Source organism: Chenopodium album, chromosome 8, assembly GCF_948465745.1.
Source record: "Chenopodium album chromosome 8, dcCheAlbu1.1, whole genome shotgun sequence".
NCBI lineage: Eukaryota > Viridiplantae > Streptophyta > Magnoliopsida > Caryophyllales > Amaranthaceae > Chenopodium > Chenopodium album.
Window position 1 is genome coordinate 17,058,252 of NC_137841.1, and position 72,089 is coordinate 17,130,340.

Genomic DNA, 72,089 nt, shown 5'->3' on the forward strand with positions numbered 1-72,089 from the left:
ATCACATTGAAGAAATGCTTGGTAATAATCAAACATTTGATCATTGTTTCAATATAAAACCACTTTTTTCTGAATTATATCTGTTTTGTTTGTGAATTGATATGTAGAACCACACATTGTTAACTTTTTTTATTTGCTTGCAGATAAAAAGCTCCATAAGAAATGCACAGTCTTCCCATTCCACCCATGGGGAACAAAAGAAAACCGAAAACCAGGGATTGTTTTATGGCTTCCGCGTACAATAGATGAGTTGATTAGGTTGGCATCAGAAAAGTTAAACTTTCTTACAGGTTCATGTATATTATCAGAAGATGGTGGTAAAATACTGGATGTAGATATGATTGAAAATGGTCAAAAGTTGTTTCTTATAAGTGAAACAGAATAGGCTATGTTTGACTCCTTCCTCCCTTCTTCATGTATAATTAGTTGTTCACTTGTTCTATGATATCACTAATTTGTATGTATAATCTTTGTAGAATATAGTACAGTTGTTCGACGCCTTTTTATTTTTCTATAGATTAAGTTTTACACATCCTTGATTAGTAACTGAGGTTCGAATAAAACGACTGAATTGCTTTGTGAGCTAATGGTTAGGGTAAAATACATTGATGTATTTGTAGAAGATGAATTGATCCAACATTGTAGATAGAATATCAATGTCAAGGGTTAGTAACTCAAGGGTTGTAAGTATTGCAACCGATTCTTATTGTACACGAACAATGTGTTACGATTTCAGATTTCTAAAGTTAATATTGTGAAGTAGCTGAACTGAAAACCCATTTTTTTAACAAGTATGAATGTATGATTTATGTAAGCTTAGAGCTTGTGTTTCCTAGGCAATGAAATACATATGATTTATCTCTAGCTTAGACCAAGTAAAAAGCACGTAAGAAAACAATTCAAAGACGCTTAGCTTGAAAACATTTTGGGCTCAAAATTCTAACCAAGTTTACTATTTTTACAATCTCTATATAATTGTGAAATCAAAATCTAAGGAAAAAAGTTAGATTTTTCAAACAAATTTATCTCTATGCAAAATAACAAGCTAAAACATATTTATAGACATTTTATCTCAAGTTCTCAACACTCGAAAAAGGAGCCAGACTTTTACTAAGCTAAACAAGTAGCATATAAGCATTGCCTCATCCTCTTAATTATTTTTTGATAATACTGTAATTTTTTTTTATTATGATTTTTAGAATATTTTAAATTTAGATTCAAAGCATTTCATATAATTTCGAAATTTATCTAATACTTTCTCCGTTTTTTTAGTTGCTACACTTTTATTTTTATAGTCTCTTAGACAATTTTTTAAGAGGAGAGAGGTAGAGAGAAAAATAAGAGAAACCCATATGGGTAAGAGAGAAATAAAGAGAAAGAAATATCAAAAATAAAAAAGTTTTACAACTAATTACAATTTTTAAAATAAGAAAGTGTAGCAAAAGAAACAAAGGAAGTATCATTTTTGGCTTAAAAATAAATACTTTTTAATGTCTATGATTGTGCCATATATATATTATCCTTAAATTGTCCATCAACGAATTAAAAGTGGTATCAAATAAAAGGAACAACAAACAAAACAACAACTGTCAACCCAAAAAACTAAAACAGAAAATACAACTAACGACGCTGGGCACCAGCCAACCAGTGAACAGGATTGACCCACAAACGAGGAAACTTTTGAACCTGACAAACTAAAAGAGACTGAACAGAAGCCCGCAACTCCTGAATGAGCCACCAATTAGAGATTTCCATTGAACCAGAAGGAGGAAGAAGAGCAAGGAGGGCAGCACAATCTTTATAAATCCGGATTTTCAAAAAACCTTTACGAATAGAAAACTCCAAGCCCCATATACAAGTCTGAAGCTCAGACTGCAACGCTGAACTTGCCATAAAAGCCCGACAACCACCTCCCAGAACCTCAAAAGAATCAAGATCACGGACTACCTAGCCTGCTCCCGCCCTGTAAGTAGAACAATCCCAGGCCCCGTCTACAATCAAACAAGTTGTTGGAGAAATATAAGGTAACCCCCGCAAACACAACCACTTGACCTCCTGCCTCGCCTCCAAACTAACCGAACGAGAGGACCTCGCCAGTCTCTTCCAATCTAGAGCCTGCATAATATGAAGAACCCAATCTGACGCTAGGCCACCTAGGGAACCAAACAACTTTCCTAAATCTCAATTGATTACGAGAAATCCAAATCGCCCAAAAGGAGAGCAAATAACGAAGCAATGCCCTTCCAATTTCTCGAAGACGAATAAAGAGAAATTGTACTCGAGAACCAAATACTAAACGGAGGAAACTGCATAAGACCCCCATTGAATGCCCAACGCTCCAGACAGCCAAAGACTACATACAACAGGACAATCTCTGAATGTATGAGACACAGATTCCACATCCACATGACAAAAGGCACAAACTGGATCAACAGGGAGGCCTCGAGAATTAAGAATAGTCGCCAAAGGAAAAGCGTCATGCAAAAATTTCCAACCAAATATTGCTCACTGAGGAAGAATTGGTAAAGCCCAGAATCCTCCACCATGCTTGAGAGATTTGAGATGGACTACCTGACACGACCCAAGGCTCACAAAGTAGAGCATAAGCAAATTTCGTTGTAAAAACACCATCTCTAGTAAACTTCTAATATACAAAATCATCCATTAAACGCACATGCCTATCCAACGAAAGAATTCTAGCTGCAGAGCTAGAATCAAACGACCCATAAATAATAGTAGCATCCTACGCGCAAGAACGCGGAGTAAAGAAGACACAGCCCCTTCCAACACAGCCCTTTCGACAGTAAGGACAACCCCGGAACCCAAGAATCGGTCGAATCGACTCGGACGAAAGATCCTTAAAATGAACTTGTCCCCCTGGAACCCAAGAATCCTCCAAAATACGAACTCGAGAACCCGAACCAACCTTCCAACACAGCCCCTTCGACAGTAAGGACAACCCCGAAATAAGACCCTTACAACCCTAAAAGGGATGAGAAGCCGAGAACGAACCAGTAGAACGAAAAGCCGGATACTTCACAGACAGAAGCCGAGAAACCAACAACTGAGGACACTGAATGATTCGTAGCGTTTATGAGTTTAAAGTTAAACTAGTTAAGGTTTTAATTGAGGTCTTTTTAACAACTAATATTCAATAAGAAACCTCCATAGTTCATACAAAGCGAATCGAACTTTTAAGAGTAGAATGTATATTTTAAATTAGGATACCAGTTTAGCTTAATATTTATACACCCCTTCCAATCAAGAAGAAATGAACAATCAATAACATAATACTAAAAGAGACGCCAAGAATGACATGTGTCGATTCCTGATATCGTTTTTTCCCTCCAAAAACATTTTACTTTTTTGATAAATTTTTTTTGAGAATTTTAGTATAAAATATAACTATCATAATATTATTTCAAATGTTTTATACTCCCTCTGTTACATATTACTCGCAACAAAGGAATATTTTCTGTCTCACAAATAATACCTCTTTGTTGCGAGTAATTCGTAACGGAGGAAGTACATATCTTATTTAATAAATACATTCCTTTACGGTTTTTCATATACTCCCTCCATTACATATTACTCGCCACAAACATGAGAATTGCGGACTCCTAGGCAAAAGATGTTAAGTGTAATTAATGAAAAATAAGGACATGTGTTTAGTATTAATCTAACCCCCACACCTCCCCCCCCCCCCCCCAAAAAAAAAAAAAAAAAAAACATATAAAAAAAAACAAAATCAAACACAACCACCCAGCACCACACAACCACCATCACCTAGCACCGTACCACCACCACCTATCAACCCCGAAAATCCGAACCACCAACCCAGAAAATTTGAACCAACATAGCCAGAAAATTGAACCACCATACCCAGTAAATTCAAACCACCGGACCCAGAAAAATTCGAACCACCAACCTTGAAAATTCAAATCACCAACCCAAGAACCCAAAAAATTCGAACCACCAACCAAACAACCAACAAACCCAGAAAAATTTGAACAACCAACCCAACAACCAACGAACCACGAACCCTAAAAATTCGAACCAAAACAACCAACGAACCACCAACCCACAAACCCAGGAAATTCGAACAACCAACCAAACAACCAACGAACTTAGAAAAAGTCGAACCACCAACGATCCACCAAATTCGAACCAATGAAATTCAATTCAAACCCCAAAAAAAGTCAAATTTGGAAAAATTAAACTTTAATTGGTCAAATTAAACCATCAAAACTCTAGATCTAGAGTTTTGATGGTTTAAATTTTTCCATAAAACCTTTAAATTTGAGCTTTAGCAGCAACGAAGAAACAACAACAAAAGAAAAAGAGAGAAAACGAAGGCGGCGACAAGGAAGAACACAACGGGGTGACTTCCGGCGATGGTAGCAGTCACCATAGAAGCCATAGAAGGTTGCGGTGGTAGTGGTGGTGGTGGTGGTTGCCAATGAAGATAAGAGGGAGATCGGTGGTAGTGGTGGTGGTTGCCAATGAAAGTGATGATGAATTTAGATGGAAGATGATGATTTTGGTGGAAATGATTAAGTTAATCAATGATAGGTTTAGGTTAATAAAATGAAATTAGTAGTTTAATTAGGGTGTTTAAAAAAAAGTAAAGGTAAGTTTGTAAAATATCACATAAAAACTCACTATAATAGGTAAAAAAATTGATTTGTTGCGAGTAATATGTAACGACCATTTTTACTAATTGTTGCGAGTAATATGTAACCGAGGGAGTATTTTAATAATACTTTGTAGGACAATACATCTTAAAAAATATTACTCTGTGTGTCATATGTTTAATACTTCAATATTTTAATCCTTAAAATGACTAAAATATTTTGAAGAAGCTAATTTTTTAACAATATTTAAAATGATGAATCTATTAAATAATAGATTCATACTACACAAATTGTAATAGTTATTATTAGTAACGAGATTAATTTTCTTAATACTTTAATTGGTTTCTCGCCTAATTCTAATATGAATAACATATCAAACTGAAGGAGTTTTAATTCAAAAGAATGAAAGGAGTTTAACAACATAGCATAACACTATAAACACTTTATCTATGCATGTAATTAAATGTAAGAAAATTTGATTAATTACAATTTTATTATTTGTTATTGTATCCCTAATTTAATACTTTTATATATTATCATTTTTCAGGAAAATATGACTAATTATCATTAAAATCAGGGGTATTATTACGGACTATTAAGTGTAATAAAAAGAAAATTAATACTAATTTATCATTGAATTTATAAAACACTCATTTGGTCTAACATATAGTTTTAATAGACTCATTTGTCTAATAAACTCTTTCGTTATATTTCATTTTTCATTTCATCGTATACACAAAATAAGAAGATAATAAATATGTTATAGTTGTAGTTTATATATGTGTTATTATTAATTTTTAATACAATTTTTTTTCTTTTATTGATTAAATGTAGTGAAATTATCGTGCATGACACGGGACCTAATTTAGTTATTCATCTATTTGATAGAGAGATAAATTTAAACTTTTACAATTCAACAAGTACGATTTCTGTAAACTTAAAGCTTGTGTTTGTTGTGCAATGAAATTTCTTCTTCAATACACATGATTTCATCTTTCAGTTTTTGTACCTCAGCTTTACGGGAATGCTCAGTATCGCTAGGAGTATCAATGATCAAGCTCAATAGATTCTTCAAGCAAGAAGCATACTCCTCCTTCACTGCAATGGATGTAGAGGTTGAAGCTACAGCTCCATACTACAGAGTAATGAAAGATTAATAAGTCGATTTCAGATATCACATGATTAATAAGAATCTCACGCAATAACTGAACTAGGTATAGCATGTTTGTTGATAATAAATAAGTGCTACCAAATTTACTTTGCCATCCCCTCTGCAAGACTGTTGTTACAAACAACTTGATAAGAACAATTTATGTGATGGAAAAAGTAATAAATATTCACAAAATACACACAATAAATCAATTTTGAAAAGGCTCATTAACCTAGCTTCGTGTTTGGCAAGACAGACATTAGAGTGATGATGAAATTACCAGATCGATATAAATTGGAAGGTCTGACATATCAGTCTACAAAATATGGTTCCAGCGACAAAATAACCTTAGCATTGAAGATTAAAAATTGGATGGCACCAAAAGCCAGAGATGAACTCCCAAAAGAAGCATATGAAATATATGAGAAAGGGATTGGCAAATCATAAAAATTACCTTCATCCATCTAATATGTAAACGCTATGATTGCAAGGGGACAATTATTAATTGCAAGAACACCAAATTTGTCACTAAGACTTGCAAAGATGAACTGATACAAGGAGTTGACAAATTAATAATCGGCCACTTGGATGGAAAGGGCCTCTAATCAGAATTTCTTTACATGGATAGTATTTCAATTCATTTCCCCCAAGAACTACTATTCCTCGTGACTCGTGTGATTCATCTTAAAATTTATTTTCCCCATGTAGAAAAAGATTTAAACTTTCTTGGAAATTCTATACTTCAATTTTTTTTATTGTTACACCATTTGCCTTGTTTGAAAATCGCATTCTTGCATATGTAGCATATCAATTGCACCTTACCTATTTTACAGATCCTTTTCACACATCAATCCAAGTATGCCCTTACTTACATTTTCCTTCGGTGAGTAAATTAAAACTATATGGATTTTACGGTCCCTCCACCATCTTTCAACCACTCTCCTAAAAATTGTGCACTCCCCCGGCCCCATGATGCAATAATCAACCAAATTTTTTTTAAAAAATTTGATAATACTAAAACAAACTAAATTATAAAAAAATTATAAAAAAAGCGACTACCAAAAAATGTGAAGATATGAAGCTACACGAACACTAACCAGATAGTAGAATATTTAGAGCCTATCCCCTAACTAAGAATAAACACACCTACATCTGTTGCAAGTTATGAGCGAAAATGTACCTGTTTAAAAGCACATATGCAATGGCGAAGTAGCTTTTCAGCCTCCAAGAAAGGCAAAGCTTCCTGTTCCAAGATCAGAAACAGATACTTAGCTTTACCACATAGCCAATCATGTTTAGTACATCCAGAAACTGGTTTATAAATTTCAGACTCCAATAGTTATTTAAGTAACGACATGGTCAAGAATGCATGCAACATAACCAGAAACCCAATGTGGCTTCTATCTAGGGGAAATTTGCATAGAATTTGAGACAGAGAAGACTCATAAAATAAATAAAAATTATATATATATTTTTTTAATTTGCATAAATTTTGAACATAATGTGCACATTTTCTGATTTTCCAGAAAATTCAAAAAAAAAAAAAATTCGGTTTGAAAAACAATTATGCACATTTAATGAAAAACTTATGCACATCTCATCATTCTCATTCTTCTCATTTTAAGAAACTTCTCATTGAATCAACCCTATATAGATAGAATCTAAAATAGAAATTTCTAATTTCTTTTTTTTTTTTTTTTTTTTTTTTTTTTGAAGACAAGAAATTTCTAATTTCTAAATGAGATCATCATAATAGTAATGGAATTTCTCCACAGCCACAGGAAAACATTTGAAAAATCCTATCAAATTTAAAATCAACTTTCAAATAAACAGCATGGGACTCTATATGTGTAAGCCAAAGGTTCACACTTGTTAAATAAAAAGTTAGAATATCCAAATATACATAAGATTACCACCTGAGAAAGCAGAAATGGACCTAAAGCATATTTAGGCAAGTCAAGACATAATAGGTGATTTAAGAGTATGACGCAACCATCACTTTCAGTGCATTGTCATAAACTTCATGTCTATGGAATCGTGAGAATACTTTATTTCATATTTTCTCCTATATTGGATCATGGATGTACAATTAATATCTTCATAATTGATCCTTGTGCATCCATAGGCTACTTATGTAAGATAACAGAGGAATAAGGACATGATGCTAGTTAGAATAACAAGCCAGCCTATTCTTTAGATTACTTGATCAGAGTACATTTAACCCCCATACGTACTACGCACAAGGACAACTTTTGAGGATGCAGTGGTGTAGTAGTGGTACCACACTCATCCTTAGATCCTTGTGATGGATCAAATTTGATGGGACTCATATGACAGAATTACGCCCACCCCCCATCTTAGGTGATTCCCCTTCTTCTTACCTTTTTTAAGAAAAATATATGCTACTCACCAAGATTCAAAGAGAGATTAAATTAAAAGTCTGCATACAGCTTACAGCATTATGGTGGTCTAGGCGACGATAAGGAATCATACAAGTGTGATGTAAAATTACAATGAGGAAAAAAAAATCTATAGATAAACTTTATCTCCAAATGTTGGCTTATGTAAATATAGAATCAGTTCAAGGACCTAATAAATAATACTTACCAATAGACAAAAATCTTTTTAGCTTCCAAGTATGGAAAAAGTATATATTCCACAAACCCAGATCACCCTAGTATTAAGACCTGCAACTCTGGAAGCATTTCTATTAAGAAATTGATGGAGAAGCAAGTAGTGTTCCAGGGTTTTGTCAACTCTGATTCCAGATTGAGTGTAGCAGTAATATATCTGCTTTAAGGTAGGTTAGCCTCAAAAAAAGTAGGAAATGGCAAGCAAGCCATTATTGATTCACACCACGAATTCAAACTAGTATAAACATATGATCTGTGCATATATTTAAAGCCTAGATTTTCCACTAGCAATTGACTAAAAAGTAAAGGCATTTCCATATAAGGAAACCAGATAATACAATAATCTCTTAAACACATAGTGACACTAATATTCTTCACTAGGAGAACAAAGATGATCAAATAGTTAATACTTCCAATGTTCTTTTCTAGTTGACACATTTTGACTTTTATCACTATTTACACTTTACTTTGACTAACTTCTAAGATTTTTTTTTTTATTTATTAAAAAACATTGTAATGCAGGACAGCATATATTATTAAAATATGAACTTTAACATAAAATTCACGTTTAACAGTTAAGGATTAACACTTGAGTTTTTGTATTGGATAACAAGACAAAATAAACATGTCAACTAATAATGAACGAACAAAGTATGAGATTTAAGAAGAAATGATTGCATGTTCAAAAATGCAAATCTTAAAGCAGACAAAACATGGAGAAAAGTCTACTTAAAGGCTAGCAATATACTAACCCCTGTTTTTTGTTCTTCTTGCTTAGCCACCTCAACTTGTGCAAGAGCTTTTAGTGACTGTAACTGCAAGTGGAGTCAAGGTGTCAACATTTTACGTTTCATAATTATAATGCAAGTTTCTTTCAAAATCATAAATAAAAGAATTATATATATATATATATATATATATATATATATATATATATATATATATATATATATATATATATATATATATATATATATATATATATAGGGGAGGGATCCGGTGAGAATAGGTTCATATGTGAGAATTCATACTTATATGAGAATTGATTTTAAATTTAGAACATGTGAGTAAAAGTTTAGAACATACGAATAAAAATTTAGAACATGTGTCTGAAATTAAAATTTAGAACATGTGTCTGAAATTAAAATTTAGAACATGTGTCTGAAATTAAAATTTAGAACATCTGAGTAATAATTTAGAACATCTATGTGAGTAATATGTTTAGAACATTTGATTTAAGAATTAGAACAAGTGATTAAAAATTTATAAAATATGCTTTATGAAATTTTAAACATATGAGTAAAATTTAGAACATCTAATTTAAGATTATGAACATGTGAATAAAAATTTAGAACAAACTGATATAGAATATAGAAAGTGTGAGTAAAAAATTTAGAACATATGAGTAAAAAAATAGAACATACGCTTTAAAATCTGGAACATATAATTAAAAATCTTAGAACACACATTTTAAAATTTAGAACATATAAGTTAAAATTTTGGAACAAGTTATTTAAAATTTATGATATTAAACTTAACTAATTTATGGTTTAGAACATGTGAGTACTAAATTAGAACATTTGATTTAATTTAGAACACCTAAGGAAAAGTTTAGAACATTAGATTTAAAATTTAGAACATACGAGTAAAAATTTAGAACATAAAGAGTGTTCTCACATAAGAAAAATTCTCACAACAGCCTCTATATATATATATGCATTATAAATTAGGTATTAATTCTTCCTATTTTTGTAACACATTGATAACCCTCTTATGAGAATGAAGGTTAAATAAGAAAATAGGCAAGCGAATTATTGAGAGAGTTAGGCCTTTTTTTTTTTGCAGGCTGACAGGATTGCTTGCTAACACAAAAGGCAAAGAATAGATATAAAAATACTGTTTTTGGGGCTTCGATAAGATAAGAGGGGCAATTGTCATAAAAATGGAAATACCAGTGTGATGCCTAAAACACAACATTACTATTATCAAAGGCACAATTCTAATAATAAACAAGACTATTTAACTAATGATATTCTTCTCTTTTTACAATTCAAATCTATGACATCCCATAACAATAATACCATAGTGGGATTGCAACAGGGCATTAAAATTCTGCAAAATCATTTGGATTATTATGTCAATCAAAACAGCATACATTGAATCTACAAACAAATAAGGAAAATAAAGTACTAAAAACGGACATATTAATGTGGTTAGATAATCTTCTCCTTCTTCTGCTTGAACGTATTATTCCCATAAGTGGGTCGGCTACATGAACCAACACGAGGTCTTCCCAGGAGGTCACCAATCCTAGTACTACTCTCAATCATTGTGGCTCATGTCAAGCGATGTGACAAAGTTTCACACTAACAGTCACTGGCCTACCATAACCCTCCTCCTTTATCCAAGCTTGGGACTTGCAGCGCAAAACCGATTTTGAACATAATTTTGAAAAATAAAATAATAAATAATAGAATAATGTTGAAAACTAAATAATGAACATAATTTTGAAAAATAAAATAATAAATAACTAATGTTGAAGAAAGATTAAAAGTTTAATTTTGGTAAATCAATTGAGAAGCTAGGAAGCCCGGTCACTAACACCACCCAACTTGTGTATACGTGTTGTATGCGAAATCGGACAAGGGTACCTTTTGGACACGTGACGATAAGAACAATCCAAACAATTGTACTTGGTAATTTTACAGACTTTAATGCGAACCGTGTTCTACTATGACACAGCCCGTGTCCCCTCATCTTTCCAACCTTTTTTTAGGAAAATTAAAGTGAATGAGAGAGAATATGAGGGTCGATGATGTGGGTGTTTCCATTGCTGATGTTTAGGGCTTGAAAAATGGAGGTGAATGGATGCTGTACGGTAGTATAGTTGAATTTGCAAAGCGGGAGGAGTTACGAAGAAGACCCAAGAGATTCAATATTGATATAAATTAAAAGAGAGTTTAGTGTAATTGTTAATTCGATGTGCTTTAATTGCCTGTTGTTACAATGATATAGAAGAGAGAGATTATGTAGGAAGTTTTGCAAATTCAGTTTGTAAAATGAATATAAGAGTAAGTCCATTGACTTACAAGTACGACATTTTTTTATTACACTTATATTTTCATATTTAAATATATAGTAGAACGGTGTTTTGATACCATATACATAAGTGACTTGTAGAATTAGTTTTAAAAAATTCTCTTCTTTTACATATATTATGTGATTAGCATGTTGTCGTACCCATGACCTATAATTTGGAATTGACACTTTCCGATATCTGTTATGCACCCATAGTACCCAATCTCATGCAGCCTAACTGAGAAAGGGAGGTTAAAGAGTTATTTGTAGAAAGGAAAAAATTATAAGAAATTTTGTTATTTACATAAAAAATATTTTTAAAAAATTATTAACAAAAACTAAACAAAGGGCAGTTTCAAATTTCAAGAGACATTAAGATGATTAGAAGATATAAATAAGCAGCGGTAACAACATTTCCTAAGACAGTTGTAGAAATTAGCAAAGAAAGTAGGTCAAGACAAGTTATGAAGTTATTTAAAGAAAAAAAATAAGGTAGTTAATTAATGCTCTCCATAAATTTGGGCCCTACTAATTATAAAGCCGTTTGTATTGAGTCAGCTATCATAGGCACTCTACTTGCCCTGTTGAACACAAGATAAGAACCCGAAATTTTCAATCTTGAAATAATAGAAAATAAGTGGTCAAATCTGACTGGAATCGAAACCGAGCTGGTTTTTTAGTGACCAAATTTTACTACTACCTCCTTTTTATTAATTTTTTTTTCTACTCCTGACACATTGTTAATATAAAAATGAAGTAATAAATGAAAAGTGGGTCCCTTCTATTACTTTTTGGTAAGAGATAGAAAGTGGTTTAAGAGCATTGATATTATTAAATAGTTTAAAGTGGACGTATGGTGGTATAAGGAGTGATAAGGGTGTAAATTATCATGACAATAAAAGGAATAGAGCAAATTTAGGATGATTAAAAAATAAAAAGATAAAAAAATCAAAACAGAAAGTTCGAAGATAAGGGGGGGGGGGGGGGGGGAAGAGGGAGTATAAAAAGTTTTGAAATCCCACAAAAACACCTTGTAAGTTGTAACATTAACAACCTGAGGCAGAAAAAAAAAGTTGTATAGTTCTATTGTGACTTTATGTAAATTGAGAAGAGGTATTATGTTAGGCTTTGAATCAACATCATTATCATTTACTCTTATTTCGACAAATTTTATTAAAATCGTTTTTAAAAACTTTAATTAAATTAAATTCTAATTACTTAATATATACTTCCTCCGTTTCTATTTAGTTGACGCGTTTGATTTAGGCACATATATTAAGGAAAGGAGAGAGAGTGAGAGAGAATGAAAAAGCAAGAGGGGTATCTTGTAAATGCAAGGTAAAAAAGTTACTTTAAAAGGAAACATGTCAACTAAAAAGAAACGGAGGTAGTGTGTATATATATATATATATATATATATATATATATATATATATATATATACTTCCTCCGTTCTTTTTTACTTGACCCGCTTTGACTTTTACACTATTCACCAACCCACCTTTGACCGTCTTTTGGGAATTATAGGTAAAGAAAAACATATTCATGTAGAATCTTGTTAGAATCGTCTAAATAAGTGCTATCACAATATATAACTTTTATAATTTTTACTTATAGAGTATTAAAATTATTGATAAACTGCCCAACCTGAAATAACCTGACTGAACGTTTTGAAAGGTCTACTTGCAAGCCAATTGCTCGAGGGCGATTGACCATATATACATGACAATGACAAGCATGCAAATCAACAAACCATATATGTTGACAGGCATAAAATTTTGGTCAGGCTAACACATCACAAACACAGAGCATTTTGTCACCAACATGAGAAGTGGAAGATCTACACAGCTAGGTATTTTCTAGCGTATTGAATTCTAAATTGTTGGAAGAAAATGTGCTATAAACACTGTAGAAAAAAAATTAAAAGTCTTGAACCACTCCTAAGGGCAATGCAAATGGTTTGTGTCTGTCACTACCTCATATCATGGTGCAGTACTAACCCACTATCCTATGTACTAGGTAATTAGATGTGAAAAAATAAAGAATACCCTGTTAGCAAAACCAGATACTAACCAGTATGATTAACGCAGTATGTTCATTTTTTCCAAATTGTTGTCCATAATTTTGTGTGCTTCTCTTGGCTTTAGATCCATCCAAAATTAGCTGAGCTATCCTGTCAGGAAGAGAGATTTAAATTACAGATATAAGGGAAAAGAGAATTACGTAAGAGGAAGACAAGTAGTTCTACGGTACAGAAATTAATCTAGTATAAGACTAATGAAGATATGTAGTTCCGCCTTATTTGGAAGGGGAAATTTATAAAACGATATTTGTGGATAAATCAGAAGCCACAAACCTGACAGAATTTGTCAAAAGATCTTTTGCTCTATCAAGCTCCAAAATTACTTCTGATGTTGCTAATTTGTTATTTTTAAAATTCTGCAAAGCCAAATTTGCAAGGCCCAGCAAGTTGGCTCCAATCTGTCCAAAGAATGATAATGTATATTTAATACACCTTGGCATCATGTCAAACAAGCCAAGTGAAAAGCAAAAATCCACAACTCGTCAAATGAGACCAACAGGAGAAAAGATAATGGTAAATAATGCAGTATTGTAAAGAATACAGATTGAAATTTATTATGAATTGCAGTGTCTAAAAGAATGAAGATTGAAACATAGACCTGAATGTGATCTTGAGGAAGTAACGTTTTCCGAACATCAAGACACCTATGTATAAAAACATATTGTGTTTACTTTAAGCTGAAGATTATTGAAGTAAAAAGTAAATTCTAGTAATCACAACAAATTCACCTTTCTAGTAGTTCCCTAGCATCCCTTACTTTTCCCAGTGATTGCAAAGTCATGGACAGACTTTCGGCAGCATTTACAGTGTCTAGAGAATCCCAGCCCTGTTCAGTACACAACTTAAATAGTCAATTGAAGCGATTGAATGTAAATTTTAAAATCCAAAATAAACAAAATGACATACAAGTTTTGTGTAGAATATCATATCATCCAGTCAGCATGAACCAATCAAAGCATGCAACTATAAAAAAAATCAGAGTAACTCTGCTTTTATAACAGGGACAAGGAGGCAGACAGAGGAAACAATTCTAAATCTTTGATCAATGAGATTGGTAAAACAAGGAGTACACTGTTAAAGATGAAAAACAAGGACATTAAAGACTGTAATGACATGTAATTATACAATTGAAGCAGCTTCGAATTTTTGGGAATCTCACTTATATGTGAGGCTTATTATTGCAGAAATATCACTGATCAAGTTACTGATGATTTTTTCGTAGCAATAATCATTAAAGTTTAAATAACCAAAAAGACAGAAACCAGCAGACATTTACAATTAAGAAGTTTGTTATGTATACATTTAAAATAGAAGTCTATGGGTTATACAGAACTCACAAATCCATTTATAAGCACCCCAAGGTAGTGATCCTTAAAATGATCACCTCTAACAAGCAGGAATCTAATGATCAGTTTGCTGGAGATGTATTATGAGGATATGATCTCGGATTCTTAGTATTTTGCCGATTGAAGCCTTAGTGTGTAAGTGGGAATATATTGTTCCATTATTTGTTGAGAATGGGTATCAAAATACTGTTTGTCTTTGATTGAAGGGTCCACTAATCTTGTATTTGTACTATCTTACAAAAATGGATGTTTATCTCTTTGGTGATCACCCCAAGCCAGGAAGTGTTAGCAAATCAAGTTATCTCTAAGAAGCATGTACCTAATGTTTGGATCCAATTATGCCTAATTGGGCCCGGTCATAAAATGATTCAATCCAAGTCAAGGTCAAGGCCCAAGCCTCCAATCCTGCCAAGTCAATCTCAAGTCAACGGCCCAAGTCATCATGGTCAGCCCATATGACCTCAAGCCCATCTCCTCTCCTTGTCATGCTAAGGTATAAAAGCCTTCAATTACATCATTTATCATTCATTCACATTCAAGCCTCAAGCAATTAATACTCTTGCATAGCTTTCTCTCTCTAAACACTGTTTGACTTCGGCATCGGAGGGGCCTTCCTCGGCACAACCCCCAGGCTAGTTTACGTGTGTTTGCTGTTCTCGGCCCAGCATCATTTGGACCGAGTCAGTCTTCATCCACATCTTCGGACCTTCGACAAGGTCCCATTGTTTTCACCCGAAACAATTTGGCGCCGTCTGTGGGGAAGACTTTCAAAAAATCTTTAAGCCAATCTAAATTGTTCTACCAAAATCTTAGTATTAATGGCTAAGAATCGCAAGAACAAAAATAGCGGTGTTTCCCCCTCCAGGAAATGCCGAGCGACGCAAGGAGCGGGTAAGAAGCCCATGGACCCTCCTACTCCTACACCGTCACCTTCTCCGGAGCGGAACTCTTCAAAGGGTGCCAGCTTGGGAGAGGCATATCGGGAGGAGTCTCTTTCTCTCGTAATCCAATCTCAACATAGGCCGAGTCCCCCTCGTGCTGAAAACCAGTCCGATCATAGGACTCAATCAATAGCTCAAAGTAAACCTTTGAGCACCCATTCTCACTCTCACACTCAGCCGAGGACCCCTTTAACGGGGCCCAGTTCGGAAGAGGTAGCAAGGGCTTTGGTGGTACTCATGGACGCCATGAAGGCCCAGAACATGCCACCTCCACGCGACCGAACTCCCTCGCAAACCAGACACGGAGGAGGCTCGGCCAGGAGGGGGAGAAACCTCCCTCCTTTAGGGAATTGGCAGAATGGGAAAAGGACACTTGGAGAACCGAGAGAGAAAGAAAAAGGAACTCTCACTTCTTTAAGGAACCCTCTACCCAGTCACCCAGAGCAAGACTCACAAAAGCAGCAGCTCTCCTCTCGGCCAGAGACTGTCCGCCGAAGCGCTCTCGGCCGATTAGGCGACAGGGAGCGAAGTGTGCATAGCCGCCTCTCATTCCCTGTAGCCAAGGCCCGACCTTCCCAGTCGAGACGAAAACCACTCTTACCTCTGTGAGAGGGCAGAGCGCGGTCCCTTCGGCTAGGAACAAGGGTAAGGCCGTGATGCTTCCCACCAGTTCTCCATTTGAACAACGGATTCTGGAAGAACATGTGCCGACGGTTAAAATCCCGTCGCACATTACTTACGATGGGACTTCGGATCCGAAAGACCATATTGCCTCTTACGAGGGGCATATGCACCTGTGCCTTAGGTCCGAAGCGACCTAGTGCAAATATTTTCCCACCACTCTCAAGGGGGTCGCGCAAGCGTGGATCTCCAAGGGGGTAAAGGAAGGCTCTATAACGGGGTGGGACGACCTGTCCGCCAAGTTCAAGAGCAAATTTTCCACGGCGAATCGCCGAGAAAAAACCACTGCAGAGATCAAGGGCTGGCTGTTTCAGCCAGACAAGTTCCTTGACTTCATGGTCATGCATACACCACAGACCTTGGAGAAAGCTCTTGAATGCTTCGGATAAATTTATCCGAGCTGAAGAATAGAACAAAACAAAAACCCAACCTCAAGCTGGGGGCGGGAAGCAAAAACAACAACCGTCTGAAGGCCAAGGCCAGAAGGCGAAAGGAAAGGCGAAAGCCACGGAACAATCTTCGGCCAACGAGCCGAACAAGGAAAAATCTGCTCCCTACACGGGCAGATACAAATCCTACACTCCGCTTGCCCTTTCGCGCGCTAAAATCTACAGCGTGACGAAGGAGGAGCAGAGTTACCGAAAGCCGAGACCACTCCCAGAGTGGTATCAGCGAAAAAACAAAAATCAGTGTGTGAGTTCCACGAGTCACCTGGACACAACATTGAAAAATGTAACTAGCTGAAGGACCAAATCGAGGATATGGTCTGGAAGGGGTACTTAAAAAAATATATTGCGGATCACCGCGAGAAAAAAGAGGCTGAGAAGTACGAAAAGGACCCTCGGCAAGAACTTGATTTCCCCCGAAAGAACAGCAAGACTGCGGAGGGAAAATTTCCTCCAATTCATGTTATTTCGAGAGGAATATGCTCTCGGAGGGAGCACAAGCGTCACCGTGAACAACGCAAGTATTTAGCCGCCCCAATCACTGGTGCCGAACATGACGTTCACATCTGCTGACTGCCGGGGGGTGACGTACCCTCACGAGGACCCGTTGGTGATCATCGCCACGGTGGCCAACCATGATGTCAGTAAGGTTCTTGTTGACGGTGGTAGCGAAGCAAATATTTTTTTCCGAAAGGCCTACAATCAAATTAAGCTGAAGCCCAAGCACCTCACGCCGGTACCCTACCCGATATCCGGATTTAATGGGGCCTCCTTATCCAGATGGGAAGGTAACCCTTCCTGTCACCATCGGCTGTGATGAAGCAGCTAGGAACGTCATGACTGAATTTTTGGTCATCGACGCTCCTTCAGTGTACAATTTGATCATGGGGAGACCCATAATTCACAAGATTCAAGGGGCAGTCTCGACATACCACCAGCTCATGATCTACGTTTCGGATGTTGGCTACCCCGAAAGAATCGACGGCAGCCAAAAGGAAGCCCGAAAGTGCAACTACCTCAAGCCTTCCACTAGTCGTTCAGAAGATGACGACGAGGATGAGGAGTAAGAAAGAGAGTCAAGTGCGAAGAAGCCGAAAGGCCTAAGCGCTTTGGCTCAAGATGATCTGGCCAAAGAAAAGAGGCCAGGAAAAGAAAAGGCTAGCTCTTCATCTGAGCCGAAAGACTTGAGCCGAAAGACTTGGAGAGCCAGCCGAAGAAGAAAAAGTCTGGGACAGCAGGCCAGAAAGTGAAGAGTCCGGCCCCACAGCAATGGAGCTGGACCAACAGACTGAAACGGTCGCGTTGACCGAAGGAGACGCTGAAAAATGTGTTACAAACGGGCTGGATCTTGATCCGAAAGTCCGCGTTGAGCTCATCCAACTCCTTCGGGACAACCGAGATGTGTTTGCTTTCTCGGCAGCTGACATGCCCGAGATAAGTCCAGACCTCATCTCTCACAAGCTTAACGTCGACCCAACGTGTCGGCCAGTTAAGCAAAAGAAGCGGAATTACTCCGCGAATAAGAACCGAGACATCGCAGCCGAAGTCAAAAAGTTGCTGGATGCAGGCTTCATCGAACCCTGTCAGTATCCAGAATGGCTGGCCAATGTGGTGATGGTTCAGAAGGCAAATGGCACGTGGAGAATGTGCGTTGACTTCACGGACCTAAATAAGGCTTCTCCGAATGATTTCTATCCCTTGCCGAGGATCGATCAGCTAGTCGACTCGACAAGTGGCCATGCCTTGCTTAGTTTCATGCACGCATTTTCGGGGTACCATCAGATCTTCATGCACCCCGACGACCGAGCAAAGACGGCATTCGTCACGAACGTCGGGGTGTACAATTACAAAATGATGCCCTTCGGATTGAAAAATGCAGGGGCAACTTATCAAAGGCTGGTGGATCAAGTTTTCGCTGATCAAAAAGGCTGAAACATGGAAGTCTACGTCGACGATTCAATCGTCAAAAGCAAAAAAGATGAGGACCATGTTAAGGACCTGGCGGAAACCTTCGCCACCCTAAGAAAGCATCAAATGAAGCTGAATCCAAAGAAGTGTGTCTTCGGCGTGAAGTCGGGGAAATTCCTTGGATTCATGGTCAGCAAAAGAGGGATTGATGCCAATCCCGCTAAGGTGCAGGCAGCGCTCGATCTTCCCGAGCCAAAAACAAAGAGGGATGTTCAGCGCTCACCGGAAGAATGGCAGCCCTCTCGAGGTTCATCTCTAGGGCCTCGAATAAGGGGTTACCTTTCTTCAAAGCCCTGAAACTCCCGAAAACAAAAGAGCTCGTTTGGGAAGACGAGCAAAGAGAAGCCTTCAAGCAGCTTTGGGAGCATTTAGCTCAACTTTCAACACTGGCTAGCCCAGTAGAGGGAGAATCTCTGTACTTATACGCACCATCAATGCAGTGCTGCTGAGGGAAGAAAATAAAATTCAGCAACCGATCAACTTCGTCAGCCACACTCTGACGGATGCCGAGACCCGCTACCCCTACTCGAGAAAGTTGCTTACGCGGTAGTAGTAGCTGCTCGGAAGTTGAACTACGAGTGTTTCGTAGAGGATTGGGAGATGATTCTACGAGTGTTTCGTAGAGGATTGGGGGATAATTGAGAGGAGAACTACGACCTATGAAATTATAATGAAATGCTTGGTGATGTTATTTATTGAGGTGAGTTACGGGGGCGTAACTCTTTTCATTTAAGGGGGGTTAAATGCAATGTAATTTCGCTCTTTTTACCTCAATTATGCTATTTATTGCTTGAGTTTGCATGATTTTGCTTATTAATATGCACTATTATTGTATTTACATGCAAATAAATTATGTAAATTTTGGCCAAGTACGAGTTTATTAAGCATAAAGTTTAGTTTTTTGAGTGTGCATGTTGAGGATCAAGCAATTTACAGCAATACAAAACACAAAAGTTTAAATAGTTTTTGAGAAATTATGGTTTTTGGGTTAAGTTTCGGGGACGAAACTTCTTTTAAGAGGGGTAGATTGTAATCCCCCGTATTTTTAAATATGTTATAATTGAAATTTAATTTTATTTATTATATTGTTTTGTATTTTTCCGTAATTTAATTTCAAAATATTCAAATTATTAATCTGGGTCGAAAATTATTTGAACAAATTATTTTATGCACCTTTATTATACAATTTATGTCCAATCACACAAGCCTAACCCATTTGTTTACTTAATCGACCCATTATTTTTATGAGGCTCAATCTTCCTATTTACCCTACAATTCTCTCCTATAAATACCCCATGAATCCCCAAAAAAATTCCCACACAAAAAGGTTAGTCTTATTTTCTTTCTCCTTAGTTTTATTAATCTTTGTAATTATAATTATTGATTTATGGGTTTTGATTTTATTGTTTGAAATTAATTTAATTAGTATTAAATTGTATTTTGATGATTAAACTTTATAATTTCATATTTTATAAGTGTCATAATTTTCAGATTTTGTAAATTTTATAACCTAGGGTTTTTAATTATTGAAAATCATGATTTTAGGGTTTTTATGAATAATTGATTTAGGGCTTTTATAGTAATGATGTTTTGAAATTTTGGTGATTATAACTAATGATTAGTTTAACTTAATTCCAGATTATTTTAAAACTTAATTTCGGGTTTTACTTTTTAGATTTCCGTTCGTTAATATTAATCCCGTTTTAATCCCGATCAGGTTCTGAACTCATCCGATTTTGAAAAAAAAGTAGTGTTTTCCATGTGGAAACAACGTTTTAAGAAAGACTCATTACCTTTGGTAATGAGCACCACCCTCTCGTGGCCAAATTAAGCCTCTAAATATGATTTTCGGGCAGTTTTTTTATTTTAACGAAGTTTTTTTATAATTAAAATATTATCCTTGAGTTTGATTAATAAAATTAATTATGTTTAAAGTTAATTAAGCATAAATATATGTTTTTATTGAAGTTTTAAGTGCTAGAAATAGTTTCTAAGTATTACTTTTGATGTTTTATAAAGAGGGTTTAATCACCCATTAAAAAGGGAGATTATTAGGGGTTTTTAAATAATTTTAAGATTTTTATTAAACTTTAAACTTGCTGTAATTTCATGTATAAGAGTGTATTTTAAGGTTTTTATGAAGAAAATTTAAAGAACTATATATAGGCCTTTAATTTTAACTAAAGGGAAGGTTTTAAAGTGTTGTTTGATTTGGATTTTGAAGGTTTTAAAGTAAGTATTGCTGTAAATTTGATTGATTGGGTATTGATTGAGATGTTATTATTTGGTGTAGAAGAGGAGTTTATTGAAGGTGATTTCTAGTTAGTAAAGTGGCATACCAATTCGTTTGCTCAAGGTACGTACAAGTTACGAAACCTTTCTTTTAGGTGCATGTTTAAGGACGGATCGAGAACTTAGTATCATGTATAGGATTGACTGGGTTAAATTGTTTGGTTATATATTGTGAATTTCAAATGATGTGCACTAGTTTATAATGCAAGTATATTTGTGCTCTAATCATGCAAGGTGCGCTTAAAGGCAAAGGTATGTGATTGGTGTAAAGATTAAATTATTACTCATTCATGATTATGCAAATAGGATGAGTAAAGGAGGAATTCAAGTCTTATAAGACGAGTTAAGGTTTTGGGGTGCCTTATGCACTCAAGGTGTTTATACACCGAGGTAGTAAAGGAGTAAATAATAAATGTTGTTTGTCACTAATAAATCAAGAACTGAAATTGGAAACTTGTCTTGTTTGATTGAACTGTGTTTGGAATGTTTGTATTGTGATGCATATGAGTCATCACCAAGTCTAAATCTGTAAATCACGTAAAGTGCAAGATGGATGAGCAATAAAACACTGGATTGGTGCACTTCTGGAGTAATGACAATCAGGTTGGGGTACACGGGGTATTAGTCGTGTACTTTTATCGAGGCCGTCTGATCTACGAGTCTCCTATTTCAAATATTTTTTAAAACTAGGAATTAGGTGAGATCTCATACTAGCTACGGTCACGAAGTTGCGCCCGTGGTCGTTGGATGTTTATTGATGTTTCCGAAAGAAGGCATGGGGTTTTTCTTTTATTGATGTTCCAAATGGGACATGGGTTGGACAACTTTGTCTATTGCGTAATCCAATGAATAAAAATAATGATTTACCTATTTTTTTAATTAATGAAGTCTTAGTAATGTAAATAGTTGAGTCATGTGTGATGCGTGATGATTGATTATTAGTAGCTTGTTAGGGATTTCTTATTTTATTTCGCAGCTTGTATGTACTTAGCTTTGCTGATTGCGTGCTTTTGTGTGTGTCTTTCTTTGGTCATGGCCTTCCCCTTTTAATGACCATGTGACGATCCAATTTTTACACTTGTAATATTGGGGAGCAGATTAACCACAGGTTCTTACACATGCAACATTTGCATCGGGGTTGTGGGATTTTGAGTGGAGAGTTGGTTATTATTCGCAGTTTATTTCTTTTCATAAGTTTGAATTTATTTAAACTCTGGTTTTATTTATTTACTACTTTTGTTGGGTTTTGAATAAGGGCCTTAATGGTTCCAGCTTGTATCATTTAATTTGATTTTGGTTATTGGTTTTGAAACTTATTTTTAAATGAGTTAGTTTTTCCGCTGCTAATTTCTGACATAGCCTTAACGTTTGAACACGCGGCGGTAACACGTCAGTAATTCTCTTGGATTTTGTTCAAGGTATTTACAGGTTTTAAGAGAGAATTATTGGGGTATTACAATAGAGGCGGACTTGGAGCAAGGCTTCAGCATCAGCCAGCTTCTTTTGACTCTCCTCCAAATCTTTTTTGGATTTGTCCAACTCATCAGTGAGTTCGGAGGAAGAAGTCTTCTGTTCATTTAGCTCCAAGTGAACCCTTGAAGCTTCGGCCTTAGCTTGGGACAGATCATCCTCCTTAACCTTCAGCTGACCCCAGATCTTGCAGCTTCTGATCCTGGGCCTCAGCAGCTCGAGCTGCGGAAAGCTGAGCGTCCCTAGAGTGCCCATCTTACTGGATTCCAGGGCCTCCAGCCTCTGCTGCATCTCTTGGACTTGCCCAGCCGCCTCATCAGCCACTCGGCGCGCAATGGCCGCTTTGAAGCCAAGGATGTCGAAGGCCCCGAACTCATTGATGATCTTCTCTCCGGCCGGCCATTAGAGTTGGGAAGACTTCAGTCTCCATGGCATGGCAGAAGGTCTGAAGGGCTTGGCAGCCTGCTTCTCGTATTTCTCAGCCTCGGCCTGCTTCTCTTCAACAGCCTGCTGGCTTCAGCATTGCCAGCTTTGCCTCTTCTTGGGCAATCTTTGTGTCCTCCCAGGCATTCTCCAGTTTGTCCTGGAGAGTGTCTATCAGCTCTACAGTGAGAGTCTGATTTTGCACCACCTGATTGCAGGGACACGTCAGTTAAAAAAAATCATAATAAATAAAAATAAATAAAATAAAAATAAAAATTGAACTGAAGAGCTGAACTCGCGAAAGAGGAAATTAAACGGCAAAGTACCTGCATCAGCAGTCCCCTGATTATCTCTGGCAGGGTCGAGGACCCTTCGGCTGGATTCCCCTATTCCAGTAGTGGCCTGAATTGACCACACCCTGGCTTGATCTACCTCCGACATACCCGTAAGGTCGCCGAAGTAGGCCGCAGCTCCTTCTCGGTTCTGACCAGATAAGTTCCCAAACGTTGTCGGGGATTGAAATGCGGGGGGCCGAGAAACCCATATCACCAGAATGTATTGTCTGGAATGAAGGAAAGGAAGACGAGGGAACCTCCTGAACCTTATCTGGCTCAGCATCCTTCTTTTCCCTATCAGTGGAGCCCTGATCTCCACCTAGGTCGACAATCGCACCTCCCCTTCCTCTCCTGTCTCAGGTTGACGGATTAGCGCGTGAACCTCCCTCTCAATATCGGCCGAGAAACCCTCAGCAGCGGGTTTCTCGGCAGCTTCAGCAGAATGCCTTGCGGCACTCTCTTGGTTCAGATCTTCCCCCTGAACCCCCCCTTTCGGGTCAGGAGTTCTTTGATCCACCTCCATTTCTCGAGTTTCAGGAGGTGGTGGAGGGGTTCGGGGAGGAGGGTTTTCTGGCGGAGGGGGAGCCCTCGGCGAGCCTCTACCTTCATCGTCCCTTATGCTGATGCCTCCAGTAGGCATCGGCCTCGTATGAAACTGACGAGGACCCTGCTATCCTCGTCCTCCTTCTCTTGCCATAGGCTGCTCGTCCATATCAGATTCTTCAGATTCAGACGATGGCAAGTCTTCGGGACGAGCAGGAGCTTTCCCTTCTCTCCTTCTGCCTCCTTTAGACTGCAGAAGTAGGGGCAGGAAGGGATCGAGTTAGAAAGAAAAAAAAAAAAAAACCATGCAACAACGAAAGCAAAATGTTAACTCACCAAAGTCCTCGGCTGAGCCTCGGCTGCGGAAGCCCCTTGCTCGGCAGCACCAGAGGTACCTTCACCTCCTTCTAAGGCTTCAATCGCCCTAGTAACGTCCTCAGCTGTCCGAGCAGCCTGTTCTTCTTTAGGCAGCAAACGCCTCAATGGATCTCGCTTTGCCTACCAAGGATTCTGCTTCAAATAATCTGCAGCAGCTTCAATCTGAAGGCCTGTCGAGTGCAGCGGACGGTCCTTTGATAGCGGGAGCCTGGTCTAAGATGACCCTTTCAGCGTTCACTCCTAGCCGATCGTAGTCGATCCCTGAAGTGGCCTCGCTCAGCTCTGAAAGGGCAAAGTGAAAGAGTTAGCTCAATGGGGCAGACATTAAAAATAAAGCGAAAAAGCAAATAAAGCAAGTCCTCGACCCCAGCCGAAGGTACTTACCGCCTCTGTGCTTTCGGCTGAGGCCTACAACCGCCAACATCTTCTCTTGGAAGACATAATGGTTGTCCGGAAGCCATCTCGTTCGGAAGCCATCTCGATGGGATGAACTTCATTCGGCCAGTCCCCCCGGGATTTTCTTGCTTCCCGAAAAAGTTAATCTGCTCGTAGCTGGGTGACGAATGGCATCAGGGTCTTCAGGACCCAAATCTTGCATGTTCGGGTCAGGTTTAGAGAGGAAGCGGGGAGCCCCGAAGAAGTGAGGGTGCTCTGGATCCGCTGGAGCCCTTACCCATATCCATTGGCCTCTCCAATCCTTATCCGAAAAATCATTCGGCCACATAGTTAAGTATTGTGGATGGCTCTCAATGCGCCACCAGCCGGAGCCATGTTGACCATATCGGCTCTGGGTATTCGGCACTAGCTTGTGCAACTTTCGGAAATAGTGCAGGTTCGGCTCATCAGCAAAGAACCGGCAGACCCAGGATATGTCATCACCCGCCGAATGCTGACGGGTGTCAATTGGCACAGGAAGATCCTGTACTTTATGATGAAAGGAAACCGAAGCCCAACTGTAATTGCCGAGTGTACACCCCCACATATCCGGGGTTGGACGATGAATTCTATTAGTAGGCGCAGGCATTCGGCACCAGTACCCATTCTCTTCAAAAATACTGTAATGCAACTCTATCTGTTCGGCGAACCGATAAGCTTCAGCGTGCCATAGCCGCAATGGCTTCGTCATTTTGCCACTCAACGTGCCCAGGGAGCAAGTTCCAAGGCACAGCAGGCAGAACCTCCTCCTGCTTAGCGCCACCAGCCTCAGCCTCAGCCTCAGCCTCTTGCCGGGGTGGTGCAGCGTTCAGAGGAGTGACCGGAATACCCACTTCCGGGTCTTCCCTTACTCTCTCCCCGTTCCAGACGTCGGCGCGGTCCCTTGGGTCCCTCGTCCTCTTCCTCTAGCCATTGTCGGATTCGCAAAGAGAAAAGTCGAAAAAAGGGGAACTCTTTCAAAAATTTAAGAAAGTCGAAGGAAATTCAAAGAAATTTACCTTTATATGGAACGGAATTCGCCGATTAAACTAGTCGGAGCAACGAATACTGACTTCAAGCCTTGATTTCGGGGTGTTGAGTGAAGTTTTGAAGCGGAACAGAGGGAGTTCGAGTGTGAATTGGTGAAGAAATGAGGAGAGAGAGCGCAAATCCGGCCTTATATTCCCAGAAATAGGAATTTCGAGAGTCAGTATGCTTAATTTCTCTTAAATGCCTCACTAAGTAACCGTTAAACACACTCCCTTTTAATTAACCGCCCATTATCCGTCCAACTTCCCACTAATCATCCTAATTACAGTCATTTCGTTAATGACTGTTTAAAATTTAAATCTTTTTTATTTAATTAAATCATTTACTTCCCTCCATTTTTGTTAAATTCAAACCCGACCCCGTCATCCTTCCAAATCGGGTCTGGGGGGCAAGTTGTTTGGGTCCAATTATGCCTAATTGGGCCCGGACATAAAATGATTCAATCCAAGTCAAGGTCAAGGCCCAAGCCTCCAATCCTGCCAAGTCAATCTCAAGTCAACGGCCCAAGTCATCATGGTTAGCCCATATGACCTCAAGCCCATCTTCTCTCCTTGTCATGCTAAGGTATAAAAGCCTTCAATTACATCATTTATCATTCATTCACATTCAAGCCTCAAGCAATTAATACTCTTGCATAGCTTTCTCTCTCTAAACACTATTTGACTTCGGCATCGGAGGGGCCTTCCTCGGCACAACCCCCAGGCTAGTTTACGTGTGTTTGCTGTTCTCAGCCCAGCATCATTTGGACCGAGTCAGTCTTCATCCACATCTTCGGACCTTCGGCAAGGTCCCATTGTTTTCACCCGAAACACCTAACGATCAGTCTAACGTTGAGATATAATATAATGTAGTGCAACTGGAATCTTAGTTTGACTGTCTCAGAAAGATCATAAAAAGCCTAAAGAGTACCAATCTCATGATACAGATTTATATACCTATCTTAAGCTAGAATGTCTTAAGTCACAACCATATTGTTCCTGAAGTTAAACACTAGAAATTTTTCAAAGATTAAATTTGACTATAAATTTCTGATGGAGTATATAAAAAAATGACATGAATAAAAAATAATGCTTAGAAACTTTAGGACACAATTTTGAAGTCTCATATGCATAATATCTGAATAGTAATTCTCAGAGATAGCTTGAATTTAGAAAACTAAACTAAAAAAAACCCTAATCTACTAATCTAGCTTCTCACTGGAACCCTTGCTGATTTTTGTCACACCAAGTCAATTATATAGTAGGGTAATAATTGCAGCCACAGCATCACACCGTAAAAGACTTTGACCTTACCGCAATGGTGCAACTGTGACAGGTTGCGATAGCTACAAACCATCTGAATTTCCAGCAAAAGTGATTCGTTGATCACTCCTTATTGAGCAATTATCAAATTTAGAATGCCTGGATTATAATTTAACATGATATAGATTGATATAAATATAATGTTTATTAATTGAAAATAAATTAGTGCAACTAGTCTCATACAATTAGAAAACAAAACTTAATTTATAATATCAAGGATTCAAGATACTTTCTCCGTTCTTTTATTATCACACCATATAGGTTAGGCACAATTATTTTGGTAGTGGAAAAAAGGATGAGAGCGAGGGGTAGAACCGTAGAAGTACAAAACTAACCATGTGTTGTAAGCATAAACTAAAGAACCAAGTGTTAAGAGTAAGGGTATATTGGGTGTTTGCAATATGAACTGAGATATTTTGTTTCCTTAACTAGATATGGTGCAATTTTTGTAAGACTTATTTAAAAAGAAAGTGGTGTAAAAAATAAAAAATAAAAAATAAAAAAAAAAAACGGAGGAAGTATATAAGATTTGCACAAACTCTCATATGTGGATAAGGTTACTTCAACGGGAAAATGGGGTTATCTTACGAATGTGGATTACTTCAATAGGAAATGAGATTACTCTCATTCAAAAGTGGAATAATAATTTATTAATTATAATGTATTAGTCAAAATAAAATAATAGGGGTACTTGAATGAAGAAATGAGGTTACTTTTTTTACTTAATTGATATTACTTGTACAGTGAAGTTAAGTTACTTATATAAACAAATTGAGTTACTCTTATGAATAAATGAGTTTACTCATGACAATGAATAAAGATTACTATTATAAACATATGTGGAAACACCATATGGCTAGCAATCTACAACATTAAGTCATTAATGACATAGTCTTCTAAATTTCTAATGCAATTATGAAACTTCCATGTATATGGAAAATAGAAAATGCATGGTAATCATCACTTTCACCTTACCTTTTAGGTTAGAAATTATCTTGTATGGAGTAAATTTTAGTTGGTATACTCGATTTATTTTTAAAATAACATAATTATTAACCATGCACTTTTACATCATTTTAGTTGTATGGAGTAACATCATATTTAAATACTTAATTATTTTTTAAAATAATCTGTATGTGGGATTTTATTTGAAAATTATTATTATTTTGGTGTATACATAATCATTATATACTTTATTTGAAAAAAAAAAAAAAAACTTTACGATAATCTTGCACTTCTAATCATTTTGTATATATATATATATATATATATATATATATATTTGAACTTAATAAAGTAGGGGAGTAAATTATAAGAAATTCAAAATTTAGACACCAACTTTTCAAAGTTTTCACTTTTCCCACCTACTTTCACCTATATATATATATATATATATATATATATATATATATATATATATATATATATTTGAACTTAATAAAGTAGGGGAGTAAATTATAAGAAATTCAAAATTTAGACACCAACTTTTCAAAGTTTTCACTTTTCCCACCTACTTTCACCTATATATAATAGAGATTTATAATCATATACTCGTAACTTCGTATATTCTTTAAATTCATAATTTTTTGAATAGCATATGTTCGTAATACCTAATAATTAATTATAATGTCTATCAAAAATTATGAAAGAATTTTAGTTGATTATATAAAGATGAAATATGTTTGCAAAATAGGAAGAAAAAAATTTATATTGAATATTTCTAAGAATACTTGATAACAAAATCGTGGAGAGACATCATTTTTCCCAAAGTAATAATCATCATAATTATGTTAAAAGAATACTAGAAGATGACACTTGTTATTGCTGGTGAGTCTTTTAGTATATAGTTATTGATGATTCATTCCCAAGACACGTATTTATCACCAATATAAGAAAATCTAGTGATAATAAAGTGATGCATATAAAAGATTGTATTGCATTTTATAATCATGACACAAATACAACTCTTTTAACTTGCCCAACGAATCAATAAAACGATACCCTAAAACCCTAATTTGTTATACAAACACGCCTAAGATTTTTTTGCAAAAAAGGAGCTACCATTGACATAAAAAAAACTATGCAGGGCATCAATTCAAAACTCAATGATTTCATACAGAATAAGTACTTCATGTAAATTTCAAGGAAGGATGAATGGAAGATTAAACTAATATTAATCCTAATATCTTTGAACATGCATTTAAATTTACGTAAAATAAAATTAATAAATAAAAATCGTTGTCAGTTTAAATTCGGTGATAGTAAGAGGGGGGAAAACAAAAACTTAAAAATAAACACTTAGTAACTATATAAAAATTAAAGCTCCTTCCAAATATCCTTTTGAATTCATAATACGAAGTTTAATTTAAAAAAAATTACAGAGAACTAAACAATGTTGATCTTAACACTAGTATTAAATCGCACCACAAACAATTTCTACCACTTCGTTGATCATGTCATTATTATTGTCTTTTAAATCACACTTCACATACAACAATGGATGATAACCATGGACCATGGTGACATTCGAATTGAATTTCGCTCAGGTTTGCATTACTTAATTTAGTATACTTCCTGTATTGTTATTTTTTTTTTTTAAATTTCCCACTTTTGGTTAAGGGGTATTTTTCATTGACCTTTCAGCTTTTTCTTGATTCTTGGGAGAAGAAATTTCTTTTACCCTCCTTAACCCCATGTCACTTACCAACTTTCACTTCCAAACCCAAAAAGGGATCCACTTTCCATTAACTTTCTCTTTCCCTTGGTTCAGATGCTACAAAAAATCGGAAGACCAAAAAAGAAGAGAGGGAGTATTATTGAAGTGAAAAAATAATTAACTATTAACATGAAATGGAAGAGGGGTTGCAAACTTGCAGAAGACATCTTCCCAGAGATTGTGAGCCCACAACCACCCCACCCCTGCTTCCTCCCCTGGGTGTCTAATTGTCCATTATTCTAGATGTTTCCCTGCCCCTTTTAAGAAATAAAGTGAGATTAGGTATGTTTCTCAGAATCCATAATTGGCAACATAGCTCAAGGAAAAAATTGCAATATGCAAGGCTACTCTAGTATTATGACACATTAGGGGTTAAAAACAACGGTATAATTGAGAAAAGGGGGGAAGAACATTTGTTTCTGTAACTAGCTTTTCTTTTGCAGCATTGAAGCCGCTCTTTAAACAATAAAACAAAGATGAAAAGCAAGAAACAACACATATTGAACCAAAAAAAATCTAAGAAATCAAACTGGACAGAAATGACCTGCACCTTGGTCAACTCCATGATGTGCAAAATCTTTCTTTGAATGTTCTCAGCCTCCCCAAGTTGATTTTTTGACTTTATATAAATCTGCAGATAAGGTAAATTGAGATTATTCACTACCTGACACCAAACTGGTTTGAAGTTGCTCAATAATTCAGAAGGAGATAGCATAAACCATAATTTTACTTTTTTAATAGTTCCCTTATATAAACAGAAAAATAAAACAACAAGAGCATCAGGTAATTGCAGATAAACAAATAAATAGATTTGGAAACTGTAGGTAATTAAACTCTTGTGCTTCATATCAACTTATTTTCTTCCTTATAGAGCATTGCACAAAGAATATGAATCAAAGAGGCAAAATACTTGTCATAAGCTGTTGGTAATTTTTATTTTTTCTTTCCTCGTTGTGAAGAGGAAAAATTGGTCCTCAAAAAGTTTCTTTATTTAGGTACTCAATTGGGGGCCTATAAAGTTGCAAAGGAGATATGCTTCTATAGGGTTTGAGATCTGCGTGCCTAGAGGATGAGGGACAATGAGACTCGAATTGATACTTGGAGTGAGTTGAAGAGGCAATTAAAGAAATGATTCCTACCACGAGTATACATCCAAGATCAGGTCTTGAATTGAATGACCTTGAACCAAAAAATCTTAGTGTTTCTTAATACACTAAAGAGTTTGAGAAATAGTGCATGCTTTGTGATTTCAAGGAAAATGCATGAAGGGATTCACACCTTCTATCGCACACAAGTAGAAACATCAAAGTATGTGTTCTTCAATGATGTCTTGAGATTAGCTGAAAATTTTGAGAAGTTTGAGAGGGAAAAGATTAAAAAAAAAAAAAAAAAAAAAACAATTCTTATTTTAAGGGAAAAAGCCATTTTTCAATGGGAATAATTCAAGGGTGAATAATCGTAAGGCTATTCCAAATGGTTTTCACAAAGAGGAAGTAGCTAGAAAGGAAAGTGATTGTTGTAAATCTAGAAAAGTTTATTTCAAGTGTCTAAGGCATGGGAGACTTTTCTAGAGTTTGTGGCAACAAGGTGACTTAAAAAGAATATAGAATGTTCACTGTATGCTTAGACCAAGAAGATAAAAAAGAGCAAATGTTTGCTGAATAAGAAGGAAAACTATGTTTTGACAACTCCGAAGGTCAAGAATGGTATCTCTAGGACTTAAGGGGAGCTTTGCATGTTGATTTTGTTCCCCCTATTGCAAAAGCAAAAGAAAAAATTATCTTCTAGATGGGTGATATGAAGCTTCCCAATAAGGGCGATATGTACTTCGTAGAGATCTAATTAGTTACACGATGGAGACGAACTACAAGTCAAGAAATAAGCTTAGGTAAACTTGTAAACCCCCATATTTTAGCTTCATTAATATATTTCTTTATTATTTACACAAATATTTTATTTCGATTTCATAGTATAAATTTTTTATGTAAAAATTTAATCGAATTCTATTAAACTAATATTCTCTTTTAAGTCACAACATACCTTGTCAATAGCTTAGTAGCCCAATTTTAAGTAAAGAGACCTTTAACTCCTATTCAAGCCCAAACTACATTTCTTACTTCTACCTAATTTGGAAACCAAGCCCACAAGCTTATTTAAAAATCCCCAAGACCCTCAAACCCTTCCTTTCTTCACGTAATTCCCCTCCCTCTCTTTTACTCTCTGCTCCCGAAACAGAGAAAATAACAAAACAAAAATCCAAACCCTGCTGTGTCGTGTCGCCGACTTCAGGCCACCGCCGCGCCTGCCAGCCGCCACCAGCGACCCAGTTCACCCCCTTCTCTCTCCTTTATTTATTTCTCTTTTGTTTTGTTAAATTGATTCAAGTCTTAATCTTTATTAAAATTTTGTTGTAATTTGTTATTACTATTATTTGATTATGCATATAAATTGTAAAAGATTATAAATTTACCCCCTTCTCTCTCCTTTATTTATTTCTCTTTTGTTTTGTTAAATTGATTCAAGTCTTAATCTTTATTAAAATTTTGTTGTAATTTGTTATTACTATTATTTGATTATGCATATAAATTGTAAAAGATTATAAATTTATGAATTTTATTATGTTTAAACCTATGAAATAAAATTTCAGATTTAGTTAGTTAAGAAAACTAGGGCTTAAACCTTGTATTTTCATGATTTTAGGGCTTAAAACGTGCTAATCAAGTTACCTAATCATACTATGTTTAAATTATGTTAAAGCATAATTATTTCGATTACATATAGGGCGTGTTCGACGCTAGCTTTTGAGTAGTTTTTAGTGGTTTGACCAAGTCAAATCACTACTTGACAAAAAAATGTTGGTGTTTGGAAAAGTAGTAGTTAAGATAGCATTTAGTGGTGGAGGTAGCTTTTATGAAAAGTTAGAAAGATTAGCTTTTGAAATTAGAGGTAGCTGTTGAAAATTTAATCTATAGTTTTAAAAATAAAATGTTGATTTTTATATGTACCAGCTAGTCAACCGCTACTTTACCGAACACTCATATGTAAATTATTTATCTTCACAACTAAGAGCTACATACACAACTCAGAGCTACCTCCACAGCTACAACTACCTTCACAGCTATATTTTGCCGAACATTCCCATAATACTTCAGATTTATTAAAGTTTCAATTTTATGAATAAATTGTGCTAATTTCATATTTTTATGTTCCTTATCTCATAAAACAATGATTGTGGGTATTTTATGATTATAAAGCCTTGAACTTTAAAGTCTAATCTTAAGAATAAATTTTCAGATTTTATAAGTTTTATTTGATGCCTCTAATTACATTGAATTGGTGTATTTTTTTGGGTTTTTAACATTCTAACCTACTATTAATGATTATTTCAAGTAGAGATGTTTATGAGATTGTTTAATAATCATAAACTAAATTTTCAGATTATAATCTTCACTTTAAAGTTACTGGAATTTCATGTTATAAACTATATTTTCATGATTTTAACATATAAACTTATAGTTGAACTATGGAATTATTAACTTTGATTATTGTGAGTAATTTAAAGGCATTATTTCAATGGTTTAAAGGGTTTTAAAATAGTTTGGTATTGCTGTTATTTATATTGCTTGGGTATTGATTAAATTGTAATTGTTTGGTTTAGGAGAGGACTTCGTAGAGCGCGAGTCCTAGTTCCTAAAGTGGCCAACCAACTCGTTTACTCAAGCTAAGTAAAAGGATTCAAAAAACCTTGACTTTAGGAGCATGTTTAACGACTTGGAAAGCTTAGAATCATGTTAGGAACTTGTGGATTGGTTGAAATCGTATGATAGTAATTGTGACTAATGCTTGATGTGATGGTTGGTTTTGATTCAAGTATAAGAAATGTGTATTATTTTATTTTGTAAGTATTATTTATGCATTAACTTGCAAGATGAGCTTAGAGGCAAAGGTACGTGAATATGTGGAATGAATTATTTTAATACTCGCTCATGATTATTGAAATGGATAATTAAATATTGATAAGACGAGGTTGAGGATTTAAGGTGCCTTATGCACTTAAGGTGTTTATACACCGAGGTAATTAAAGGGTTTATTATTAAACATTATTTGTCACTAATAAATCAAGAATTGAATTGGAAACTTGAATTGCTTGAATGTTTGATATTTGATTGATTGTATTGTTTAACATATGAGTCAACTAAGTTTAAACTTGTTAGTCACGTAATGTGCAAGATACTCTGGATTTGTGTGCACATCTAGAGTAATGACAATCAGGATTTTAGGTACACGGGAACCGTGCACTAATCTAGAGGCCATTTGATCTACGAGTCTCTTGTTTCAAATATTTTTTAAAAAACTACAAGGAGTTAGATGAGATCTCATACTAGATATGGCCAAGGAGTGGCGCCCGTTGCCATTGGATGTTTATTGATGTTTCCGAAAGGAGGCATGGGGTTTTTCTTTATTAATGTTTCAAATTGGAGCATGGGAGGACAATCTTGTCTATTGCTTAATCCAATGAATAAAATAAAATGATTTAATTATTACAAAGTATTATTTAGTGAAGTCTTAGTAATGTAAACAGTTGAGTCATGTGTTTGATTTTATAATTAAATTGTATGTGATGATCGATTATTAGAAGCATGCTAGGAATTCTTTATTATATTTCGTAGCTTGTATGTACCAGCGTTGCTGATGGGGTGCTTTTGTATGTCTTTCTTTAGTCATGGCCCTCGTCTTTCAATGACCCTGTAATGATTTTTACACTTGTAATAATAGGGAGCAAATTAATCACAAGTTTTCACATAATCAAAACTAGCATCAAGGTGGTGAGATTTTGAGTGGAGTGTTGGTTAACATTCACAATTTATTTTATTTCTTACATTTGAATTTATTTAAACTCTGTTTGATTTATTTACCACTTTTATTGAGTTTTGAATAAGGACCTTATTAGTTCAAAGTTGTAAGACTTGATCTGGTTTTGAAACTTCTTTATAACATAATTAGTTTTTCCATTACTAAATTATGAATTAGCCTTACCGTTTGAATACGTGGCGGTATCACGCTAGTAATTCTCTTGGATTTTATTAATGCATATTTATATGGCCTTAATGCATATTTAGGTAGGAGTAGGGTGGTCTGTAATACAAGTTTTGTAACACTTTAATAATTCTCTCTTTGAACCTGTAAATATCTTTAATAAAATCCAATGGAATTACTGACGTACTACCACCTTGTGTTCCAACGTTAAGGCTAATTCAGAATTTAGCAAAAGAAAAACTAATTCAGTTATAATTGCGTTACCCCGACACCTTCCTTAGCCATGGGTGTCGCGTGTCGACACGACACAACGCGCGACACGGCTCCGGGAAAGTGTCGACTCGGGGATCGAAAAAGTGTCTGTTATAGGTGTCGACTTCAGATTATCAAGATTTGTAATTAAAAATTTCAGGGTTTAATTCAAAAATCTACCAAAATTTTTAGACAAGAAGAAAGGGAAAAAGGAAAAGGAAGGAGGAAACGCCATTAAAACCGATGAGTTCTTAGATTTGAAATAAAAGAAGAGAGAGAAAGTGCATTGTTTGACAGCTGTAAAGAGTAGCACGTGAAGATTTTATGTAATGGGTTTAGAAGGTTTATAACATATGGCCTAGTGGGACAGTATTGGACTAGTGGGCCACTAGTCAAGTAATAAGTAGGTAACTAGGTACTGTATTTGTATAGAAGGTCAAAATAAATTATAATAATAAAAAAAAACCCAAATAAAAATTAATTAAAAATCCTAAATAATGCTACGAGTATAAAATTTTCAGTTTTATGACTTTATCTATTTGATATTTTTAAGTGTCGGATTAAATTTTTTGGACACTTTATACAGTAGACGTATCCTAAATATTAGTCAAGACACTCCCGTGACCGTGTCGAAGTGTCGACCAAAATTTAGGATTGAGGTGTCAGGCACTCTGACACCTTGTCGGACACGACACTTAGAGACGAGTCCAGGTAACATTGGTTATAAATAAGTTTCAAAACCAACGAACAAAACTAGATTAAGTCTTACAACTTGGAACCATTAAGGCCCTTATTCAAAACCCATCAAAACCCAAAAAAAGTGGTACTCCCTCTGTGTTTTCTTAAGTGTTACAATTTCCATTTCCGACCGTGTTTTTTTAAGTGTTACACTTTCTTTTTTTTTTTGGCAAAAAGCTACATTAAAATATTATATCTCTCCTCTCATGATCCCCACCCAAACCCAATACTACTTTTTTATTATATCTTTCCTCTCCATTCATTACTTTCAATAAACTATTAACCCCACTATCTTTCTTTTACAATTTTTTAATACTCCAACTACCCCATTTACCTCTTATTATATTTAAGTCAATTAAATTGCCTAAAACTATGTGTCGGTTAAAGAGTAACACTTAAAAAAACACGGAGCAAGTAAATAAATTCAAATGTAAGAAACAAAATAAACTGTGAATGGTAACCAACACTCCACTCAAAATCCCACCACCTTGATGCAAATTCTGATTATGTAAAAACCTATAATTAATCCGCTCGTCAATATATAAGTGTAAAAATTGGATCATTACAGGGTCATTGAAAGACGAGGGCCATGAGCACAGAAAAAGACACAAAATCACGTAATTAGCAACGCCGAGTACATACAAGCTACGAAATATAATTAAGAATTCATAGCATGCTTCTAATAATCGATCATCACACACAATTTAATTATAGACTCAAACACATGACTCAACTATTAACATTACTAAGACTTTACTAAATAATAATAATTTAATTATTTCATTTTAATCATTGGGTTAAGCATTAGACAAGGTTGTCCTCCCATGCTCCAAGTTGGAACATCAATAAAAGAAAAACCTCATGCCTCCTTTTGGAAACATCAATAAACATCAAATGGCAACAGGCGCTACTCCGTGGCCATAGCTAGTATGAGATCTTATCTAACTCTTATAGTTTTTTTTAAAGAAAAAATTTGAAACAAGAGACTCGTACATCAGACAACCTATAGAAAAGTGCACTAAATGTGCACAAATCCTGACTTACGAAAAGAATGCATGCATATTTAATACTTTATGTTTAATTTAATTATTACACAAGGTGCTTATTTTGTGATTTAACATGCTGTAAATGGTGTTCTAATTGATTTTTTTTATGATATGCTTGTGTTATATTCTTTCGAATGCTCGTTGCGTTGGGTTGTCGTAGAGAGGAGATAAGCGACACAGTAATCATGTCTGAGAATGAGAGAGAGACACTGATAGTGAAGATAATCTAGAAACTATGGAAAGGATTATTAATCCAAAGTTAGACCAATCTGAAGAAGGTTATCGGGACTTGCATGAGTTTAAAACATCAAAGAATTAAAAGAATAAGAACAAAACTTACAAGAGAATTTTTCACGAGATGACTCTTATTTCATTTCTTGATAAAGATGGTCTTGAATGGATGGCACAGGAACCTGCGGATCCAAATGCTGGAAAGAGAGCTACTAGGAACCCAAATCCGCTTTACAAAGCTATAATTATTGAGGATTCGGAGGATGAGAATGACCCTGATTTTGACATTAACACTTATAATGAGAAGAAAGACAAGAACTCTAATGTGAATCCTTAAAGTTTATACCTATTAGAGGGAGTTAGTATTATTAAGGTATTTGTTATTAATAATGGTAATTAGAACCTCATTTTAGTGTTGACATTGATTATTGGATTTTAATAAGTAGCTAGAGCTACAGAGCTATTGTTTGGGATTAGCACTTTCATTTGAGTTTTAATAAGAGTTGCTATTTTATTTTAAGGATTCCATTTTAATTTATATTCTTGAGCCAAAAGCAAGTTAAATTTTTGTATACTTAAAATTTTGAGGCAAACTTCTTTGTTATGATTAAGTTGAGTAAGAGTGGCACGGGATAGGAATTAATTTCTTAACTTTATTTAATCCTGCGTGTGGATGGTGCTTAGATTCATTTGATTTTGCTTGGGATAAGAGGGTGCAAAGACCAAAGTACCCTTTTGAACCAATTTATGTGATAAAATGTAATATTGTGATTGAATGAGTATATATGAATGATATTTAAATTTTTTTTAAATTGGAGTGCATGGTTATCCTCTTTCAGGCATAGAACTAGAATGGCAAACAATGTTGCCTTAGCCGACACCATTCGTATGTTTGGCTGAAAATCTGAATCAGAATTGAGAAGACCAACCCATCCCCAAGCTGAAATGTTCAAGAAGTTAGCTCAAAGATAGGCCACCAGTTTTCAAGGGAGGTGTTGATCCTACCTTCTTGGAAAACTGGATTGGAGAATTCGATAAGCTGTTTGTGGCACTAAACTATCCCGAAGATATGAAAGTTGACTAGGCTGCTATGTACCTTAAGCGTGAGGCTGACATTTGGTGGAGTGATAATGCTGAAGCAGAGCTAAACCCAATTTTGGGTACTTCTTTTAAGAGGGATGAAACTTGTCCCTCAAAGCAAGTCTTAAACACCTCCCACCCGAAATTGGGTTTGGCTCTAATTCCTTCAGTATTATCTCTCCAACATTATCTCAGATGTCAGCCTCATCCTTAAGGTACATAGGAGCTGGGTCAACTTTCATACCTTCTGGACATTTCAGTGCCACAAACAGCTTATCGAATTCTCGAATCCAGTTTTCCAAGAAGGTAGGATCGGCACCTCCGTTCAAAACGGTGGCCTAACTTGAGCTAACTTCTTGAACATTTCAGCTTGGGATCGAGTTGGTTTCCCCGATTCTAATTCAGATTCTAAGCCAACATACGGATGGCGTAAGCTAAGGCGGCATTGTTTGCCATTCTAGTAAACATGCACTCCAATTTAAACAAAATTCAAATATCATTCACATATATTCATTCAAAAATAATATTACATTTTATCACATAAATTGGTTTAAAAGGGTACTCTGGTCTTTGCACCCCTTTGTCCCAAGCAAAATCAAACGAACCTAAGCACCATCCACATGCAAGATTAAATAAAGTTAAGAAAATAATTCTCATCCCGCGCCACTCTTACTCAACTTAATCATAACAAAGAAGTTTGCCTCAAAATTATAAGTACACAAAAATTTAACTTGTTTTTGGCTCAAGAATATAAATAAAAATCGAATCCTTAAAATAAAATAACAACTCTTATTATAACTCAAATAAAAGTACTAATCCCAAACATCTAGCTACTTATTAAATTCCAATAGTCAATGTCAACACTAAAATGAGGTTCTAATAACCATTATTAATAACAAATGCCTTTCTAATACTAACTCTCTTTAACAGGTATAAACTTTACACTTTGTTTGGATAGGAAGAAATGGAAGGAAAAGAAGAGAAGAGAAATGGAGGGGGACAAAATCTCTTGTTTGAGTAAAAGATTGGGGGAAGGAAGGGGAAGGAGAGGGAGGGATCCATTTTCCCTCTCTCTTTAATAACCATAATCTCTCCAAAATTGGAGAGATTTGGAGGGAAAATGGAGCTCACCTCCCCCTCCCTTTCTTTTCCCTCCCCTTCCTTCATTTCCCCTCTCCTTCTTTTTCTTCCTTCTTTGCTATCCAAACAAAGCGTTAAGGAATCACATTAGAGTTCTTGTCTTTCTTCTCATTATAAGTGTTAATGTCAAAATCAAGGTCATTATCATCCTCCGAGTCCTCAATAATTATAGCCTTGTAAAGCGGATTTGGGTTCCCAGTAGCTCTCTTTCCCGCATTTTGATCCGTAGGTTCATGTGCCATCCATTCAAGACCATCTTCAACCGGAAATGAAATAAGAGTCATCTCGTGAAAATTGCTTTTGTAAGTTTTATTCTTATTCTTTTAATTCTTTGATGTTTTAAACTCATGCAAGTCCTGATAACCTTCTTCAGATTGATCTAGCTTTGGATTAATAATCCTTTCCATAGTTTCTAGAGTATCTTCACTATTAGTGTCTCTCTCTCGTTCTCAGACATGATTACTGCGTCGCTTATCTCCTCTCTACGACAACCTAACGCAACGAGCATTCGAAAGAACATAACACAAGCATATCATAAAAAAAATCAATTAGAACACCATTTACAGCATATTAAATCACAAAATAAATACCTTATAAAATAATTGAATTAAACATAAAGTATTAAATATGCATGCATTCTTTTCCTAAGTCTGGATTTGTGCACATCTAGTGCACTTTTCTAAAGGTCGTCTGATCTACGAGTCTCTTGTTTCAATTTTTTTTTTTAAAACAAAAAAATAAAAAAAATAAAAAAAAAACCTATAAGGAGCTAGATAAGATCTCATACTAGCTATGGCCACGAAGTAGCGCCCGTTGCCATTGAATATTTATTGATGTTTCCAAAAGGAGACATGGGGTTTTTCTTTTATTAATGTTCCAAATTGGAGCATGGGAGGACAACCTTGTATATTGCTTAATCCAATGAATAAAATGAAATAATTAAATTATTATTATTTAGTAAAGTCTTAGTAATGTTAATGGTTGAGTCATGTGTTTGAGTCTATAACTAAATTGTGTGTGATGATCGATTATTAGAAGCATGCTAGGAATTCTTAACTATATTTCGTAGCTTTATGTGATTTTGTGTCTTTTTCTGTGGTCATGGCCCTCGCCTTTAATGACCCTGTAATGATCCAATTTTTACAATTGTAATATTGAGGAGCGGATTAATCACATGTTTTTACATAATCAGAACTTGCATCAAGGTGGTGGGATTTTGAGCGGAGTGTTGGTTACCATTAAGAGTTTATTTTATTTCTTACATTTGAATTTATTTAAACTCTGTTTGATTTATTTACCACTTTTTTTGGTTTTGAATAAGGGCCTTAATGGTTCCAAGTTTAAAGACTTAATCTGGTTTTGTTCGTTGGTTTTGAAACTTATTTATAACTGAATTAGTTTTTCCACTGCTAAATTCTGAATTAGACTTAACATTTGAACACGTGGCGGTAGTACGTCAGTAATTCTAGTGGATTTTATTAAAGATATTTACAGGTTCAAAGAGAGAATTATTGAGGTGTTACAAAACTTCTACTACAGACCCTACTCCTACAAGCTCAATTGGCTACACAATGAACATGGACTACAAGTCAAGAAGCAAGCTTTGGTAAACGTTGCTTTGGGTTTATATTCCAATAGATTGTGGTGTGACATTCTACCTATGACTACCTGTTCTATATTAAGTCATCCATGCTAATATAATAGAGGAGTGTTGTTCAACACTATTACCAAAGTTTATTTAGTGAAGGTGGGTGACAAAAGAGTGCAATCGCATCCTTTACCTACTCATGTTGCTACTCAAGTGTTTGATTATGCCTAAGCTTATCAAAAAGGAAAGAAGAGCAACTATGTCATCATGTAGACAAAAATATCCTTTTGAGATTAGTACATTTTTTTTTTTTTTTTTTAAATTCCCAAATTAATTTGTTAGCCTGTATTAACACCAAGACTTATTTAGAAGAATGTTTTCACCGCCAGGTAGGCTGAAGTAGCCCTAATCACATATATTCAAACGGCTAGGGCCTATAGTAAGCTAACATTGAAAATACAAAACATAATTGACAATTCAATAATCATAATATTTCCTGTACTTTCAAAAACTCTATCAAATGTTCAAGACCTTAAGAACCTACACTCCTAACTCCAGTTCATCAACAGCTTTTCAACTAGCTTGTGGAGTTTGGACCCAATAGAAACTTACTGAAGGTTAAAATAAATAAGATAAAAAATAAAATAAAAAGTGTGTTTATTTCCATGTTTTTGTCATTAAGAAATAGCTAAACTTTGTAAGATGTAGATTTGTAGAGGACTAGAGGCATTAGTTCACAAAAGCTAACAAATATAGCTTTTTGAAGTAGACTTTTTAAACCACTTTTGACTAGCTAGCAAAGCATATTTATGAAGAGGCTGGCAGATCATGTCAGATGCAACACTAACGCTTTGTTTGGATAGCAAAGAAGGGAGGAAAAGAAGGGGAGGGGAAATGGAGGAAGGGAAGGGAAAAGAAAGGGAGGGGGAGGTGAGCTCCATTTTCCCTCCAAATCTCTCCAATTTTGAAGAAATTATGCTTATTAAAGAGAGGGAAAATGGATCACTCCCTCTCCTTCCCCTTCCTTCCCCCAATCTTTTACCCAAATAAGAGAATTTGTCCCCCTCCATTTCTCTTCTCTTCTTTTCCTTCCATTTCTTCCTATCCAAACAAAATGTAAGTGACCAAACTGAGAATGACAATTGTCAATTATGCTGTCAATATAACCAACAATAAGGTAAGCATTTTATCGGAAAGGTTCATGACTTCTGTGTTGTGGCCATGGTATGAAATTATGGTTTTAATTGTGACCAAGGGAATTGCAGGAACAGAAATGATGCATTGATCGTGTACCATGTGACGACTGTCACAATGCTAATTTGGTTTCAAAGTATTTTAGAGTTTTAAAGTAGTCGTATACCATTGCAATAGTTAGAGTAAAATAGTAGAGGATTAAAGGCGATATTGGAAAGGCAAGGGGGAATCTTTCAGTAAACCTCTCTGAAAAGAAAGTAACTTTTGAGTGAAGCACAGGATGTAACTTTCAATGTGGAGTGATTTGGCTTGGAACATTTGATTTGGACGAGATAGCGTGTTTCTAAAACACTTCTTGTTGACATGACAATTTCAGCTCGTACAAATTAAAAATCATTCATGATGCAGCGCAAACAAAAGACTGCTACCTTGTTTTTGCACCATGGCCGCAGTTATAATATAGTGTGCATTTCACATTAGCAAAGGTTCTTTCATTAAAGAGAAAATAAAAGGCCTAAGCTAAAATATCCGAAAGTAAATTCATGTTAGGTCAATAACAGTATGGTTGAATTCATGTTCGGTCTTATTGGCTTAGTAGAAAATTTTGAATCTAAAATTTATGAATTAACCAAATACAATGATACATGACCCGAGCCAAACCTGACCCAACTTGAAGGGTAAATTGACCCAATTTAACCAAGTACTTGACCTGAGCAACCAAATTGATAGCTCTAGCCCTAGGTATGCGCAGAATATATAATCAGGTTGCATATCTAAGAGACACTATCTTCAGATTTGAATACTCAAGCTGCTACGCTTAAAGAATCATGTATGGTTGCAGCTGAGGTAATCTAATACTGATTTGCATATTTGAGTAAATTGGCCTCGTTAATTCGCTGCCGGTAAGAGCAGATGATTGGCTAATTTTTTTTCAGAGTTCTTATCTATAGTAATTAGAGCTGTCAAAAGTTGACCTGACCCGAAAAATTTACCCGAACCAGATTATGAACCGACCTGTTTGAACCAAGAAAAATGGTGACCCAAACCCGATATGAACCGACTTGAACCAACCCTTAGACTCGAGTTAACTTAATAATTTGAGACCCGAACCCGAACATGAACCATCCTGGAGATGACCCGACTTGAATATAACCCTTAAATAATTGACCTGAACCGAGATTGACTCGAACCTGTTTTTACCCGTCGAATTTAATCCGACCTATTACTAACTCGATCTACATTCAACCCATGTTACCAACCCGACCCGAATTCAACTCGACTTGTTATTGACCCGGTCCTAATCTTTTAAGAAGATTTAATGTTTAGATCCAAAATTTAAGAGTTGAAGATAGAAAGTGGCAGTGAGAATTTAAGATTGAGAGTGGGGGTCTAGGAAAGATGAGCAGCCGAGCAGTGGTGAATTCTTAGTTTTAAAAGGCGCAAGGCGCACCAAGGCGCAAATGGTCCATGCAGCCTAGGCGCAAGGCGAAGGCGTGCGCCTTTTGTATGCAAGGCGCATGTATTTACATATTTATTTCAAATTATTTTTTAGTTTGATTGTACTTAATACCAATTAAAAAGATTCATAATAAATTAAATAATAATATATGTAAAGCTAAGATAGTCTTAATTTGAAAAAGTGTCCATCATTTTTCAATTTATAACTTATATCTTAGTTATTTTCCTTGAGGCGCAAAGGCGCACCTTACCAAAGGCGCTTTGAGGCGCACGCTTTCCGTAGGTGACTGAGCCTCGCCTAGCTAAAGCCCATTTCCCATAGCCTTGGAGAGAGGCGCGCCTAGGCTCTCTTTTAAAAACCAAGGGTGAATTATAGCCATAGGTTGATCTTTGAATTTGAGTATATTAGGAAAGCTACACTCCACACTCCAATGGCAACATTAAACAATTTTCCAAAAAAATCATTTTGTTACTATTTTTATTTTGTTAGCTAATTCAGTCAGCAAGCATATTTTTTTCTTCTAATTACCCGAGTATTTGAAACTTGAACTCGAACATGACCCGAAGATGACCCGTAAATTATTGACCTGAACCGAACTCGACCTTTACTGAGATTGACCCAAACCTGTTTTAACCCATCAAAACTCGAATATAACCCGATTTGTTACTAACCCAACTCAAATTCAACCCGACCTATTATTAATCCAACCTGAACCCGACCCATTCCCGATAAGATGCATGACCCAATGTGATGTGACCCAAACATGCCGACCCTAACCCAACCCGCATAAGTAATGCTATCAACCCAAATCAACCCAACCTGAGTTGACCCGACCTACATTGACCCAATTCAAACCCGACCTGAATACCCAAATTGAAAACTCTACTTAGCGTTTGTTTGCGTAGAAGGGGAGGGAGGGGAAGGGGTGGGAAAGGAAGGGAAGGAGAGGAGAGGGAAAAATGATGAGTTTTCCTTCCAAATCTCTCCATTGTTGGAGAGATCAATTTCTTACAATTTAATAGCTCCATTTCTCCCCTTCCAATTCCCTTCCCTTCCTCATTTGTTATCCAAATGAAAGATGATCCATCCCTCTATTTCCCTTCCCTTCCTTTCCCTTCATTTCCTTCAATCCAAACAAAGTTACCGTAAATAGCTTTCTTCAAGATTAAAAAAAAATGGAGTTTCTTTTATTCATAGGTTGGATTCAGGTCTTCAGAAACAGTATAATGCTCTTCCTTTGTACATGTACCCAAGTGTAGCAGCATTTTTTGCTATAGTAATTATAAGCATACTCACTTAGCTACAAAAAAAATGTATCATAACCTAATGTAGTAGCCAGGTTAAGATAGCATTGATACAAATAAAGCAACCAGCAAATTTACAGCACAAGTTATTAATAGCAAATAGCATCCAAACATGAAATTAATACAAGGTAAAGGAGAACGTTATAAACCTTTGCTAGATATCGTAGCTTCCGTATGCAAGAGAATGATTCCCCTTGACCACCTTCCTAAGAAGCAATAAAGTACAAGACATCATTAGGATAAACACACTGATCACAGTACATTGTCACACAATTCAAAGAAGCACCTCTAATATCCGAATAGAATCCTTAATAAGGGCCTCCGCATCCTTGGCATTTCCTTGAAGATAAAGCACCTGAAAATTACATCGTTTGAGCCACGACATCACAGAATAACAGAAAAATCCAAATCACCAAGGGGGGTCCAAAGCCATATTAAAGCAATAATGATTATAAGTGAAACCACTCAGATACACTGAACATGCTATATAATGCTTGATAACCCACCGTTCCAAGGTGAAACATTGTCTCTGCGTAATCAGCATGACCATGTCCCAAGACACGCCCTTTGATCTAAAGCATTTTAACAATAAATAAGTAATATTAGGCCAAAAAGTACACAGAAAAAGCAGATCAATGAAAGAATGCAGATCAACATTGATCTAACCAAAACAATATTCTTTTTAGTTTCCAATTTTAAGAATTAAGCATTAATCTCCAAAGAACGCATTAAACAGTGATTTGACAGAAACACTAACCTTTAATGACCGCTGTTCCAAACCACAAATCTCAGTCCCAGATAGACAGCATGAAACAATGTAAAACAGATATCAGACACATATAGTAGTTCTCACTGTAGTCGCTATATTAAGATTTTCTTTAAAAAGGCGATAAAATTTGTTAATAGGTTTTTCTCAGCGTCTGAAATGTTCATAAAATTTTCAGACATTCAGATATATAAAAAGGCATGTCAACTATTATCAAGACTTATATTTGGTAGAGACCAACGGTATGCCAATTGTTACAAGCAATCAAATTAGAAGGAAAAAGATAAATGGAGTTGACACGATTAATATGTGACTATTAAAAATGAGATCTCACACATCAACTTTATCACTACCATAGAACTAACAAGATATATAACACAGAAAAGAAATAGAAAATTGTATCAATCCTTGTACCTACCTCGTAACAAACTCGAGCTTCTTCGAATTTTCGCTGAACAATATAGAATTGACCGAGGTTATGGAGGGCAGCACCAACACTGCGATTCAGCAATTATGTATTGACGGATAGTTCAGATATACAAAGTCATGAATAATTGCAGCAGTAACATAGTCAGAGTAGAGGCAATACAGGTTACTTTGTTAGGAAGATCATGTTGTAAATGTAACATATAAACAAATTGACACATAAAGATAGACACAGCATAAAGTGATATCTAAATGCATGCAGATAGCTCAACCACATGGCCCATCTAAGCACTGGCAGTTAAGCATTTACTTTGCAACCTAGATTAAATGGAAACTGCCACATGAAATACACTTGCAATAAACTGTGTAAATAAAAAAGCACACTCGAGTTACTACAATACCATCTAGGTTCCCAAATCCCAACTTCTTTCTCAACCTAGCAAACCTGTGTTTTGAAAGTAAGGCATCCTTTTCAGAAAAAATAATCAAAATATAGCAAAGAAAATCACATGGGATAACTAGGTACTTAGCAATGTGATAATAAAATAGAACTTCAATTTTATAGATAGATAACTTCCCATGGGACATGTAAGATTATCCTATATTATATGGAAAGGAATAAATAGGTATCTCACAAGATTTCCTATCAAGCAAATACCTTACTGATAACCACCACATGTGAAGAATATCCTATAATTTTTTCTATAGGTAAGTATTTTGCTATCAAACAAATGCAATAAGTTCCTTATTGGATCCACAGACCTCTACACAGACACACAATCATATGGTTTTTTCAGGTCAAAAAATACGAACAGCTAATATTTATTATTTATATTTTTATAGGGTTTCATTTACACAGCTTCAATTATGTGAATCAAACCAAATTAGTTCTCTATTCAGGAATAATCTACTGGAATTCTCACATTCATTTATAACGCTGGTTTAATGAAGAAGGGCAATATAAGTAGTGCAATTTTACTATTATCTTGAGGAGGAATATAAGTGAGTAAGCTAGAGGAGGAATGTTATAAAATGAGAGCATTAAGGAGATAAGGAGCATGAAGAATATTATTGAAAAAGTTTATCTCGTTAGCTTTCCCTTAGTGAAAGTATCCAGCCACTTAAGCTGAGATCTGGTGCTCTATTGAATGATTTAAACAAATCAAAATCAAATACAATAAACTATCAATCCTTCCCCAGATTCATAAGAAGGGAATTTCAAATATATCTATGGAGCAGCAGAGAAAATGCTGTTAGCAGCTACTCCCTCCATATTCTTTAATGTTTACACTTTGACCATTTTTCTCTCACAAAAAGATTCCAAATGTAAAGATTAAAAAAGACGGAAGGAGTTGTATAAAAAATAAAATAAATAAAGGGGGGGGGGGGGGGGGGGGGTGGAGGGCAATTCTGTAACTCTTGAGTGGAGTTCCACCACTTGGAGCATGGTAACTTGTAATTGCTTTTGATTACTCTCATCAATTAGTACAAGTAATAGATTAGTTTTTCCCCCGTATTAATCCTCAAGTCATCATACATTGTTCTGTTCTTATATACTTGTGTGGAATCTAACCAAAGTTCTTAGCAAGTGGTATCAAAAGTAGACCTCGCAACAATGACCCATGCTTAATTACCTGCACAAATGTTTAAAAAAATCTGATGTACAATAACTCTATTGTAAATCAGTAAAAATAAAGCAAGTTAAGCACTCTAATTTGGGCTTGCATGAGCGGGCCCTCTTTGCTTGTATTTTTTTTTTTTTTACAATTTGCAGATCCATTCTTCTTCATTCTCTTCTTTCAGTTTCTCTCTCTACTATTACCTTCCACTTCTCTCTTCCTTCATCAGCTTATTGCTTCACTGATTTCTCTTTGTTGATCGAGTATTTTAAAAGTTTGGTCGCAATTTTATTTTTATTTGCTTGTGTAATTTTTTATTTATTTTTGTTTTGTTTTGCTATTATTGGATCACAGACGTTTTATGTGCTTATTTTGTGCAAGTCATGGCAGATTTGATGTACAATTGATTCTGGGTAATACTCTTAGTTGATTTCATTAAATATTTGGTATTTTCACATGAAATTGATAATTAAATTGTTTACTATCCGCAAATTTGTGAAATCATTCGAAATGTGGCAAAGTAATGTGATTATATTCATTTTTATGGAGCTAGTTTTGTACTGCAATTATTGTGTTGCTAATGTAAATGCAATGACAGAGATGCAACAACCCGCCACCAATGGATATGGCGGGGACGTCGGCGGACATTAGTGCGTTTTTGTAAAATATGGGTCAAAAATATGGGTCACTTTGGTGAAAAAAAAAAAAGGTCACTTTTATTGAAAAAAAAGGGTCACTTTTGTGACTTTTGTGAAAAAAAAAGGGTCACTTTTATTAAGAAAAAAAAAGGGTCACTTTTATTAAAAAAAAAAAAAGGGTCACTTTTATGGAAAAAAAAAGGTTACTTTTGTAAAAAAAAAAGGTCACTTTTGTAAGATAAAAGGGTCACTTTTCGCAAAATGTTCAATGTACAATAAAATTAGGAAGATTTCCCTAAAAACTGTTGAATTGTAAATTAATTCCCTATTTGCGTTGGTTTAGAAATTTATTCCCACAATATTGTCCACGTAGGTTTGGTAGATTTTTTTTTTTTTTTTTTTTTTTTTTTTGCAAAGAACCGCTAACGGTGATAGCGGTTCTATACTTATAAAACCGCTAATGTCGTTAGCGATTCTTGTATTAGGTTCTTGTATAAGAAAACTTCACAAGTTAAAACTTAATATAAGAACCGCTAACGACGTTAGCAGTTTTATAATAAGTATAGAACCGCTATCACCGTTAGCGGTTCTTTGTAAAAAAAATTAAAAAAATTAAAAAAAAAAAAAACAAACCTTTTTCCAATCCTACGTGGACAATATTAAGGGAATAAGTTTTTAAACCAACGTAAATAGGGAATTAATTTACAATTCAACATTTTTTATGGAAATCGTTCATAAAATTATTGTAAACCGGGGGCATGCAAAAGTTTTTGAATTACCTGACCCAAAACCCGAACAGTACCCAAACTCACTTGACCTGATTTTGACTCAATCCAAACCAACCCAACCTAACCCAAAATGACTTGATAATTTATGTATCTAATCATGATTATATTATCAAAAAAATCATATTCGCAATAGAACCAAAAATGACCCAACTTGTCCTGAATTGAACCTGGAATTAACTGAAACGAGACTTACACAAAAATGACCTGACCCGATAGTCTAGACAACCCGATTGCCATCTCTAATCAAAGTGATAGTCCATGGCACCAGCAACGAAGGTCTACAATCAGGTGGAGGAATTCAAACTGTTCTTAAACTCCACTAATGACTCCATCACTGTGGAGGTCAAGGTAGTTATTTATGGAGCACCGCAGAGCATGAGGTAAGTGGTGGCGGACCAGATCACGGCAGGTATGATGGTTGCAGCTAAGCATCTCGATGAGGAGATTAATGACAGCTTACTTGAGATGAATGAGAAGTTTGCCGGTCTAATCAGGTGATCATGAGAGAACCAAAAGATGATGTTTAATATGATGAAGAAATTCCGGTAATGGAACCTCCTAAGGTATGTATGAACACTCAAATTGATTTTTATTCCAACGCATGTGCTGCTACTATGGGGGTGGGGTGAATCAGGGAAGCTCCAGGAAAATCTGCCATGGCAGTTACGGGCAATGACTCATTGGATTGCGGAGTATCTTAGGACTTAAGAAGAGGAGTCAGATGTAATTGGTATATACACAAGCTGGATCTACCCCAATATAATGGAAAAGGTCCAGATGGATGGTTCCTAACTTCCTAAGTGCCAAGAAATATTTTTGACTTACCAATTTAGAGAACAACAAGAAAATTATAAGCAAACCAAAAGTAAAATGAACCGGCCTAGTATATAATAATTTACTACCTCCGTTACAGGTTATGTGCAACGATTAGACATTTTCCCTCTCTGCTTTATGTCAAATCATTGCACATAACATGTAAAGAAGGTAGTATAAGAACTGGCTCAAACAGAGTAGCTACGGTTAATGGCAAGGGAGAAAATTACAACACATAATCATGCAATTCACTTTCACAATTTGTTACGAAGTATGTATAAGTTACAATTTGTACTTTATACCAAAATTTAAAAAAGAAATCAATTATGAGTACAATAAATGCCAAAGGATGGAAGAATGACGAGGAAAAGAATATTATTTTTAATAATAAGAATTGTATAAAATCTCAATAGCGCAACAATCCCAAAGCTATGCATGTGTTGTTAATAACACCCTTTGAAGCTCCACATGACATGATTTTCATCAAGGTATGGAAACACTTATTCTACAAAAAAAGTCATTGCTAGCTCACAGAAGATATCCATTAGCATCAAAATATATCATAGTTAAACAAGCCTAGACGGTGAGACATCTACATGCACAGCTAAAGAATAGACACACGGCCCGAAAGAGCATATTACTTGCATAAAAACTTACCGCACATCATCTGGACCAAATGCTTCCTCAAGTATACTAATAGAATCTATATACAAGGGCTCTGCTTTATCATATGATTTCTGGACTCTGTACAGCTCTGCCTGTGAATGAGCAGAAACAACTTTTTCAGAAATTTCACAAATCACATGTTATCTACAGTTGAGTTTCCAACGAAAGTAATATAACTCCCAACAAAGGGGGCTAAAGAACATAAAAAGAAATAATATCCTCCAGCAAAGACAAGCTGCTTGAAAACTGAGCCATTGAGAATTGATCGTAGTCTTAAACAATCATCAATCAACAAATTAAGGGTATTTTAAGTTAATAGTAAGGCTTCATCAGCCAAGCCCTCAAATTAAGAAAAGGGTTCAGAATCTTCAGATTATCAAGATTAACTTCACACACAAAAATTGATTAACTAAAACTTAAATCTGGGGAACTTCAATTTGAATTTTGTAACCAAATGAGATGCTACAATTGAGTCACGCTCCTCACAAAAGAGTTTACGGAAATATACTATCTTTAAAAACAAAATACACTTAAAAATTACAAGTTAAAATACTAACTCCCACCTACAAGTTATAATGATATGTAACAAAGAAATATATATATATATAAAGAAGATGCCAAAGGAGAGTCACCCATGTAGAATTGGGACACTAAGGACAACACAACTCATGCCCTTAAAACATTATGAAGCGATTCATCCACAAAATCAAGAGACAAATATTGCTCATAACCTAAAATTTGACTCCAGCTATACAAAAGCCTGAAAAGAAAAAGGAACTAAAAACCTTGATGAGAGGGCTACATCATATAAATATGCTGGTCTGTTTCTTTCCCTAAGCACCATCAACTTCACACCTTGACTCAATCTACACCAATGTTACCCGGACTCGTCTCTAAGTGTCGTGTCCGACAAGGTGTCAGAGTGTCTGACACCTCAATCCTAAATTTTGGTCGACACTTCGACACGGTCAAGGGAGTGTCTTGACTAATATTTAGGATACGGCTACTGTATAAAGTGTCCAAAAAATTTAATCCGACACTTAAAAATATCAAATAGATAAGTCATAAAACTGAAAATTTTATACTCGTAGCATTACTTAGGATTTTTAATTAATTTTTATTTGGGTTTTTAATTTTATTATTATAATTTATTTTGACCTTCTATCCAATACAGTACCTAGTTACCTACTTATTACTTGACTAGTGGCCCACTAGTCCAAAACTGTCCCACTAGGCCATCTGTTATAAACCTTCTAAACCCATTACATAAAATCTTCACGTGCTACTCTTTACAGCTGTCAAACAATGCACTTTCTCTCTCTTCTTTTATTTCAGATCTAAGAACTCATCGGTTTTAATGGCGTTTCCTCCTTCCTTTTCCTTTTTCCCTTTCTTCTTGTCTAAAAATTTTGGTAGATTTTTGAATTAAACCCTGAAATTTTTAATTACAAATCTTGATAATCAGAAGTTGACACCTATAACAGACACTTTTTCGATCCCCGAGTTGACACTTTCCCGGAGCCATGTCGCGCGTCGTGTCGTGTCGACACGCGACACCCATGGCTAAGGAAGGTGTTGGGGTAACGCAGATCTACACTATGTTTGGACAGAGAGAAATGGAGGGAAAGGAAGAGAAGAGAAAAGAAAGGATGCATCATCTTTTGTTTGGATACCTAATGCAAGAAGGGAAGGGGAGAAAATAGAAAGGATCCATTTTCCTTCCCTTTAAAATAAACTAAATCCCTCCATTGTTGGAGAGAATTGGAAGGAAAATAGAAGTTGATCTTTTCCCTCCCCTCCCCTCCCTTTCCCTCCCCTCCCCTTTTTTTTCTTTTCCTCCCCTCCCTTTCCCTTCACTATAGTTATCCAAACAAAGAGCTAGGGAATCATCTTAGGCAACATGGTATATCCAAATGTTAAAGTTGAAAGTAAGACTAAAAAACCAAAACAAGCTTTTTAGCCAAAACATACATTTCAACTAAGCCTTCAAACTACTTGAAATACAATTTAACTAAGTGAAATCCATTCAATGGGAAATGTTGAAGCCTGTCTTCTAAAAGATAGAAAATGATAAAAGGGAAAGAGGAGCGAGGCAAATCAGAAAATAGTCAGTTCTTTCATTCATACATACTTAAATACTCTAATCCGACATGTGCAAGAGAAAAGCTATAGGATTAAGCTAGCAGTCACACAAATACTGGCATAAACGCTGCAAATACATACATCCTTTGCAATTTCTGATCCAGGACAAGTCATCAATTCCTCTTCAGTAACAAAGAACATAAACTCACCAGATTGTTACATGCAGATGCAACATGTGGATCCCGCTCACCAAAACCTTTTTTAGCTTCTTCCAAGGCAGATGAAAATAACTTCTCAGCTTCAATCATTCTCCCCTAAATTGAAAAAAAAGCGATTCAGTGTGGAGATTTAGCTAAAAATAAAGACTTGTATGCAGTAATAAATAAGGTGACCAAGTATAAGAGCCTACTAACTGATAAGGAGACAAAGGGTTGAGTATTTGTAAAAATCAACAGAGTGCTTACTTGCAGAAAATATTCTCTCCCATTATCTGTGAATATTCGCCACTTAGACGTATGTTCATTTGATATAACTGAGCCATCCTCAAGTCTTTGTAATCCAACATTAGCTGACTCTCCTGCATTAGTTTCAGAGGCTTTTCCATTTGAAACTTCTTCAGCAAAAACAAGAGAGCAGCTCCCTCCAAAGAGAAGTGCTACAAAAGTAAAAGTAATTGAATACTTAAAAATGATTCTCGAACTTGACAAATTAATAAATTATAATCAATAGTCGACAAAGAATCAAAGAACATATGAAAACTCTTTCTCCTAAATTATATTTTACACTTTCCTTTTCAGATCCCTCAATTATTTTTATGCATCTCTGTTCAGTCTTCCCGCTACAATAGTTAGGCCCCATACTCTCAAACAATTAATATAAAAACACCATACACCGCTATCTTCTATCTCATATACTTCTACAATAAAAATAAAAATTCATCTTCAAACAATAACTTATCACCTTAAACTATGTGCCCTAATATGTGTCAAAACTAAGTTAAGATGTATCGAGCATATACATTCAGCAACTTAAAAACATAGCAATGTCCACAAGAATTCTCAAGATAAAATACAGTGTGGAGCCGTGGACAATTGAACATTAGCACAGTATAAACCAATGTTTCATGTGTGCCACCTGCTTGCCCATGTAGCAACATCCATAAAAAGCCTCCTGATCTTGTTTTTGAATGTTCAAAGCCATTTTGAGAATAACAAATCATATTCCCTGAAAATAATGACATAATGTTAAAGAGTAGCAAATATAATCCATATTGTTGCTATGACCTACAAATATGAGTATTGCATATACTCCCTCCGTCCCAAATTACTCGCAACGGTTTGACTTTTTGCACTATTCACACATCTCCCTTTGACCATCTTTTTTAACTAGTATATGAAAGTCAATGTAATTATGTAAGATGTTGTATAGTTTCTTAATATAAACTTTTTATAACTTATAGAAATATATAATAAAAGATATCAACGGTCAAACATGTGCATCGGCAAGCGTGTCCAGTCAAAATGTTGCAAGTAAACTGGACGGAGGGAGTATTAACTATTAAGGTAAACAAAACACTATAATGAATCAAAATTGCTCCTTGAAATAAAACTATCTTAAAAGGAAAACAGCACTCTATCATATCCATATTAGTATACTTTTTTCACTACTCTACCACCTTAGCAACTACTTGTGACCAGATATTTGATCATTACAATAAGTAACAAATAGATTAGTACTCGTGCGCTGCACAATTTAAAATAAAAAAATTAATATTTTTCAACAAAGTATGACAAAAAAATTTATTTTGCAATAAATTTTTAGAACTCACATAAAAGAGGGTTTTGGAAAAAGAAATGTCGTTAATGTGTTTTTGGTGAATTGTTTATTCACACTTCCATTTATTTTAAAAAATTATTTTCCAATCTTTGAATCGGAAGGACAAAAAATAGAAAAGAAAAACGAATTGATGTCGTAAGCATTTTTGGCAGAATATTTTTTTCCAGAGAAGATGACACAAAGTATTATGTAAGAGGTTTTTAAATAAGTTGTAGCTGTAGATTAAGAGATATAATATGATATAAGTACATTTAATGATCTAGCAATATCATATTCATGCTATAGATCACTTAAACACAACTCTTATAAAAATACAAAAAGGGCATGCAAAAAGAAACCATAAAAGATACATGAAGCTATAAGAGGGGTCATGTTGTGGACAAAAGGAGACTCGACAGCATTGTCCTTAAGCAAACTAAAACAATTAAAATGTTCTTCAAGTACATTTTATTATTTCTAATTTTATCCCCTCGAAATCCAGGAGTGATAGTCTTAAAAATTAACTTGAGGGCTGGAAATTGAATACTAGTGCCCACTAAAACAACTAAAATGTCCATTCAAGAACATTTTATCATTTCTAATTTTCTCCCCTCGAAAATCCAGGAGTAATAGTCTTAAAATTTAACATGAGGGCTAGAATACGAATACTAGTACCCGCTATTAGGAAGTATTTCCAACTTCGCATTTGTGTTCACTTTTCAGTTTTCACAATCCTTATCAGAGAAGTGTAAATTACATTTCCAATTTTAACTCTATCACTTCATGAATACATCCCAAATTTCCCTACAATCCTTAACGCCTCTCAGAAACACATAATCAGAAACCACTATGTCCTTAAACAAACTTCAACGCCAACTTCAACAAGTAAAACAGATTTCAGCAAATAATTACATGATTTAAGTTACTCAATCCATCAAATACAACATACTCCAACATCAATTTCCAACAATCCAACAATAATTTATTCTTCAAATTCAATTTCAACAAACCATTCATCCTTCATTCTACACCCAATCATAATTAAAAAAAAAATAAAAAAAATCACATTAATCATTCTTAACACCTGACATTTTGATTATTAATCAATCCAAAATCAAAAAATGTAACAGCATAAACATTGTATTGACATTAAAGAAAAAATTGAAGAAGAAAACGACCAATCAGTGAAAGCTAATTACGAGTATGGCATAATGACAATGACGATGATGATGATGCAGTAGGCAATCCTCTGCAAGAAGACGAAGCAATTGGAGAAGCTCCGCAAAGTTTCCTGAGCAATGGTGTTATCTGACGACCAAACATTGCCTTCAATTGGGAGAATTCGAGACTGATGAACTGTGTGTGTCAGTGTGTGCGCTCTTAGAGTAGATTAATATTCATTCACACAAATTTAACCTAATTATGTATTCATAATTTTCATACAATCTCAAGAAATTGTGAATTAATTGTTACTTTCCTCAATATTTTCTTTAATTGATGGTTCTCGAGAAAATTCAAGTTACTATAGCCTTGTTCGCTAAACAGCTTATTGAGGAGCTTGGCTCAGCCCAGCAAAGTGCTGGACCAGCACAGGGATATATATGGAATTTCACATTTAATGAAGGTGGAAAATACAACATGCAAATACGATATACGTATACCTATACACATATAAAATGGTTTTACTTCGTTTCCCGTGATTCATTTTCATAAGCATCGGATTCGTTTGGCATCACTATTGTTTTTTTTTTCTGGTTTTTTGTTTTTTAAAATCATATGATATATATGTCATATAATGAATTAAAAATTAGTCTAACTTATTAAATCATGATAATTTTGAAAACTGACAACAAAAAAGTGGAAACACTTTTTCCTTGTTTCCTGTTTTTCGTTTTTGGTTTCCTAAAAAACATAAAACTAAAAACAAAAAACGATGTCAAACACGTTCCCTTTTCGTTTTCATTTTCGCGGCACTGTTCTTCTTCCTTCTCTAAGCTAAGCAGCTAAGCTCCTCTTTGATTCGTGTTTCCGGCCAAACTTCTCGACATTTTTATGATGGAGCAACGACAAGGTTAGTTCTTCTCTTTAAATTCAGAAATTGAGCACTTTTTTTTAGAAAAATTGTGCGAATTTTGGTGTGCATTTCCAGGGTTTAAGTGTTTAACTGTAGATTAAATCATGTTCTTTATGTTTGACTTGCGAATTTCTAGATTAGGGTTGTTATATTCGAATTTTGTAAAAGTTTTGCTGATTTAGGGATTTAGGGGTTTAGGGTTTTCAGTCGGTGTTGATTGGATTGCATGCATGTTAATAAATTTGAGTTTTAGTTTGAATTAGTTGAATTTTAGTTTGAATTAGTTGAATTATTCAAATAATATACTCGAATTTTAGATATAAAATACTCAAATTTTGGGGGCTGGCATTTGGGAAGGTGATGGACGGTGCGAAAATGGGGGGTTTATTTGCGGGCTAGTATGTTTTGAGGGTGGAAGTGGTGATTGGTGAGTGAGAAGAAGAAGAGGGAGGTGCGATGTAGGATAATGATTTGTGGGGTGAAATTTAGGAGTTGCTCTATTTATGAGAGATTAGGGGGTGATTAGTGATCGTAATGTCTTCCCTCTCAACTAATTGCCATTATAAAATATCATTTTTAATTGTTGCGTGATATAGGCACTTTTCAGTCCATCAATTTAAGGTATATGGGTTTAAGCCTGATCATGCACAATCAAAATATTGTACCCCTGAGATGGCTAACTGAATTCTCTCTTTTTGTTTAGGGTGGACTAGCATTAAAGTAATTATTTTTTCACTCTATAGCTGTTGAATAGCACAGTTTTGCAAACTTATTTAGTTATTGTACATAGTCCACCACAGGGTATAAAAAACTTATGATTGAAAAGGTTTGGTGAGTTATTCAGTAATACCTTTTTGTTCTCGCCTTATTCTAGCTGATCTCATGGGGAGGGAGTGGTTCTTTTTAGCCACTTACTGTGTCCATCTGAATAGCATCATGGTTGACTTTAGTACAGGTTCTAAAAGTAGAAATAAAATGTATATGGGATAATGGATGGAGAGAGGAAAAAACAAGTGCAAGAAGTGCTGTGAAAAAGAGAGAGTTGTTGATGTGATGGACAGAGAAAATGACATAATAACTTTCAAGTCGTGTCTTTAGCTGGAAGGAAAGGAGGATTTTTCTTTTTGGAGCACATTTTCTTCTATTTTACTTTGGTAAACCACTGTTGGAAACTTGGAAGCATTACTAAAGTCTAAAGTTATGATTAATTGTAAACTTATGACACCCCAAATCTAATTAGGGGAATAAGTCTAGAAATGTTCTACTAGTACTAATAAGATTGTGTTGGTACTTTGTAATATTGGGAAGTTGATGAGGTTAACCTTTTCTGGTTAAATAATGATTTTTGAACTGTGCATGACGACCTTTTTTTCTTAATGGTGTGATTTCTATATAACGTCAAATTGTGGATTGATCTTCTTAAGCTTTTGTATGGAAGTAGGTGAGTTGAGCTCCAATGAGCTAGAGTATTCATGCCTAGCTCTAAGATACTGCTATTAGAGACTTGTTATGATACACTTATACTATTTTATGGATAAACTGCCCTAGTCACCTTGCTCTTAAGTCCTCCCAACATAGAATACCCAATTGCGTAAATGCATTATTAGAAGAAAATCTTATGCTAAGAGTTGGGTTTATAGAACATTTGTGGTCATGGATGTAATACCTCGTATTTTTATACGTATTTTAAGTAAAATAAGTATTTTGAGAAGTATTTAATAAAATTGAATTGCTTTATTTAAAGTATTTTGATTATTTATTTTAAATAAGTTTGGAAATATTTATAAAAGGAAAGTTTATTTAATTAATTAATTTAATTAAGTTGGGGTTTAATTTAAGGAAAGTTTTAATTTAGTAAGGTTTTATTAGGAATGAGATTAGGAAAATTAAAAGAGGAAAGTTAGGGAAAAAGGGTTTGTAGAGAAGGGGTATAAATATCCCACATATGAGGCAAATCAAACTTTGCCCAGAGTGGAGAATACCCAAGGTAAACTTCTCTCTCCTTTCTCCTTATTTTTCTTTCTTTTTCTTTCTCCTTTTTCCCCTTCCCCTTTCTTTTTATTTTCGGCTACTCTTTTCCCCCCACCACTACCGACCATCGGCAGCAGGTGGCCACCGCTGGCAGTGTAATCTCCCGTATTTTTAGAGTAAATAATAATATATTTCCTTATTACTTAAACAAATATCTTATTTTGTTTTCATTAAATAAAGTATTTTTATGTAGAGCTTAATTAAACTCTATTAAATTAATAGGTACTAATTCAATTTAAATTTCTCTTTCTATTCACCAACTTATTTTGTCAATAATGTTGGTAGCCCAATTTTAAATAAAAAGAAACTTAAACTCCCATTTAAGCCCAATCTACAAATTCCTACTCCCACTTAAGTTTGGAGACCAAGCCCACATGCACAATTAAAAACCCTCAAATCCTTCTCCTCATTCACATAATTCCCTTCTCCTCTTTTTCCCCTTACTGCTTCATTATTTCACAAGTATTAAAAAAAAAATAATAAAAAAATCTTAACGTTGCTGTCTGCTGCCCAACGACACCAACCACCACCGACACCGCCACCGCTGCTCCGGCGTCCACCGCGACCCCCCTCGACAGCAGTTTGCCCCTCTCTCCTTTCTCCCTCTTGCTTTCTCTTCTTTTGTTAATTCAACCCAAGTTTTAATCTTTAGCAATTTTATTTAATTGTTATTATTATGGTTTGATTATGTATATGAATTATAAAATATTATAAATTTATGAGTTTTATTATGTTTAATTTATTGAATAAAATTTCAGATTTGGTTTAATTAAAAATTAAGGGTTTAAACTTGTTTTTTGGGCTTAAAACGTGTTAATCAAGTTACCTAATCATACTATGTTTAAATTATGTTAAAGTTTAATTATTTTGATTATAAATAAATTTTCATATTTGTTAAAGTTTTAATTTTGTGTTTTACTTGTGGTAATTTCATCTTTTCATGGTTTTAGTTTCTACAAATAATTGTTGGAGCTATTTTGTGAGTATAAAACATTGAATTGGGAAGATTAGTATTAAGAATATATTTTTAGATTTTTATAAAGTTTAAACTTGTTGTAATTTCATGTATAAGAGTGTATTTTAAGGTTTTTATAAAGAAAATTTAAAGAACTATATATAAGCTTTTGATTTCAATTGAAAGGAAAGTTTTAAAGTGTTGTTTAATTGCATTTTGAAGGTTTTAAAGTAAGTTAGTATTGCTGTAAATTTGGTTGTTTAGGTATTGATTGAAATCTTATTGTTTGGATTAGGAGAGGACTTTATAGAAGGTGATTTCTAGTTGGTTAAGTGGCCAACCAATTCGTTTACTCAAGGTACGTACGAGTTATGAACCCTTGCCTTTAGATGCATGTTTAGGGATGTATCGAGAACCTAGTATCATGTATAGAGAAGACTGGGCTAAATTGTTTGGTTATACATTGTGATTTCCGTATATTGTGTATGAGGCATGTTTGAGATATAAGTATATGACTACGATTGTGGGTGATGTATAAGTGATTGTTTTATCAATTGGATCTGTTATGATTAATTAAAGATTATGGATTCTTGGTTGTCTATAGGTGGAATTAATTTTGATACTGGTTCCATGAGGTTAATTTTTAATACTCTTTCATGAATTAATTATGATTGAGTAGAGGGAATTCATTAAAGTCTTTTAAGACGAGGTTCAGGATTTGAAGTGCCCTATGCACTTAAGGTGTTTATACGCCGAGGTAGTTAAAGGATTCAATACTAAATATTGTTTGCCACTAATAAATCAAGAATTGAATTGGAAATGTGGATTGCTTGGAATGATGTGACATTTGATTGATTGTATTGTTTTGCATGTGAGTCATTACCAAGTCTAAACTTGTAAATCACATAAAGTGCAAGAAGGATGAGCAATAAAACTTTGGATTTGTGCACATCTAGAGTATTGACAATCAGGGGTTGGTGTAACACCCTAATAATTCTCCCGACAATTTCCAAACCACTTACTTTAAATAAAAATAGAGGAGAACCATTGGCATGTTACCGCCACGTATTAAAACGTTAAGGCTTTATCAAAGTATTGCAGCGGAAATCCAACTTAAATCTTAAAATAATATAATTTAGAAAACCAATAAGTCAAAGCTTACAAATTGGAACCATAAAGGCCCTTATTAAATCAAACCAATATTCAAAATCCCAAAACATAATTAAAATAGTAAAACATAAATAAGTTCAACACAAAGAACGAATACTCTCAATCACACCAATCCCTTGACAATGCGTATGTCAAATCCCCGAAATTCACATTATCAAGCTAACCTGTGCAATACTGCTCCCCAATAATACAAGTGTAATAATTGGATCATCACAGGGTCATTGAAAGGAGAAGGCCATGACCAAAAGAAAACACACACAAAAGCACGCAATCAACAAAGCTGAGTACATACAAGCTACAACGTACCAAACCTAGCATGATCAATTAATTAAAAGTAAATAAACATACAACACGAATTCATCAATCAAGATTCTACACTTAGACAATTCAATTGACTCAACATACTTACTAACCAATTCCAAACACTTGACTCTTTGTATTTAGTTTGATTAATTTAATTTGGAGTAAGCAATAGACGAGGTTGTCCAACCCACCAAATCATTTTGGTCCCAAATGACCATTTAAAATAAAAAGTTTAGTGCGATGCAAAATGGGCGCGACTCCATTATCACAAAGTTAGTCTAGGATCCCATCTAACTTTCATTATGAAATAAAATGTAAATACCAAAAGAAAAGAGGACATGTTGATCAAACAAGCCTCGAAAAGCCACGAGCTACCACCGTGTACTCCAACCCATAATTGTCAATACTCTAGAAGTGCACGCTTTCCAGAGTTTTATTGCTCATCCATGTTTCACTTTACGTGATTACAATTTTAATTAATAGCCGACTCAATCAAATAGACCATACATAAAAATCATACATCAATTTACTTTTAATCTTATTTAGGACAATGGTGATCACATCACAAATTGACCTTTAATTCCATTAAACTTCCAAATTATCCAAATTGTTGAACATAGTCAACCTACCTAGCCATTTCGGCTTAATCCACTTTTACTCAACATACTAATAAGTCATGCTTGAGTAATAAATAAAATAATAATACCTTGTGGAATAATTAATAAATTCATTCCACTTAAACAATTTAATTCCAATCCTTTAATAATCCAAATGTGGTTAACAAACCAATCTAATAAAATATGTTTGTATCAACATTCCATACAAACAATTAATCCAATATAATTCAACATGCTTGCATCCATAATTCCATACAAACATAATCAATTCACCAAAACATGTCTCATAAACATAAGCATATGAATTAATTAAATGTATAACCAAACAATTTCCATCCAAGCGTTCTCTAAACATGAAACTAAGTTCTTTTCTTTTGGTACCTAAACATGATACTACTTACAACGAAGTAGACATGTACGTACCTCGTGTAAACAATCCTTTGTGCCACTTTTAATTACTTAAAAGTCTCCTAGGTAATAATCACTTCCTAGAAAATAACCAACAACAATAAATTAATACTTAACCAAATTTCCAGCAATATAATTTAGATTAAAAGTTCTTAAAACTTCCTTAAAAACATGTTTTTATGCTTAATTAATCATTAGAAATTCAATAGGAACAAAAGCCCCAATTTAATTGCTCATTAGAACCCTAAAATCCCAATTTCATTAAATTGAAACCCTAGGTTTATAATTCATAAAATCTGAAAATTTATAACATAATTAAAATATGAGATTATAGGTTTAAGCTATCAAAAACATGATTTTGATACTAAAAATATAATCTTTATACTACAAAATCAAAACCCAAACTAATTATATGAACATTAAGCAACATTAAGAAAACAAAGGAGGAGGAATAAGGGGGAAGAACAACAGCCACGTGGGCTGGTGGTGGTGCGCCGGCGGTCAGGGGCGGCGACCGGCAATTGACGGTGGTGTGGCAGTAGGTGTCAGTCGGTGGGGGCAGCAATGGTGGTGAGTGAAACTCACGTAAAAAGGAAAAGAAAGAAATGAAATAAAAAGAATAGGAAAAGAAAAATAAAAGAAAAATGAAAAGAAATAAAATAAAGGAGAATGAAAATAAAACTAACCTTTTGTGTGGGAAAAATTTTGAGGATTTATGGGGTATTTATAGAAGAGAGAGTGGTGTAGGGCAAGTTGTAAGATTGAGCCTCACAAAATTAATGGGCCAATTAAGTATGTAAAGTGAGATTGACTTTGATTGTTTGGACATGAATTATAGAATGAAGGTATGTATAAAAATTTGTACCAAAATAATTTTCGACCCAAATTAAAAATTGAAAATTTTGAAATTAAATTCCGAAAAAATACAAATAAATATTATAAATAAAATATAATTTCATTAATAAAATATTTAAAAATATGGGGGATTACAGTTGGGGTACACGGGGTATTAGCCGTGCACTTTTCTCGAGGCCGTCTGATCTACGAGTCTCTTATTTCAAATATTTTTTTAAAAACTAGGAGTTAGTTGAGATCTCATACTAACTACGGTCACGGAGTCACGCCCGTGGTCGTTGGATGTTTATTGATGTTTCCGAAAGGAGGCATGGGGTTTTCTTTTATTGATGTTCCAAATGGAGCATGGGTTGGACAACCTTGTCTATTGCTTAATCCAATGAAATAACTAAAATGAGTTAGCTACTATTAACTAGTGAAGTCTTAATAAAATTGATAGTTGAGTCGTGTGTTGAGTCTATAATTTAATGATGCATGATGATTGATTATTCGTAGCATGTTAGGGATTTCTTATTTTATTTCGCAGCTTATATGTATTCAGCTTTGCTGATTGCATGCTTTTGTGTGTCTTTCTTTGGTCATGGCCTTCGCCTTTCAATGACCCTGTGACGATCCAATTTTTACACTTGTAATATTAAGGAGCAGATTAACCACATGTTCTTACACATGCAGCATCCGCATTAGGGTTGTGGGATTTTGAGTGGAGAGTTGGTTATTGTTCGCAGTTTATTCCTTTTAATGAGTTTGGATTTATTTAAACCTGGTTTTATTTTTATACTACTTAATTTATTTTGGATTTTGAATAAGGGCCTTAATGGTTCCAACTTGTAACACTTAATTTGGTTTTATTCGTTAGTTTTGAAATTTATTTATAACGGTTTTGGTTTGACTTTACTTTCGTTGTTTGATTTTCAATGTTGACTTGATTTGAAATGTTTTGAAATTAGTCTTTCGCTGTGTGTCTTTGATAGTTTCCTTAACCGTTATCACGGTGGCGGTAATGTCTTAGATATTCCTATTTAAAGTTTTAAACAGAGAAAAACAGGTATTTTAAAAGGAAGGAATTTCTAGGGTGTTACAATGGACCTAAACAAATGTTTCCTGTGAGTAATTCAATATTGAGACTAACGCGAGTAATCATACGACTTTGATAAATTTATTTTTTTGGTTCTTTCATTGTTTGAATTGCTACACTTGACCATATAAGGTCTTAATATGATACTTTTTCTGTTCAGGATCAAATTGTTCCTTATCTGTTACTGTAGCACTCTAGAAATTCTTTTCCTTTAAAATATTTGTTTTGCTCTTTTAAAACTCAAAATAGGAAAATCTAAGATATTACCGCCACCGTGAAAACGGCTAAGACAATTATCAAAGACACACAGCGGAAGACTATCTTTAAAAACATTCAAAACAAGTCAAATATAAAGTCAACCAAGACAAAAGTAAAGTCAAACCAACATTAAACGAAGTCAACCTACAACTTGGAACCATTGTAGGCCCTTAGTAAAACCAAATAAAACTTAAAACCTTTGCGTTAGTCTCACAAGCATAATATAATATAATAAATAAAGCAATAAATCACATTATAGTCTTATGGAAACTAAGCATATTTCTCTCTTCACTCATGCCCATCATGAATATGCTTCATCACCTGAAAAACTCCTCTCTTATTGTCCCCACTACTCGCCATTTGAAATAGGTCATCGTAGGGCCAAAGTAAAGACAAGGCCAAACAAACATACAAACACACAATCAACAATGCTATGTACGTAAGCGTAAATAAAACACACTAATAACATGCTTTCACCCTATCATCACACAACTTACCGTGTTGCACTTGTTTACAAACATACAACATATGACATTAATAACTAATTGATTTATTTAGCTTGATTACGCATCGAACGGGTTTCCCCCCTAACTTGCCCCAATAAAGGGGTACTAACACGGGAGCTAATCGTGCCAGTATAAAAGAACCACTTGTAAGTGGCGAAATTCCTGCGCATAATAAAATGGAAAGTACAGCGTCCTGTACCCTCAATAGAAGTTATGGTCAAATATAAAGTCGCATACTCCCCCCGTTGTTTCGTCATTTTCACTTGCTAGATTAGAAGTAGGTTCAAAGACAATCATCGTCTTGTCATAGCGAACTAAGTAAGCAGTTTTTGTTGGATCATGAAACTGATGAGTCTGTTATATATATATTTTTTATTCCTCATCCCATGGTAATATTTGTGCTTATTTGAGCTCTACCGAGCTATTTTTATAACTAATATACATTTTCTAGTCTTTTTGTAGAGTTGGTATTATTTTGTAGGAATTTGCAGATTTATGACAATTTTCGAGCTTATTGAGCCACTACAAAAATACTAGAGTCAGATCGTATTTTATGACTGTATATTTTAAGCCCAAGGCCGAGTTGGAGAAATTTGAGTCGGTGATTAAGGGCTCGGTTCAAGTAAAGAGGCTAAATAAAGGCCACGACTACTTAGATGCTCAAGCTAAGCATTCAAGTGAAGGAAGCCCAATGAGTAAAAGCCCAAAGATAAAAGTCAACTTTGTGGGCTGAGAGACAGTCGGGCCTGATCGAGCTGACTGTGGCTCGATCGGGCGCTTGATATTGCAATAATGCTGCTGCGCGATTTTTGATGTTTGGGTTCAACAATATAAATCCCAGTAGCACGGAGTACTTTTCCTAATCCTAGTTTTAGTGGAACTCCTTTTCATATAAATAAAGGGGATATGACTCATAGGAGTAGTACGTAGTGGAGGGAAATCTAGCCTTGGTTTTAGTTAGATTTATTTGTTTTGTTTTTTCATTAGTATTAGTTTTAGTTTTATTAATTTGTTTTAGTTTTAGTTTTCTTCTCTCTTTCTCTCTCTAACTTCTTCTTACTCACTTTCTCTCTCTAACTTTTCTCTATATTTCTTTCTTTTGAAACTATCTCTTCTCTCCTTTATTACTTATTTTCTTTGCTTTGATCTTATCATGTCTCCTTTAATTGCTTTGTTTAGTTTAGATTTAATTATGTGTGAGTAGTTTTCTTTCTAGGGTTTGTGGAGATCCATAAATAATATGAAGAGGGTAATTTATTGTTGTTGATTGTCGTCAATGCTTGATTAATTTCCTATTGATTGATTTAATGCTATGCAACTAGACTTGCGTAGGTCTATTATGTATGAGTTTAGCAATATTGATATGAGATTCGAGAGATGAGAATTGATGTTTAGCTTAGTTTCAATAGGCAGACTAATTTATAAATGGTTAAGTCGAGATTCTAGAGATGAGATTTAATACCGCTAGATTAACTCTGTGATTGTAATAATACGTAGCGAAAGCCCTTTATGATCTGATTAATTGATGCATTGATGATTGATTATTATGTTTTACCCTGGAATATTGTTTATTGGTGAACCTATCCCCTAGGCTTTTATTAATTGATTTCACCTTACTTTTATTCTTCCCTAGTTTTATTCTCCTTAGTTTATTTCCTTTTACAACAAAAAATTTGGTTACTTGATAATCTAGATTATATTAATTAATTAGAAATAGAAAGACTCATTTCCCTGTGGATTCGACCCTACTTCCCTATCTATTATTAGTTAGTGGTTTTAGTAATTACTTTTGATTAGGTGATACGACCTTAACCTGTCAGAAACGCAACTTTAACTCTAGTTTGCTTTGAAAAATGTCTTTACACCACCTATCCAATATATACATACTAGGAAAATTAAATATTTGTTGCATCTCTAAAACCTTGACGCAATGCCTGCATAAAATCCCACTACATTCAAATAACTTGCATTCACATTCAACACTATTGTTGTCACTGAAAAATAGAACACGGTAAGTACGGAACTTGGCAATCGACTTTTCCTTCTTATCAAACTCACTCCAAACATAAACTCTGTCAACTATCAAGTGTTCAAAGTAACCTTTGGATATCTCTCTCGTGTTGCTGCCATTGCAGTACATCATCCGTTTACACTCCCTTTGGACCTCCATAAACTTCGCATCTGTGTATAAATTCCTGAAGATATCCTTAATCCTAAAATCAATGACTAATCCACGAAGGTAAACAACCAAATTAGCATCATCCAACCTTTTTGACTGGATACATTGTTCCATTGCAGCAACATACTTCTCTGCAAAATCACAAAGTCTGGTGTTTTTATCAAAAATATTCAAAGAAAAATTGAATGTTTTCTGATCTCTGGGTCGTCTTCATTCCAGCCCAAAATAAGTGCTTCATCGTAGCTGGAATCCACATTTCTCTCTGTGAATACAAACTAGCTAGCCACTGGTTGCTCTCAAGTTTATACTTCACTATAAACTCCTTCCACCGCAATTCAAACTCCTCTAAAAATAAACTATCATAAATAACATTTTTCAACTCATCCTTGAACTCATAATACCCTGTACACTTGCCTAGCTTGCTTCCAAATTTCTCTGTGATGTGCCACAAACACCACCTATGTCTTGTTTGTGGCATCACTGATTTCAAAGCTTTGCGCATAGCGGGATCTTGATATGTCAAGATAGCAACGGGAGGTTTACCACAAATAGCTTCTAGCTAAGTGGAGAACAACCACCTGTTGACACATAAATACTATAAATAAATAAAATGACATTCATTTACAATCACATTGTCATACATAACATCTGAAAAAATTAATAACATTATAGAGAGGTATTTAAAGCATAACAAAATAATACATACGTAAAATTTTCGGTGTCCTCGTGGGATATGAGAGTGCATCCAAGTAATATTGTTTGCCCATTGTGGTTTACTCCAACAATATTTGCAAAGGGAAAGTCGTACTTATTCATAAAAAAAAAGTCGTATAAAAACACACTACGTCACAAAAATCCTCATATATAGCTTTGCCACGCGCATCCACCCAAAACACACCTTGCAATACCCCATTGGCATCCAACCGATGTATGTGGTAGAAGTTCTTATTGTTCTTTTGCATCATTTGGAAATAATTCATCATAGCATTGCTGTCCCCATCCTTTCATTTTAGCTTCTTCTCCCTTGACATCGAATTATTCACATCCTTCTTAGTAAAGGCATATTCTCAACCCCATTCCTCTCACTAGCTAACCACTTGTGCATAGTAACAGTATGGAGCCTCACATTGTCTCCAAAATGCAGTTTACGCCTCACATACTGCATATTTTCCAACTCCTCCAACCTATATTTTGTCACTAGCATTGATTTTGAAGGTGATACCTTATGGGGTTCATGCTTCAACTTCACTCTTACTATCTCCCACTTACCATGATCCTTTAAACCTGCATAGATCCCAGCTTGGCAACCTCATTTTTTTAACATCTTCGTTGCAACCGGCTCCCCTTCTAATTCCTTAGGTATTCTTTTTCCACCAATCCTCCTTCGGGTGTCTGGAAAACCTGCACACTCATATTTTCATGTAACAACCCGTTTAACCTTGCAACCATCTTTCAGAGTTTTGTATGCACTTTGGCCAAGAACCACACCAAACCCGTCATGCTTGCCAAATGCATTATAGTACTTATCAGCTTCTTCCCATGAATCAAATATCATTCCCACTTGAGGTGTGACTATTTTAATTAAGTTCAGATTCACCAAATTACCTCCATCACTATCCATCCCCACTCCACCTTCATACGGACATAATTCACCAATATCACCGGGCACCGGCCCCTTCCCCATCCTCAAAGTTTATCAAATCCATTACACCACCTTCCAATGGTGGAACCAAGAGGGGCCTGGGGTGGGCCATGGCCTCCCCCTTGGTATAGAATATCTATTAAATTTTGCAAAGCAATATGATGGATGTTCTTTGCTCAGCTTGTCTTATGGTAATAAGATCTAATCTCCCCCCAAGATCGTACCTACTCCTACACTTTTTAACTTTTTATTTATTTATTTTTTTCAAATGTTAACTTTTTATATTTTTTTTTATAAAAGTATGATTAAATATATTGATAGGAAAAAATGCAATAATAAATGTAAAATCATTCATGGTATGTGCAACAAAAAAAAAAAAAACCCAGAGAATTGAAGTGTATTAAGTTTGGCCCCTTTCATAAAAAATTTATGGCTCCGCCCCTGGCACCTTCATCACTATGAGACAATGATACACAAATATCTTATGTAGCCTCTGAACTTAACATCACTGCCTCAACCTTTAATAAATTATTTTTTCCGGAAGTTAACAATATATATGTTAAACATTCAATCTTTAATAATTAATCTATCACATTTAATCTATAACAATTAATCTGTCACATGTGATCATAACAAGCCATGTATGTATATTTTTAAGGAAAAAATACACTTTAATAATCCCAACTATGGGCGATTTACCTACAATAATCCCAACTAACATTTATTTTCTAATAATCCCAACTATGCCCTGAGTTTTCCTCCAGCAGTCCCAACCGGTAAACACAAAGTCAATGACCTGTTATAACAAATACTATGACACGTGTCAACACTGGATTGGTCAATTTTTTTAAAAAAATAAATAAATAAATAAATAAACCCCAAAGTGGCAGCCACTCTCTCCCCCACCCCAAACTCGCCGGCACCCTAACCACAATCCTCGATCTCGCCGGAAATAGGCTGGCCAACCACCAAAAATGGTCAGTCGACCTCTACCACCCACCCCAACCCCTGAAACCACCCAACCAGCCATCCCCGACCCCCAAAACGAGAGCCCAACCTCGAATTCGACCACCTTAAAGGTCGTCATCACAGGCGTGGATTAGGTCTGGAGGTTGAAGATGATGTCGACGTTGAGAATTCGGTGGGTGTTCATGGGTGTTCGTCTGCGTGGGTGGTCGTGGAATCACGGGTGTCGTGGAATCGTGGGTGTTCGTCAACGGAGGAGAGAGAAAGAGGCACGAGAAGGAGAGAGAAGGGGGTTTTGTGGGTGTTCTTCGGGTCAGTCGGGTGGGCTGCGCTGCTGCGGTTGGTCGGAGGGGATAGGCGACAGTGGAGGCGGCGGAGCCGCGGTGTTAGGCGAAGAAAAAGGATAGAGCCGCCATGGTCTAGGGTTTCATGGTGGGTGTAAGGTGGCCGAAGGGAGGAGGGGGTGGCTGGATGACTTTTGATATTTTTTTCTTTTTATTTTATTTTTTTTATATTAAGCTAATCATGTTCTGACATGTGTCGTTTTTTTAAAAAAAAAAAGCTTGCCTTTTTAGCAGGTAACCGGTTTTTGGGACTGCTGGAGGAAAACTCAGGGCATAGTTGGGATTATTAGAAAATAAACGTTAGTTGGGATTATTGTAGGTAAATCGCCCATAGTTGGGATTATTAAAGTGTATTTTTCCATTAAAGTACTCCTACTTTTATTTCAAACTTTAATGACATTTGTATGTATTATAATGTATAATTAATGTCAATTACATACCTTACCTATATTTTTAGCTAAACAATATTGTCCACTATTATAAATAATATTGTTTTATTTCAAACTTTAATGACATTTGTATGTATTATATTTTACAATTAATGCTAATTACCTAACCTATAATTTTAGCATAAACAATATTGTCCACTGTCATAAATAATATTGTCATTTGTGATAAATAATATTGTCATTTGTGAAACATAGCTAGATAAACAAATAAATGTTACAATCCAAAATAGCAATTGTAAGTGTCATTACTTAGTTACTTTTGACCAAACCCCAATTCCGAAAATACACCAATAACATAATCAATTTAATCCCAAGAATAAAGTCAGTTAACATACCTAATTCCTGCCAATTAAGTTCTAGCCACAATCACTTTCAATCAGCTCCATTGATATAAAAAGACTCAGTCCGCATTGCTACACCACAATTTCTTAAATCCGCTCACAATTGACATGCTTTTACCTCAATTATCCAATTTATCCCTTCATCTGTTACTCCAAAAACCCTTTATTATTCAGACAACAAATTAGGAGACAATAATGGGGGGCTAAAGAAGATGAGGATTGAACGAGAATGAAGATGGCCTGGGGAATGAAAATAGGGTAGCTCAGCTAAACAAGATGGAGAATGAAGAACCCTAGATTCTCATCTTTGTCTCTAGATGAATTAAATCAAACCCAATTGCATAATAACAGACCAACTTGTTGTAACGGTCTTGGAAATCGCGCCAATGATGTATACATTTGGGGCATACAAGTTAATACAAGTTCATACGTACAAAATACACACAAATACAAGATAAGGGCCCACTAACAACATATAATATTCATAAAATTGGTGTACTGGTCCAACACTTTGCTGGGATAAGCGTCCCCCGCTTATTGAGAGTTTTTAGCTTATTGATTGAAAGAAAGCTAATTTGGGTGTTTAGTAAATAGCTTAATAGAAGAACTTTTAGCACTAAAGCTCTTTTACAAAAAGCTCATTATAAAGGGTTTTTGAAATTACCTTATTGAACAATTAAGTTTTGGCTATTAAATACACAAAAATAGCTAACAATTAACAGCTATTTACCAAACACTTTTATACAATCGGCTATTTACAATTAGCTAGTCAATCCATCTAATATATTATCAGGTATTAGCTAATTACTAAACAGGGCCTATGTCTGATTTACATAAATTACCTAGTTTTGTTTTTGAAAAACTAGACTAGATTAGAATAGTTTATTATTTGTGTAAAAAAAAATGACAATTATGTTGATGCAAATTATTGGCCATATTGGGTGCAGGCTCCCGTACTCGCGTGTTTGTGTGTTCGATCTTTGAAGACGACGATGACGATGATGGCAATGGTGGATGACGATAATGACGACGACGACAATTGAAACCCTAGATTTGATTTGGAGGTGCGATTTGGAGGAGGTTGCAGGTTTTCGGCTGGTGGATTCGACTAGTGGTGCTCTGGTTGGTGGGTGCAGTGGAGGAGGAAATTATGAGGAAGTGAGTAACGAATTAAAGGAGAAGGGGTGAGGGGATTTGTGAGGATTTGGTGTTTGTTCCCATTTTCATGCATGTGAAAGTGAAAGAGAGAAAGTAGGGAAAGAGGAGAGAGAATGAAATAAAAATAATGTATTGTAATATCCCGTATTTTTATACGTATTTTATTTAATATAAGTACTTTGAGAAGTATTTAA

The 72,089-nt window shown here is 35.1% G+C and overlaps 3 protein-coding genes across 5 annotated transcripts in view; 1 reads left to right on the forward strand and 2 right to left on the reverse strand.

Moving 5' to 3' along the window:
- LOC145555865 (potassium channel SKOR-like) overlaps positions 1-530 on the forward strand; it is a 4,748-nt gene extending 4,218 nt beyond the window's left edge. Inside the window, exons 9-10 of the mRNA XM_081617580.1 lie at positions 1-21; positions 144-530. The exon at positions 1-21 is cut by the window's left edge and continues 101 nt beyond it. Of these exons, the coding sequence (XP_081473706.1) occupies positions 1-21; positions 144-385 (263 nt within the window). The 3' untranslated portion in view covers positions 386-530. The remainder of the gene's footprint in view (positions 22-143) is intronic.
- Positions 531-5,514: 4,984 nt separating this feature from the next.
- On the reverse strand, positions 5,515-56,028 carry LOC145641737 (uncharacterized). Of its 3 annotated transcripts, none has more exons than XM_081692670.1 (18): positions 55,764-56,028; positions 53,884-53,973; positions 53,214-53,404; positions 52,959-53,063; positions 50,659-50,759; positions 46,136-46,214; positions 45,709-45,720; positions 45,458-45,523; positions 45,238-45,306; positions 45,101-45,157; positions 30,433-30,513; positions 14,307-14,404; positions 14,177-14,222; positions 13,852-13,976; positions 13,569-13,668; positions 9,170-9,232; positions 6,965-7,027; positions 5,515-5,769 (listed from the first exon to the last, which is right to left on the reverse strand). In XM_081692670.1, the coding sequence occupies exons 1-18, from the start codon at positions 55,885-55,887 to the stop codon at positions 5,572-5,574; spliced, it is 1,668 nt and encodes a 555-aa protein (XP_081548796.1). In that variant the 5' UTR covers positions 55,888-56,028; the 3' UTR covers positions 5,515-5,571. The 3 variants fall into 3 exon arrangements, with proteins under 3 accessions (XP_081548796.1, XP_081548795.1, XP_081548797.1); XM_081692669.1 differs by having other exon boundaries at positions 45,709-45,738; XM_081692671.1 differs by lacking the exon at positions 9,170-9,232 and having other exon boundaries at positions 45,709-45,738; positions 55,764-56,026.
- A 10,604-nt stretch (positions 56,029-66,632) lies between these two features.
- LOC145642772 (protein FAR1-RELATED SEQUENCE 1-like) lies at positions 66,633-67,497 on the reverse strand. The gene is made up of 2 exons (XM_081693946.1): positions 67,272-67,497; positions 66,633-67,126 (listed from the first exon to the last, which is right to left on the reverse strand). The coding sequence occupies exons 1-2, from the start codon at positions 67,495-67,497 to the stop codon at positions 66,633-66,635; spliced, it is 720 nt and encodes a 239-aa protein (XP_081550072.1).
- Positions 67,498-72,089: the final 4,592 nt, after the last annotated feature.

Excerpts from the sequence above, each read along its gene's own strand:
- LOC145641737 (XM_081692669.1), bottom strand. The coding sequence starts at position 55,887 with ATGTTTGGTCGTCAGATAACACCATTGCTCAGGAAACTTTGCGGAGCT. Across the intron at positions 45,739-46,135 it reads AAGCTCGAGTTTGTTACGAG|ATTTGTGGTTTGGAACAGCG; the intron begins GTAGGTACAAGG and ends TCTGGGACTGAG. Across the intron at positions 13,977-14,176 it reads TTCCTCAAGATCACATTCAG|ATTGGAGCCAACTTGCTGGG; the intron begins GTCTATGTTTCA and ends TTCTTTGGACAG.
- LOC145642772 (XM_081693946.1), bottom strand. The coding sequence starts at position 67,497 with ATGCGCAAAGCTTTGAAATCAGTGATGCCACAAACAAGACATAGGTGG. Across the intron at positions 67,127-67,271 it reads GAGCAACCAGTGGCTAGCTA|AGAAGTATGTTGCTGCAATG; the intron begins GTTTGTATTCAC and ends GTGATTTTGCAG.